The sequence below is a fragment of the Crocodylus siamensis genome, chromosome 7 (assembly GCF_052110815.1).
Source record: "Crocodylus siamensis isolate JL-2025a chromosome 7, ASM5211081v1, whole genome shotgun sequence".
NCBI lineage: Eukaryota > Metazoa > Chordata > Crocodylia > Crocodylidae > Crocodylus > Crocodylus siamensis.
In genome coordinates this window covers 39,721,535-39,793,623 of record NC_143401.1, presented here as the reverse complement: position 1 = coordinate 39,793,623, position 72,089 = coordinate 39,721,535, and the positions used below count along the sequence as shown (strand labels likewise).

At 41.1% G+C, this 72,089-nt stretch overlaps 2 protein-coding genes across 2 annotated transcripts; both read left to right on the top strand.

Annotated features, from left to right (window-relative positions):
* Positions 1 to 22,602: 22,602 nt before the first annotated feature.
* LRIT1 (leucine rich repeat, Ig-like and transmembrane domains 1) lies at positions 22,603 to 45,898 on the top strand. Its single transcript, XM_090058175.1, has 4 exons — positions 22,603 to 22,727; positions 25,312 to 25,778; positions 36,277 to 36,582; positions 44,612 to 45,898. Exons 1-4 carry the CDS (start codon positions 22,603 to 22,605, stop codon positions 45,601 to 45,603), a joined length of 1,890 nt encoding a protein of 629 aa, XP_089914301.1. The 3' UTR covers positions 45,604 to 45,898.
* Positions 45,899 to 53,118: 7,220 nt separating this feature from the next.
* Positions 53,119 to 64,048, top strand: LRIT2 (leucine rich repeat, Ig-like and transmembrane domains 2). Its single transcript, XM_090058703.1, has 4 exons — positions 53,119 to 53,245; positions 57,884 to 57,956; positions 58,320 to 59,101; positions 63,243 to 64,048. Exons 1-4 carry the CDS (start codon positions 53,119 to 53,121, stop codon positions 64,046 to 64,048), a joined length of 1,788 nt encoding a protein of 595 aa, XP_089914829.1.
* Positions 64,049 to 72,089: the final 8,041 nt, after the last annotated feature.

The following is a 72,089-nucleotide window of genomic DNA, read 5'->3' as shown; positions in this document are numbered from 1 at the left end:
ACATGATGCAGGTGTGGCCGCTCTGGAAGGAAGGAGGCAAACTGCAGCAGGACATAGTTCCTGCTCCCAGCACTACTGCACCAGCATCCCATGCTCCCCTGCCCTGGCTGGGCAAGCAGCAGCAGGACATAGGCGCCGCTCCCTGTGCTGCCGCACCTGTATTTCATGCCCCCCCTCCCCCTCCCCGAGTCCAGTGCTCCCCTACCCTAGCTGGACAGCTTGTCCCAGTCCCAGCCCTAATCCCTTCCTTGCTGTGGGGGTGTTGATCTCCCCCCCACCCCACATTCCCTTTCCCTGCTTCACATACCACCACTGCCATGTAAACCCCTGTGCTGATATCACTGTGCAGGTGACCCCTGCACTCCTGCTGCTTGTGGGCCAGCAGTTGAACAGCCTTAGGCTAGGTCATATGTAAGATTCACTTGATCAGAAAAGCTTGCAAGGTGAGTTTAGTGGGGAGCTGTTGAGCCAACTGATATTGGCAGGGCCTCAAAAATGTGAACTGTGAAATTGCCAGGATAACTTTGTATTTTGGTGAATCAGTGATTGCATAAGGGGCAAAAATGTATAGGGCTAATGGCATCCATGTGTGGGATGTAGGGTCTGACACATAGTTCTATATCCTTAAAGCTTGGATTGGACAGAAAGAGATAGTGGCCCAGTGGCAGAGGGGATAGGAGCATTACATACCAGTCCTTGCTCCATCAGTAGCTAATATATAGCACGTATCAGGTTACTGAGGCAGTTCCTAGAAGCAAATGAGACCTGGGATTTCATGGGTGGCACTTATACCCATGGGAGAAGGGAAAGCATGACATCTTCACAGACTTAAGTCCCTGCTTGGTACCCTTTGCCTGGGGGATGATGGGATAATTCATAAGTAAGCTGAGCTCCAGGTGAAAGGTCTTCTCAAGTTATGGGTTTTATAAAGGAATCCATCCCTAGACTTTATCCTGATTTTAGATACCAGCTATATGAGAGTGGGGGATGAAAATATAATACTCCTTTTCAGGATTTAAAAAAAATGTAGTCTGTACTTTAATCCATCCCTGTATCTGTTTTTAACACATCTGCTCAAAAAAGCAGGGGCCATCCTGACTTCTGCCAGTCCAGGTAGCTGTTTGAAGCCTGTGTCTTAAACTGCAGCCAGCCTACTCTATGCTTGGGTAAACAATCCTAGTTCTAGGTGGTGAAAATATCCAGTCATAGGATTTGTCCTGTGCATTTTTAGTTTCATCTATTCAAAGCCCTGATGTTTCTTGGTGTTTCCTGAGCAGACACTACCAGATGGATTACACCAGCTGGGATTTTTTTTTCTGGTGTGTATCAGAGTCCACTAGAAGCTGAGTAGAAACCAGACTCACAGGAATTACATTTCTAGACTGTTTTTCCCCCACAGAGAGTTGGCTACTTTGTTAACTCATTCAAATTTAATTACTGTTAGTAAGTGGTGGGTATTGGGAACCGGAAAGTTTCTTTTTCTTTTAAGTATCTTAAATATTGACATGTATAAACCTTATTTACTTTGTCGCTGCCAAATCAAATAACTTAAAATCAGTTTTCAAAAGCAAGCGCTCTGCCATTTATAAATTATTCAGGGGCTGATTCAAGACCCGTTGAAAGCTGTGAGAGTCTTTCTGTTGACTTCAGTGGGTTTTGAATCAAGCTCTCATTTTTCACTTTTGACCTTGTATCAAGAAGATTTTTATAATAGTTTGTTGATTTAATAGTTTGTTGATCTATATGCGAGCTGTTATTTATACTTTATCATGCAACTGCTTACATCATTTAATTCCATTAAGTATTTTCCAGGCAAACTAATATAATTATGCATACAGTAGAATCTAATCATGATTTGCAATTAGTTGTACACCTGATAATTTATCTCTGAATTGTATTATTTTCTTCATCCGCCCGAGTTTAAAGAGAGATTATCAGTAATATTTTATAAATAAACAATTATCCATAATATTTTATTATTAATAAATGCCTCTGGTACAGCTGCTATGCTTGGCAAGAGTGCATGGCTTCATGCTGTGTCTGACACATCAGTTCTTTACATGGTTGTTTCTAATTTATGTATACAGTAATAACTACTTGTTGCAAATCATGGAAAAAAGTATTTTATTTATTTACTGGGGCTTTACCGTAACAATGATACTTTTTGAATTCTTGACAGTTTGTGAACTGCATCAGTAAAGTAAACTCACTTCACTTTAGTCACATTACTTAAAAATGCTTGACTGTTTCCAAGGGTTGTTGCGTTGTAGCCAGATTGGTCTAAGATCATAGGCAGACAAGGTTCTTTGGGTAAATGCAATATCTTTTATTAGACCAATTAAATAGTTGGAAAAATTGTTCTTTGCAAGCTTTCAGACACAAACGCCCTTCCTCAGGCATATAGAAAGTCTGCAGGTGAATTATCCTGCAAAGAACATGTTTTCCAAGTATTTAGTTGGTCTAATAAAAGATATCACATTTACCAGAAGAACCTTGTCTGCCTGTTTGCAAGTTTTGGCTGTTGCAAGTTATACACAGATCAGATATGATCTTGCTAGTTTCCCAGTAGATTTTACAGGATATTTTTGCTGGCCAGCCCATCAGTCTTTATAAAATATGCATAGCTATATGCACAGCAAAAAAGTGCAGTACAAAGATAATGGAACACTCAAACACATTCATGAATGTTCTGTAAGCAATTGATGCTGATATATTGTTCTATTCACAGCAGACCTTAGCTGAATTGATCTATTACTATTTGGGTGCCTTCATAATAATTTCTTCTGACTTAGGTTCAGCCAAGTTGTCTCTGACTCTTTATATTAAAAACACCTGTTCAATGACAAACTACAACATTTTACCAGAGGCAGTCTCAATGTATAGGCACACTAAAGGGTAGTTCAGTTAAGTAGTAGCAAGGGCTCTCAGTGGAAATGCTACTGATTGAAGGTTAGGGGATAAAACAAGAGGCACATTGTCTGGAGACTTCTGATTTAACTTGGCCAGCTAAGCTGGTTTTAGTCTGCAAGCAGTCATTGGGAAAATGTCTAACATAGTCACTGATATGATCTCTGCAGTGTGAGTAAAGATGGAAGATAAAATGGAGTGCAGAGTATAGTAAGCTTACTGGTACCAACCCTTTGACCATGTTTACAGCCATTTAGTAACCATCTCACTCAAAATAACAAATTTCTTCAATGTGAATGTCTAATCTAATTTTCTACCAGGTCGCCTTCCAGAATTATATATATATAGAGAAATAATGGTGAACACAGAAAGTGTTTCTTGGTTTAATGCTGTAAGATGAGGCACTACTTTTGGCAATGTAGTTCCAGAGGGTTGCTAGCTCTGAAATCCATTGCTGGGTACCATCCCTATCCCTACAACAACTGTTACTGTTGCAGGCAACTCTATAGGGGATTCTCACAGCAACCACCTTTTGATAGTGGTGTTGGGATGTTACTGAAAGCAATCCTCACTCCTTCCAGAGCAGACATATTGCTTCAGTCAGCTCAGCCTCTGTACACATGGGTCTGGACAGAAAGATACTGAAGAAGATTGCTAGGGAATTTAGAAAGGATATAATTAATATTTAATAGGTTTTTGAGTAGTTTTTGTAGAAACTTGTAGTTTAATTCCTGTTACTTCCAATACAATAATTCCATAAGGGATGTGAACAGTACATGTATAGTGCATACAATCTACAAAATTATGTAATGCACAGTTGCAGTAATTCAGTCATATTTACTAATTATCAATTATTAGAGAGATTAAAGCAGGGAGCCAACTGTTTGCTGCTTCTTTCAGCTCCCCTAGAGAAACAGCAACACAGAACCTAATGGTACAACATTTCTTTTGTGACTACATTTCTTGCATGGTAAGAGAGAGAACCTTTAAAACCACAATATTTTACCAAATACCTAATATACATCTAGTAGTGATTGTTTTTGTAGGGATCCTCCCACACTTTGTCTCCTGTAGATACTTTTCATGACCCCATCACCTGCATCCTGTTTCTTCCAACTACATGACCTGTATAGCTTCCAGTTTTAGTGAAAGGTATATATCTTCATCTTGAGACTGACATACATTTGGTTTTCCACCTGTCTGAAGGGATAAGTTCAGTCATTCTCAACAATAAGTTCAGTCATTCTCAACAACTTCCTGCTTTTTTTTTTCTCCTGCAGGTAACTCATAACAGTCACTAAAGTTGATAGAAGTTATCTGTTACCTACAAGAGAAATATTCCATATTGTGTGGCCTAAGGTACATTATTTTAGTTAAATGGGAGGATTTGATAAAATTATTTTATACAATGTTATAAACGTTACATGTGAGTGAATAACTTTGATTTCCCATTCCATTTACTGTGTGTTTTCAGATGTTTAACTTCTGCTTTTTGATTCTGATTTCAGAGAAATGAATAATAAGTAAAGTTCTTAAGATGAGTCCCTTTTATGATAGGGAGTAATAAGATTCTAAAGACCAGGCTACACTGTCCCACAAAATTGAATTAATGAAGATTAAGGCAAAACATTTTCAAGCTCCTTAGTGCTATGATGTAACTTCTGCATTATCTTTTTATAGCTAGCCAGATAATAATGGAGGAATGAAATTATTCAGTTCTTATTGTTGCAAAATGAGAGTTTCAGTCCCTGTCTTATTATTGCTTTTAATAATAAGGAAATATTTTTTCCTCTTCAACTAAATTTAATTATTTTCTGAACAGAGTCCCTGAGAAGTGGAATCTCACCATAAAATAGAACTCTTAACTAGGAAATTGCCTTTTCAGATGCAGAAAAAAATTTGAACTGGATATTACGTAAGTACCTTAAAAGCGATCTGCTAAATTAGAGTAAAAGAAAATGCCAAGAAATCAAAATGTTCTTTGTTTAAATTCTGGCTAAATGTGGTGAACTGTAGAAGAATTTATGTAAGAGAGAAAAGCAAACACTATTATAGTTTTTTAGATACTCCAACATATATTTATGCAGTGAGAATGCAATGCAATCATTAGGGTTAAAGGTGGGGAGGTTAAATGCAGGCACTGTGGGAAGAAAAGACTTTGAATCTATAAGCCAAAAAAGGAAATCATTAATTATCTGGGACTAGAATGGCAGGGATATTAGAACTAAGGTGCAGTTTCTAATCAGCACATACTTTCCTGGTCTTCCTTTCCTTTACTTCCTTTCATTTCTTGTGAGGGAGGTTTCCTGTACACAGGCCATCACTAATGGGTGAGCAAATGAGGGCCAGAATATTCATTAAAGATCAGAATCAGATCACCTAATGTATCCTGTGAGTAGCCCCATTTGTTTCAATAATGCTATTCTTTGAATCTGGCCCTTATCTGTTTGAGTAAATCCTTCAGAATTAAAAGGTAATATTTTGGATGACCCCTCCTCCAATATCTCTCAGAAGTGGAATAACCAGTCACAAAGTAGAAACCATATATGTAATGAGTGCTAATAATCCATAAAAAGGTGCAACACTTACTCCAGTACTGATAGCAATCATAGAATTGCACAGGCAAAATAATACTTACATTATGCTTATCATTTATATGGGCATACAGTGCATCACTGAACATACTAAAAACAGAGGAATTCATTATTCTGAAAAGGCTAACATTTAAAAAAATAAAATATATCCTCAACAAAAACTTTCCTTTTCATTCTTCTCCTACCTTTCATTCTCTTTTTCTGTTTTCATCTCTTTTTCAGGTTTCCTGTGTCCCTGTGTATAAGGCTTTCCTTGTAATATCCAAAAGGTTAATTAAAACTGCCGCAGGGCCCCTTATCCAGCCTATGAAATCCTGAAAAGGAGGCAGGGAGGTTAAGCAGAATATAAAAGTTTCTGATAAGCGGGCTGGAATGTGGGGGTGTTATGTTTGATAGAAAGCACCATGTTCTACCGGTGCCTGAATATGAGACAGACAACACAGGAGGTTTAATTCTTCCAGCATAAATAGTGAGGATGATGATGCAGAACAAAACAAGCAGTTTCCTAAGCAAAGGTGACCCTGCAAAGCTTAAAGTAATACTATTATCAGGGTTCAAATCAGGAAAGACTTGCAGTCTTTAATATTGTTTCATGACTGTCTCTGTCTTGTAGGTTAGGTTATTACTCTCAGTGTTAACTTTTTTACATTCTTAAAAAATAATTGATTTTACAGAATGCAGACACAAAATACATATATCATCCTCAGCAAAAGAGGCACATGGTATCTTTAAAAAGGCTATTTGCCCTAAACATGTTCACAGCACGCACAGGATTATTGTGTCTCTTGTTCTTTACATGAACTCATGTAGGTAGAATTGGTCATCAAACAATCATGCTGTAACTGCTCAGGTGCGTTTCCTATTTATTATAGTTAAAAGAAGAACAAATTAATTCCATGCTTTAGGACTTCTGCTGGTTGCTTACTGACAGTCAGATCTGGAGGCAGGGAGGAATTTTCCCCCAGGTCTAAGTGGCAAGGAGCACTGTTTTTTGTTTTTGCCCTCCCATATGTCATGGAGAATGGTCCACTATCTATGATCATTTAACTGACTAATTTTCTTCCATTGCATGGGGCAAGGCACTGAGAACAATCTTGTCTCTCCTACTGTCTTTGTATGACATGTTGGCTTTTTTTTTTTCTTTTTTTTCCTCTAAAACTCCTGTGTTTGGCATGGGCTGCCAGGGCAGGCATTGTGCCTGTGGTGTGCAGGAGGAGTGGAGTGGTTGTTTTGAAATGATTTAGGGTAAATGACAATTTTAAAGTTAGTAATTTGTCTTAATTCATTTATGAAGCTAAACACTTTATCATTATTGAATGATATGATTTTTCAAATGCATACATTATACAATGCATCAATAATTACTATTTGGCTGAGATTTTTTTCTTTCCCCTCTTTCTTTCAAGGCATTGTGGTGGCCCTGTAGAAAGTGTGCCCATTTGGATTCTATACAGTAGGACTATAACCTTTTTGAGTAAGACCTATGTAGGTTTAAATGTAATCAGGAACTCCAAGACCGTGGAATGATTCCAGATTGTATAAATTAATTCTGCTTTCTCATTTGTATTTGTAGTTTCTATTTGATAAGATCCTTTCATTTTCTAGCTCAAATCTCAGTGCAGAGTTGCTAAGTGTAAAGAAATTAAGTAACATAGATACAAAACCAAGCTGCTAGCTAGACCTGATAGCTTTTCCACTACTCGAATACCACAGAATATATCTCTATCACCATAGAATCACAGGGCATGAGAAAGTAGGGCTAGTAGAAATCTCACAAGATCATCTACTTGAACCTGCTTCTTGAGGCAAGATCACCCCTGACTAAACAATTTCCGTCAGCTGTGTCTAATCTGCTCTTGAAAACTTCCAAGGACATAGATTTGGCTATTTCTCTAAGTAGCCAAAGTTCTTCCTAATTGCTAACCCAAATTTCCCTTGCTGCAGCTTGAGCCTTTTAGTCCTATCCCTACAGCCACAGAGAAAAGTTATTTTCATGTAGAAGGTTATATCATCTAAGGTGTGAGGAGGAGAGGGTCCAGAGGCAGGTAGCAAAGATGAGAGAGGGCTTGGAAAGCAAGTCATATGTGGAGAGGCTGAAGGAGATAGGCATATTCAGTTTGTGAAATAGGTGCTTAAGAGGGTACGCGATAGCAATCTTCAAAAACTTGAAAGACTGCCATATAGAAGAGGGAAAATTCCTGTTTTCTCTTGCTGCAAAGAGAAGGATGCAGACTGGCTTGAAAGTACAACAAAGTAAATTTATACTGGAAATCCAGAAAAACTTCTTCACTGTTAGAACAGTGAGGCAGTGGAACAGACGGCCTAGGGAAGCGCGGAGTCTCCATCACTGGAGGTGTTCAAGAAGAGACTGGACAGCCTCTGATCAGGGATGATCTAGGTGTAGTTATACCTATGTTCTACTTTGGATATTAACCATGCTTCTGTGCTTTGTTGGTTGCTCCTTCCCCCCTCTTTCTGCTACATGTGTCAGGGTGTTATTAAACCTCCCTCAGAGGCCTTGGGTTTCAGCTGCAGCCAAGGCTGGGGACTTTGACTGGGGTGTGCCAAAGCTTCTACTGGCAGTAAAGCTGGAGGCTTCTGGCTAGAGGGTCTTGCCCCTTTGCTCAGGGTCAGACCAATCACCATACTTGGAGTCAGGAAGGAATGTTACCCCATGGTCATATTGGTAGGGACTGTGGGGACTTTTGCCTTCTTCTGTAGTGAGGGGCATGGCCCTCTGCCCAGGATCTCTTGAGCATATATTGACAGCATTTCACAGAAGCAGGGCATTGGCTGCAATGGGTTCCCTGCTTTACCTGTGGCAGGTTAGGGTGTTAGGTCTGTGTTGTGTCAGGGTTGATGGTAGTCTTGTGTAGAGTTTACATTATGGATTGTATGGAAAGGTTTGGATAGGGATGATCCTTCCTTAGGCAGGGGTTGGAACAGATGACCTCTGGAGTTCCCTTCCAGCCCTACTTCTGTATGATTCTATGATTAGGAACCTACTGAATTTGGGGTGGCTGCCTCTCAATTTCATGGTCCCAGCACAGTATTGAGTGCCATTTTTGTGGCAGAGCATGTCAGGACCATCCATGCCTCTGATTGGCTGAGGGGCTCTGGAAGTCCTGCCCCTCCCTGGAGATTGACAGAGAACCTGAAACTGGGGCTTGTTAATGCAGCAATTAATGGCTTCCCCAGTCTTGATTAGGGGATTAAGCCCATTCATTGCCACATCAAGCAGTCTAGGATACAGTTAACGGCATCCGTGGGCTTGATCAAGCCTGTAGAAGCCATTGACTGCATCCTAGACTGCTTGCTCAGGCAGCAATCCCCTGATCAAGCCCAGAGAAACCATTAGTTGCCATGTTAGCAAGCAGTCTAGGATGTGGTTAATGGCTTCCATGGGCTTGATCAACCCTGTGGAAGCCATTAACTGCATCCTAGATGGCTTAAAAATAATGCAGAAATTAATGGTTTTCATTGGCTTTACCCCCTGATTAAGCCCATGAAAGCCATTAATTGAAAAATTAACAAGTAGTCTAAGAAGGGGTTAAAGGCTTCTGTGGGCTTGACCACACACCCAGAAGGGAGGCAGCTCCTCACCCCAGTAAGCAGGGAGGCAGGCAGCTCCAGGCTGGGCATTTGAAATACAATGCAATGGGGAAAACAAAATCAAAGCTAAAAAAAAGGGCGGAGGTTGGTCTTGCTTGCAAGCTTCCATGCTTGTTCCTGATTTGCTTCTGGACTCAGCCTATGTCAGGGGTAGCCTTCAATTTACTCCTTCTCCCCTTCTCTTTCTCCTCCCCCATTTTTCTCCCTCCATGCCTCAGGATGCCAGGGTTTCCTGCTGTTTTCTGTTTTGCAGATCCCTTTTTTCTTTCCCCCCACTTCCTTACTGATTTCTTTTTTTTTCTTTTTCTTTTTGTGGTTCCCATGCTTTTTTGCAGAAACTGGGCTTTTTCATGGATACTGGCTGAATTCGTGGTTTCTGTGAAAATCGTGAAATCATAAATTTGGTAAGTCCCTATCTATGATCTCTGGCAACCATTTACCAGACAACACTTTGATACTTGTGTCTAGAATTAATATTCTGTAAATAGTTAAAATGAACAGTAAAGGTCCAAAACATCTGAAATGTCATGTGGAAGAATCCAATCTCCAAAAATCTTTCATAGAGGAAATGGCTGACAATGGGCATGGAGGAAGGGCATGACCAATAGATCCCAAAGAATATTCATATTGATGGGTGATGGCTTTGTAGTACAGGAGTAGTGGACATTATTTCAGCTCTGACACTGTAGTAGTAGCCAAAGAATGACTCTGTGGATAACAGGAGCCTTAAGGGGATAATCTGTTCCTTGTGGAGCCCTCTTGTATTGAACCTGGTGTCTTTGTGGATTAGAAGTCAGGCCTAGGCCCAGTGGAGTCAAAGTTTAGATGAATTTGGATCAAATTATGGTTCTGTAAATGAACTGGATATGTCACTCCCTTTTAGTCTGGTGATTTATATAGTCAGTTACTAACTATACTCTTAAACATAACAAAAAGAGATACAACAGACCTCTATTCCACTCCCCAAAAGCATTAGGGTTCTTCTATTTCCTCAGTTTACCTAGAGGTCTACTTTAATGATTTAAATCCTATAGGTCTGGAGGAGCTTTCTTCATCAGCATTAAGTGAAAAATCTAATTTAAAATGACATAATGCATTAATGTGCTCTCAACTTGCATCAATGGAGATTTGCCACTTTATAACACGTGCTGTGCTCAAAGCTTCTTGAAGATGCATTTACCTAATGAAATTGATTTAGTGTCTAGCCTGAGATGTCTGTAATAAAACCTTGCAGATAAGATTGTGATAAATAAGGCATTTTATGGCTTTCATTTATTATAAAAATATGCTATTATATTTATTTAAACATTCTTTCTGTAAGTGCCAGAGAAAAAACCCAGTAATAAGTCTGTTCCAAGTGATCCAATTAAAGGAAATTGACTCAAGAGGGCAGGTTATAATTTTGAGACCTCAAATTTCTTAGCTTAAGTCTCATTTTTTTGATTCAGGTGAATAGAGTTAGTAGACTCCTGGATTCAGAAAATCTGTAAAGAAAAAGAATGGGCATAGTGATGACAGATAATTAGATTGAACTTTATTCTGCCTAAAGATAGAAGAGCAAGGTTTACTGTAAATTGCACATTAACTTAAGTTCTTTGACGTGACTACCAGAGTTGCCACCTATAAGGTGTTGCTAAGTGACAACAGTTTGGCATAATATAGATGTATTTTCACCCGGTTCCCTGCCCCCCTCCAAACCATAGTTCCTGTCACACTCAGGATAAAAAGAAAAATTCTTACCATACAATAGTACCATTTTATTCTGAAAATAGCACTTTGTGCTTATTATTAAAAAGAGCAGAGTTTGTCAGAAATATACAACCACCAGGGAATCAGTTAATTAACATAAAATCACTAATATGGTGTTTTTATATTTGTGGCATTTTGAAGACATAGAGCACTAGAGAAATGATGATTATCATTAAGGTCTAGGTCTTTCCTGTGCTGCAATCAAGTGCCTTGTGAAAACATTCCAGATCTATATCATATGAGCAAATGAAAAGATCTTATTTGGGTAGACTGAAGACTTATATCCAAATATTGCTTTCCCTTTCAACTAATAAATCTCATCGAATTAGAAAGATAGACAGGGCTATAACTCAGGGTTGAAGTTACTCAAAAGATATTTATTTAAAGTCCTCTTGTGCATCACTTAGATACAGAAATTAATTTCGACTCCTAATTATTCATGGGAGCCTTGAAATAACATCTACTCTTGTATGTTTGTATTTCCTCTTGCTCTTTTTCTTTTCTCTGAATTTCTCTCTGCTGATCTTTCTATTTCTACCTCCCTCATTCTGCTCTTTGTCCTTTGCCTACTGGTCACCTTCTTAGAAAAACCATTCTCCAGACCTAAGGATCATCCTTCTTATTCAAATTCCACTTCTTTCTTAAAGCCTTCCAGTGTTGACCTCCTGAATCTTGGTATTCCATTCTTCCCGTGTGAAACTTTTCAGCTTCCTTGACCACATATACGTCACCGTGCTTTTATTCCATATTTCACTGGGTTGTTCCACATCATGGTATAGAATAATGCATCACAGTTACATAGATACATAGTAGGTAAGAGTAAGAATAGTTAATGAAGGTTTACGTGATCAGCATTCTGGAACTCATGGGGAGCATCTACACAAGATGTTTACTATGGAGCTGCCTAATTAGCTCCACAGTAAACATCTTGGTGTCTACATGTGAGGTCTTATTAGGCTTCAGGAAACTAATAAACTGTACAGCAAGTTAGTAGTTGTAAATACAAGTACTATCCTGCTGTGGAGCTTTTTTTGTGCACAGCAATGTATGTGCAGGTGCTGACCTGGCTGGCTGGGGCATGAAGGTGCTTTAGTGTAGGGGCTGCCTTCCAGCTAGTCCTGCACTGAAGCAACCTCATGCCCCAGCCAACCCCTCTGCTGCATGTTGACCTGGGTCAGAACAGCCCCAGGCTAGCAGGCTGATTCCCTCTACCCCCTGCCACCTGGGGCTGCTCCAGCCTGGCTCAATGTGCTGTAGTCCTAGGCACATGTGTAAAAACAAAACAAAACAAAACAAAGCAAAACAAAAAACCACCTGGAAGCAATTAAATCTGGTGCAATATGCACCAGAATTTATTGCTTTGTATTAATATGCATGTGTAGATGCACCCATGGAAATGAATTGTCTTGGAATTTCTCTACTTCTTTCTAACATTTCTCCTTCTGTTTGCTTTTAAAATAAATAAATAAACATGTAGCTCAAGTTCAACTGCAGTGGCTGAGTAACATGACTTCTGTTTTATCCATATTGTATTACCTTATGGCTAGGAACAGACACTCACCAAGTCTGAGTCTGAATTGATTCAGTCTTTGCAGGTTAGTCTAAACTGTAGCGATTGAACTGATTTGCAAGTGGATAGATATTCAATTTTCATTCCAGAAATGGAGGCACATGCCTGCAATGGTTCAGGCCAGAAGCCCAGGGGTGCTAGAGCAGCCCTCCCTTTCCTTCCACTGGGAAGCTGAGCTGCGGGGGTAAGGGTGGGCATGGTCTGGCCCCTGTAGGCCTAATTATGAGGAGGAGTTTAACCCCCCCACCTTGGCCTGCAGGGTTCGGAGGGTGGGGGAAAAGGGAGCATGGCCAGATGGAGGCATGGCCAGACCCCTGTGGTAGGGAAGGAGGAGGGGGAGAACTCAGTGGCTCCTTGACAGCCAGGAGCAATGCAGGTGCACAGCTCTGCTGCTCAGCCTTAGACAGGGACTCTTCCCCCTTCTCTTCCCCCAGCCTGCCCCTAAGAAAATATGGAAGTTATTTGAGTTTAAGGGAATAACACAGCTGACAGTTTGCTCTGCAAGATGAAACATCCACATCTTTTTGACAAGATTCACTATTTATTTAGGTTTAGATTTTTGTCTAGCTTTCATTTGGTTGCATAGAGGCATAGAAAGGAGTAAGATTTACCACTTCCCTGTGTTATAGTCTGAGTGCCAGCTGTAATTACCATTCCAGATGCATCTTCCAAGGAGCAACTGGGTACTATGGAGATGAGCAGAGTCATTGCTATGTCCCACTATAAAAACACTGACAAAGGGAAAGTTTAATGCTGTAAGCACCAGTCAGCAAAAATCAAATGTAATCTTGTTACACAAATTGCCAATTGCTCGAATGCAAATTGCTCAAATCACGAGTGAGACCTTATGAAGGAGGATAAGGCAAGATGCTGTGTTTATTGATTAAGCACTTAATACATACATGCACACACACCACATTCATACTCCAATTTCTGTTCTGTGCTGGTATACATTACCAGTCTTATCAATATTCGGATCAACTTAGTGGCCAGCCAAGTTGATCACGAGTAGGAGCTGGGCTCCTGCTGATTCATCTCATCAGATGAACTGGATGAATGCAGAACAAGACCCAAATTTGATATGTCTTGCCCCATCTTCTATAGCCTTGTCAATTCACCCAGTCCTCTGGGCTTTTGCTGTGTTATCACTGTGTTCTTCCTTGAATATCAACTGCCGCTGTTCTCTCGCTGTTCTGGGATGGAATCTTCTTGTTTGGTCTTTTATCTGTCTGCATTCTTCAGCCAGTCGGCAACTGATGCTTTTCTTTTCCACAGACACACTCTCACCCATTCTCTCACACATCCAGCATGCAAAGGTCAAGCACTTATGTCAAGCTACAGAGCAATACAAAATGGAGTTTCTTAAGGCAATGCAAAAACTCAAGAAAATACACAAGATTAAAAGCAATAGGCAAAAAGTCTATTTGTATAACAGCATGATAGTCTCCTCCACCCCAATTTCAGTTCCCAGCCTGATGCTTCCAGTGCCAGGCTGATGTTTTCCAGACACACTTTCACCCATTCCCTTACACATACAGCATATAAAGGTTGAACACTTATGTCAAGCTACAGAGCAATACAAAATGGAGTTTCTTAAGGCAATGCAGAACCCAAGAAAATACATAAGATTACAAGCAATAGGCAAAAAGTCTATTTGTATAACATTCCTTTCCTTGATGCTTCAAAACATTTTGTTTTGAATGGATCACTCTATAATTTTTGCAAGGCTATATATTGTAAAGCAATTAAAGCATGTGATTTGAATTTAAAATATATATTTGTTTCATCCAACAACACATACAAAACATCACAATCAGCATTATTCCAGTTCATATAGAAAAGATGATAATAGGACGTAACATAAATTTTAGGACCACCCTGCATGATGGTGACCATCCCTTGAAAATATCATACCAATGGTGTATCATTATTTATCTAGCTTGTTCAAATACTCTCAGAATTTCTGAGCCTTGGTGTAAAATAGTTATAGGACACAGTTAATTTTATTCTTGTGTTGTAGTAGTAAGATAGCTAATTTGTGAATTCTTTTGTAACCAATAATTTAAGGTAGCCCAGTTGATTCCTAAAGAGAAATGGAAATCAATTAAATTATTCCATCTCCAGGGATGATTTCCTTTAAGATGCTCATGCAATTCAAAATGCTCATAAGAAAAGTATCGAAAACATAACAATATGCTTGTAAATCTTAACAAAGCAAAAAGCAATAAGCAAAGCTAAGTCAAAATATCCAGGGTTCATGCCATGCAGTTTCCAGCATCATGTGTAGCTTCTATATATGTATGTTAAACCATTGGTCATGTTCAATTCATGACACACAAATATATAAAAAATAGAAGAGTACAACAACAAATACAAAGTGTTAGGGTAACAATATGGATTTTGGTTGTTAGGGTAACAGTATGAAATCTGGGGGTGCTGAGTGTGCAGCTGAATGAAGGCTTTTTCCTGTGTCTCAGCAAAAAGCTGCTGGTCACAAGGCTGGATGATATATTAAAAGTAACTAACTTTGCAAATGCTTAGGCAAGCGGTTTTCTAAACAAAAGTAGTGTTAGAGCCCATTGTGTAAGAAGAACAAGATGCAGCCCACCAGCTATTGTCAGGAGATAAGACAGAAGCCAAACCTTGGAGATGGTGCTGAAATCAACAAAGAACAAGAAAGAACCAGCAAGTGACAGAGTACCTGAGTTCGGGGTCTTATGCATGCACTCTTAGCAGAGAGGCATGTAAATGAAGGAAATGCATAGGCGATTCTATGTTAATGAAGTAAACGGTAAACAGAGGAGGAGCTTGAAATGGGAGGAGAAATGGGTGGAACTGGGGGTGGAACAAGGCAGGGTAAGTGTTAATATGTATGAACCAAGGTGTATAAATATTGGAAAAAACTGTTATTCAGTGTAGCTCCCCGTATTCTATCAGTGAGGGAGCTAGTCCGAAGCTGTCTCCATTCTGAATAAAAGCTGTTGTGAGCAATGTGTGCTGGTGTTTGCTCCCTGCTCTGCTCTGGCTAATGAGCAACAAGATCCAGAGGCAATTGGACCACTGTCTCCCTAGTTGTTGGGCACTGCATGGAGTTGGGTCTAACACAAATTAACACTTGTTCTTCTTCATTTGTGTTTAACAGCTACTGGTCTTCTAGTCCATCAGTGTCATTGGGCATCCTGTGGTTTTCAAATAAATTGAATACATTTGATTTCATACACCATTAAATAACTTTAACTGAAATACATGTACCCATTTTGATTCTTCTCTACAATTGTATTTCACATACCACTGGACTAAGACTGTTAATGATAGACACTGGTTCAATTAACTTGGAATCCAAAGTATGTTTTTTTTCCTTTCCCAGTTATAAATAAATAACTTGATCATCAGTTTAGTGCTCTCTCACACATACTGCATACAAAGGTTGAACACTTATGTCAAGCTACAGAACAATACAAAATGGAGTTTATTTATTAGAAGTCAGTGACAGACAGGGGAGACAAGGCTGAGCTCTTCAATGAATTTTTTGCCTCAGTGTTCCTGAACAAGGGTCAAGACAAGTCTTCTAATGGGTTCTTTGATGGGCATCAGAGGGGCACCAGCCCACCAACTGTTGATGCTGTCTTGGTGCAGAGTCACTTGGATGGACTGGATGTGTTTAAGTCAGCAGGCCCAGATGAGCTTCATCCAAGGGTACTGAAGGAATTGGCCGGTGTCATAGCAGAACCACTGGCATGGTGTGTGGCACTTGGATCAGGTCCTGGAGGACTAGAAAAGGGCCAATTTGGTCCCTATCTTCAAGAAGGGGAGGAAGGAGGATCAGAGTAATTATAGTCCAGTTAGTCTCACCTCTATTCGTGGAAAAGTCTTTGAAAAAATTATTAAGGATCATATTTGTTGGAGTCCATTTGGAAAAATAATGAAGCAGGGCAACCAGCATGGATTCATAGCAAGTAGACTAACTTGGTTTCTTTTTATGACCAGGTCACAAAACACTTAGATGCAGGAGTAGAGGTGGATGTCATATACTTGGATTTTAGGAAGGCCTTCAATACGATATCTCATCCCATTCTCATAAAGAAATGAAGACGCTGTGACTTAGATGATCACACAGTCTGGTGGGTGGCAGATTGGCTTGGGGGTTGCACCTAGAAATGGACCCGATATTGACCTGGAAAGATGTGGGCAGTGGGGTCCTGCAGGGCTCGGTCCTTGGACCTGTACTCTTCAATGTTTTTGTTAGTGACTTCGATGTGGGCATGAAGTATACTCTGATGTTGAACAGTGCGGGCCTGAGGACTGAACCCTACGGAATCCCACTGCCCACATCCCTCAAGGCTGAAAATGACCCATTCACTACCAGTCTCTGGGTGCGGACCTCCAGCCAGTTGGTGACCCATTTGACTGTGTAGGCATCAACACCACAGTCCCCCAGTTTTTTAATGAGAATGGGGTGAGAGACAGTGTTGAAGGCCATCTGAAAGTCCAGGAAGACTATGTCCACTGCTACCCCTGCATCTAAGGATTTGGTGACCTGGTCGTAGAAGGCCACCAGGTTGGTCTGACAGGACCGGCCTCTAATGAATCTGTGTTGGTTGCCCATAAGCATTATCTCCCCTGCTGGCCCCTCATGGACATGTGCCAGGATAATTCTCTCAAAAAGCTTACCCAGGATCGAGGTAAGACTAACTGACTTATAGTTTCCTGCTTCCTCCTTTCTCCCTTTTCTGAAGATGGGAACCATGTTGGCCCTCTTCCAGTCCTCTGGCACCACACCAGAGCACCACGAGTACTTGTACAGCCATGCCAGGGTTCCTGCAATGACCAGCTAATTCCTTCAGCACTCTGGGGTGCAGATCATCTGGACAAGATGATTTAAATACATCCAGTCCCTCCAGAAGTTCCCTAACTAGTTCCTCACTGACTCTTGGCCTAGGTGCACCTCCCCTGGGGTCTGAGGGGGGCCCAGTGCGGAAGCTGATCCGGTCCCTGCTCAGGAAAATGGAGGCAAAGAAGTCATTAAATAGGTTAGCTTTGTCGTCTGGTGTGATGACCAAATCTCCTAGCGTGTCTTGCAGGGGCCCCACATTAGCTGGTACCTTCTTTTTGCCCCCTAAATATTTAAAAAAGGACTTCTTGTTGTCCTTGATCCGGGTAGCTAGTCCCAGTTCCATCTCTGCCTTGGCCTTCCTTACTGCCCTGCTGCATCCCCGAGCAACTGTAGTATAGTCCTCCCAGGTGATGTCCCCTCCCTTCCGTTGGGTGTATGCCTCCCTTTTAGCTAGGAGACATTCTCAGATGCTTTTGGTGAGCCATGAGGGCTTTTGTGCCCTCCTGCTCCCTTTGATCCATGTTGAGATTACCTCCCTTTGGGCTTGGAGGATCATCTCAAGGAGTGACCACTCTTCTTGGACTCCTCCCCCTCCGGGACCTTAGTGCCTCCCTGACTATTCTCCTTAGCTCATTGTGTGCGGATGATACTATATTGTAGGAAGACGTGAACACACCAGAGGGTAGGGAATGATTGCAGGTGGACCTGCACAGGTTGGAAAAGTGGGCAGAACACAATAGGATGCAGTTCAACAAGGACAAATGCAGAGTGCTGCACCTAGGGCACAAAAATATCCAGCACACTTACTGGCTGGGGAATGACCCTCTCAGCAGCACAGAAGCAGAAAGGGGTCTTGGAATCATAGTGGACTCCAAGATGAACATGAGTTGTCAGTGTGACGAAATCATCAGCAAAGTTAACCGCATTTTATCATGCATTAGCGGATGCATGATGAACAGATCCAAGGAATTTATACTCCCCCCTCTATGCCACATTGGTCAGACCGCAGTTGGAGTACTGTGTCCAGTTTTGGGTGCTGTACTTTAAGAAGTATGTGGATAACCTCAAGAGTGTCCAGAGGAGGGCCACTCATATGGTTAAGGGTTTGCAGACCAAGCCCTATGAAGAGAGACTAAGGGAACTGGATATCTTCAGCCTCTGCAAGAGAAGGCTGAGAGGTGATCTTGTGGCCACCTACAAAGTAGTTAGGGGTGGGTAGCAAGGAACTGGAGATGCTCTGTACACCAGAGCACCTCTTGGGGTAGCAAGGAGCAATGGTCACAAACTGACAGAGAGTAGATTTAGGCTGGACATCAGGAAGAACTTCATCATGGTAAGGGTGGACAGAATTTGGAACAGGCTTCCGAAGGAGGTGGTGCTCTCCCTTACCTTGGGAGTCTGTAAGAGAAGGCTGGATAGGCATCTGGCTGGGGTCATCTGATCCCAGCACTCTTTCCTGTCCAAGACAGGGGGTTGGACTCGATGATCTGTTGAGGTCACTTCCTACCCTAGCATCTATGTATCTATGAATTTATGAATTTCCCATAAAAATGGGTTGCCAATCTTTTCTTTCTGTATTTTCCCCTGCATTTGTTGAATGGCTTCCTTCATTCGTATTTGAAGGGTTACCTTGTTCTCTTTTTAATTGTGCCAACCATTTATACATGTCATAGTTAGTGGTATCTCCCACACCATTAAACTGATCCACATCCATCACCAACTTCATGGGCTGTTCAAATAACATTTAATAGGTTATATATATTGTTCACAAACAGTCTAGAATTAAAGGCAATTTATTAATGGAATCTATTTGTAACATACTTTATGGGCCTCCCCTCCTTGCTGAAATAATAGTGATTGGGACTCAAAAGGATGGGCCTCTTCTTTTGCACATTGGACATAATTAACTATCCAGGGTTTCACATCATTTTACATACCTGTCCATTCTGTATTTTATTTTAATCAATAAAGAGTTTCCTTTACTTCTTCATATAAATACTGATGTGTTAGGTTTATCAACTCTTGCTTTTCCTGTAAATCTATGGGTTAATGCAGTTTTCACACTCATCCTGGTATGCTGGTGTTATTAATAATATCTAAATACAAATGACATTTCCTTTATAGCCTTAAAAACATTCCATCAGGTTATTTATTAAACACACACATATTACCTTTTAATAAATGCCATTTTCTAAACAAGTAAACTTTACAACTTGAAACTTTCATATGAATTTCTGTTCTTTGTTTCAAAGATTAGAATAACTTTCCTGTCCAAACTGGATGGAAAGTGTCCTGGTCTGGGATCCACAGACAAATTCAGTTTTTAGAGAGAGTATTACCAATGATTTTTATCACATCTTTATGATATTCATATACCTTTAAACTTTTAAAAACTTAAAACAAACTAACCAAACAAAAACACACAACAGGACAAACAACACAAAACAGGCAGACAAAACAATTTTTGCTGTGGTGATAAAACCATGGCTTAGGTGGAAAAACACTCTTGATGGTAATGAGGCCTCATAGTCTTTCAGTCACTTTTGCTACTAGATTAAATTTTATGCTATGGTTTCTGAAAAAGAAAATACACAAACCTGCCAAGGAAAACTCCTTGTAGTAAAATATTATTCATATTTACACATTTACAATGCTGATGTGCAGTAACAATGCACATATTATTATAATTCTTGGGGTGTTTTTCTTGTATACATACATACATATATCATACATATATACACACACACACACGCATAAATATAATATATATATATATTTACATATATATACATACTTACACACAGACATGCATGCATATATATATATATATGTGTATGTGTGTGTGTATGTAGTGATAAGGATTATTTACATTTATTTTACTGTTTTCAATGGTTCATTACACCATTTTGGCAATTGGAATTGAGACCTTTACAATTTTTGTTTCCAAATATGCGATCAAGGGATGCCAATACCCTTGTTACACTTTAACCAAATTGCCACTTTCAAAATATATATATTTTTTAGAGGGACAATTTTCCCCTCATAATTTTTATTTAATAAGCTTTTTCCATATCTTTATTGCTGGGACATTATAAAATTTTTAAGGTATTTGGATAAAACAATACTTTTGTTCCCATGAATATCAATTCCAAATTATTCCAGCATATTTGTGCCAAGGAAATAACCAAAATATTATATTAGCCAAATTCAATATTAAAAAATCATTTTACCCCTCCTGCTATAGCTGTTGGAACTTCAGAGTATTTTGCTATACTAGGAGCTACAACAGTTGTTACTGCATTTAAAGCTCTGAAGTTTATTGTCAGTTTTCAGGTTTTCTTGTTTGCCTTCAAAACAGACCAAAATCGGGAAACTATACATATTAAACATACATACTATCATTTCTTAATTTAAACTATTTTTATAACTTATAGGAGATAGTTTATTTCAGCGTCTAGTGTATATCTACACTGCCGTTGTGGTGGGGGAAGTTTGGTTTCTCATTTAAAACACATTCCTGTATCCTGTATTCAGCCAGTCACCAGCTAATGTTTTCCTTGTCCACAGAACACTTATGTCAAGCTACAGAGCAGTACAAAATGGAGTTTTTTTAAGGCAATGCAAAACTAAAGAAAATACATAAGATTAAAAGCAATAGGCAAAAAGTCTATTTGTATAACAATCTAATTTTTAAGGGTGGTACTTTTCTTCTCTCTTGACATTAGTTCCCAGCTGAGACAGCAGAAAGGAACAGGGAATGGACCAGTACTACAAAGGAATTAGGTATTCCAGCAACAATGATGGAAACCTTTTGCTGTACTGGTGAAATGCAGAACTGTGCATAAAAAAACCAACATTTTCATGCTGATCTCACTTATACCAAAATGCTCTTAAACCAAAACAGCTTGTCCTGTTCAAAATACTGTAACCCTTGAACCCAGTGTGAAAACTCCTAATGACCTTGCTCAGATAAAAATAGTAATGGAATTGCTTCTGTTTCACATTTCTATTGTCTTTCTCTTCTGGGAAACCAAGATTTTTTTCTGTCTTCTCTAAAAAATAAGAATGCTGTCCTCCTTGAATCTCTCCGAAGGAACAGTTTTGGTTAGCTTTTAGAGATGGGCTTTTCAGGATCCGTTCAATCTTTTTCAATTTTATTACATTTTTCATTTGTCATTTCTGTTTTGTGTATCACATATAGGTCGCTGTTCTGCCGAGACTATAACAGCATGCATCAGTAGCGAGGCTACCTAAGGAAGAACTGTCTTACAGGCTGAAACACTTTAACTTTTTATATATTATTCCTATAGTTGCAAAAGAATTCTAAACAACTGTACTTACATTGTTGAATTGCTGTATTTTATATCTTAATAAAAGAGACAGAAAATACAGAAATTAAAGAAAAATACAAACATTGTACATATCAGAGCGGGGAATACAGTATAATTGGTATCTTTGTTAATATGAGTGTAACCCTGTTGCTTAAAAAAAGTTGGCAGCAAGCCTCCTACTTATTCATATTTAAATTTTTGCAAGGTTGATTTTTACTTTTTAATATTCATCTTGTTCTTCTAAGTAAAGGGAACCCTTAAATCACAGGTTTTGTTATTGAGTTCTGCTATTATTGCTGCATTTGCTCATATTCAGAAAAATTGTTTCCAAAGGAGGGGAGTAAAAATGGTTTGATTCCCAAAGGCAGGTGTCTAGCAAGAAGGCAGCAGATTTGTATTTGGTGTTTCTGAGGATTTCTTGAGCTCTTAAGTCAGGGGATGAGCTAATAAGACAGTGTCCATATCTCCTTGTTTTACAATGTTCATCACATCTTCAAAATAAACAAATACATTTTTATTTAAAAATAAAAGCTTAATAACATGATTTCTCATATTGGTATATTACACAATGGCAGAAATTTCTGCCGTGTTAACTTGTTATTGAATATCCAAAAGGCCTTGTAGGAAACTGAGCTTCTGACTGAACCTATTAAGGTACTAGTGATGTTGTCTCTGATACAGCTCACAAAAACACTATTTTTTTTCATGTGATAGCTACTGTATTTTTGTAGGAATCTGGGTTTGTTATGGCTCACTGAGGGGAGAACTGCACCATCAGTATGATTCCAGGAAGCAATAAGCACCTACATGAAAATAACTCAAGTCCCCATCCTTAATCCCCTGCCTATCCTTTTTTATCTGATGGATTCAATGAGGGCTGGAAGATCGCTGTGCGACTGGAAACGAAAGAGAGTTAACAAGATGCAACCAGTCCATGGATAAAACAACTGAGAAAAGCCTCCACATTGTCTAGTGTTCTAGTGTCCTTCACATGCACAGGTAACAATGTGGATCACTGTGGGCTGCTTGGTCTGCTGCTTAGCCTTTGGAGGGCTGCCTTTGGCTCACAGCTCTTGCCCTTCCCAATGTAGCTGCACTTTTCATAGTCTCAATGAAGCAACAAAGGAAAGGTATGTTGATACTCTGTTTTTTTAGCGTGGAAAATTTTCATGTTCACCTTAGGATGTGTGAAGAGGAAAACAGTGTTATTCTGTGACTGTTTGTTTGTTTGTTTGTTATTTTTCCAACCACTTTGCACTACTGCTTTATGTGCAGAAGGATTAGCTCCTGAGCACACTGTAATCTGGTTTCAGAGAAAGCATTCAATGATCTTCTGTACTAGCAGAGAAGCAATATAATTAACATCGGTAGAATAGCAAAAGATGAATAAAATGGAAAATGTGTATTTTAAGTTTATGGGCTGAAACTATGTCTTCAGATAGTTGTTCTGCTTCCAAGGACAAACCAGGTTTCTCTGTACTGTGGTTTCAAAACTGCATGTGCATTTGCCTTGTATTCCATTTGCTTTAGAATCCTTCAAATAGAGGTTTTATGAGAAGGAAACAGTCCCCAAATCAGAAGGAAATAAAAATGCATGTTCCATAAATTAAATATAAAGGCTGAGAATGATTTCAGTTAAAAAAAAATATACCGAAGACAAGGTTGGAAGTTCTTTAGTGCTGGAACGAATCACACTTACAAAGAGATTTTCCCTGAAGATGCACTACTTTTTCTGAAATATTGTCATGAAGCTGTGCTCTGATTCAACAGGAAATACGGCAAACTTCTATGAGGTACATTAACAAGAGAAAAGCTTATGAGACAAGGAGCAATTGGTGCCTTTCAAAATAAATAGTTCTTCTAGACAGAAGAAATTAAAACCTGCCATCTATATTTTGGACCCCAGAAAAAATGGGTCTGTTTTTGCCAGAACTTTTCAGGTCCAATAGAAATAAATGTTAGTGGCTCCTCAGTGATAAGTATACTGCTGAGAAGAATTATATGCAATTTATTGAGGATGCAGTAGAAATAGTGAGTTGTCCCCTAGATGCCATAGGTCCCAGTGGAATTCCCTTCTAAGGACTGGGAAAAATTATGTTACTTTGTGTGACAAGTAGGTTACACTGTCTAATGCTCACTTTAAGTGAGCAATGGTTTCTGTTTTTCTGTATAATAATTCTCCAGACAAAATGTGAGATTTCCCACTAATATTAGGGGATCAGATAGCAGAGTTGTAGGTTACTACTTGACAATATTGTCTAAAATTGCCATCAACAGCATAAATGCACATTAATATGCTCCTATTAATGAACACTCAGTGCCATTTACATTAAAAAAATCTGGGTTTTTTTGGAGGTTTTTGGGGGGTGGGAATTCTTTTTTCTTTAGTTGTTTTTTTTTTCCAAAACATCAACCTTCAATTAAGGAGACTTTCCAGAGCTATGTGCTATCTCATGAGTTATCCAGAAGCCATTTCAAGAAAACCACATGAAGCTTTCCATTTCTCAGGTTGCAGGGTTTGAGCACGCTTCTTTCATCAGAGATTTAATCTCTGGTAGGAAATACTGGAAGAAAGCAACTATACTGTGTGCTGAGTTAAAATTAGAAATTTACATGGACAATTGAAAACCTTTAAATTTGGGGAAACTTGACCAAGCAAAAGCAGTTTAGCTATTTTGTTTATTTGCACTGATAATATTCTTCTTCTAACCAAAAGTAATCTGGTTTTGTTAGTTTTATAATCTCTTTAAAGTATAACAAGGCTAGTATAACAAGGAGATGGTACTTGGATGATAATATTGTATTTCTCTTATAGTATCTTTTCTAGCATGTGAAATGGCACTGCTTATTAGACCCTGGCACTTTGTATAAATTAATGTTGTTGCTCATGTGAAGAAATTGCCCTTTTCCACTGCTGTTAGACAGAATAATGAGCATTTTAGAATGCATTTTCCCCATGGTATCGACAATCTCATGCACGCTTGTATGAGGTCTGAGTAAATACAAAATAAAGTCTTTGGAATTTGCCCTGTGCAGTTGAGAGATGGGAAAGAACAATTAAGTCCAGTTCCAGAGTTGCAATTTTACTCCTAAAAGTACATTTTCTGATGCTTTGATGCACCTAGTTGAGTGAATGTCTGGAGTACAGTGGCTTCAAGACCATTGCACATCCTAACAGATTTCACTCTAGTTCTAATTTCAAAGTGGGCTTTAATTTTTTTTCCTGTCTTCATTTTATGAATAGGAGATTCCATGCTGCATTTCCTGTTTGTTCCTCCCTCCCCTACTTCATTGAGACTTGCTTAATATTTGGCTCTCAGGTCAAATCCCTTGTGGCTCAAATGGTCATCGGTGTTATAATATGCACTGGCATGATCATTAGTGTAAAAACCTTGCAGTTACAACTTTCAGTAAGTGAATTAAAAATGAAAAGAAGAATGACTGTATGGAGCAGATTCATGCCAAATATTGACAAGTGCAACAAACTGAAGTCACTTATATCAAGTCTATATTTGACCTCATGCTCTTAAACTGCTTCACTTTTACAGGAGTGAGTGATTTATATATAGATCACTGGTTGATAGGAAAATAAAAAGGAAGAGTATGAAGGAAGAGGATGCAGGTACTAAGGATGCAGAAAATGAAGGCTGAAATAATGTAAAAAGTTTTCAAAATATAGGAAAAATAATTTTAGTATTTGTGTTTTCCAACTAGAACTGTGCTGTGCAATGACCCAGAAATGACAATCACACCTGTGAACATCCCAGGAGATACAATCAAACTTCGAATAGAGAAGACTGCCCTCAGGAGAGTGCCAGGGGAGGCTTTCCATTCTCTCCATAATCTGGAATTCCTCTGGATGCCCTATAATTCTTTGGCCAGCCTCAGTGTGATTACTTTTAAGGGTCTTCGTCAGTTACAAGAGCTAAGACTGGATGGGAATGATTTAAGTTCTTTCCCATGGGACTCTCTTGCAGACATGCCCCAGCTAAGGCTTCTGGACTTACATAATAATGAACTCACCTCAGTATCAGCGGAAGCAACTCATTACATAAAGAATATTACCTATCTGGATCTGTCTAGCAATAAACTGATGACTCTTCCTCAAGCTCTCATTTCAGCCTGGGCAAACCTCCAAGCAGTTCCTTACTTCCCCAATGACAACTCCAAGATCATTTTAGGTAAGAGAAATAAATAAGAATGGGGCAATATTAGAACTCCACTGACATATCACTATCAAATGTGAAGCATATAGTAATAGTAGCTTAAGATTTCTCCTTCACTCCAGGAAAAAAAAAATAATAATGGCAATTCATTGCTGATGTCTGTATGCCCCAGGCAGGGCAAAAGATGTCCTGCTGAAAGTAAGGATTGTTAAAGTTCTGAACATACTTTTTTTTAAGATTTCACCAATTCTGCTCCTTATTCAGCCAAACAAGTTACTGCTGGCAAAATAAAGCAGTCTTTCTTTCAGGAGGTAACACTGCTGATTCAGCAATAATTTAGTCTACTGTTGTGGCAGAGTTTACCGGCATGGAAATATAGAGCTATATAGAAAGATATGGTAGACTGTTTACCCTAGAGTAAAAGCTGGGTCTGCCATTATTGAGTGGGCCATAAAATGACTAGACTCCACCACCCTAACAGGGACTAGATATAATAATAATGACTGTTTCCTAGATACTTTGGACAGAAAGACATATTCTTCATGGTATTTTGAGCATACTCAGAATGAGGATGTAATGAGGTAATGAGGATGTAAACCTCTTGTTCAATGCAACCCAGGTTAGTTCAGTTAGTGACTCAGTAGTTGATATCTGATGTTTGTTTGATAGCCTATATCAAGAGTGCTCAGTAGGGCTGTATGAAGCTTCAGTTGCTGATTAGATTCGGAGGAGATTCAGCGGTTGAATCCTCAAATCCGAATTGAATTGGGAGACCCATTAAAAGGCCTGAATCAAATTTGAAGCCTCTGCATTGATTCAGAAAAGATTTGGAGAGATTTGGAGATTCAGATCAGCCGGGAGGCTGCAGGTTCTCCCATAGCTCCTCCATCTGTGCCTGCTTCTGCCCTGGCAGGGGAGCCATGGGAGAAGCCCCCATGGCTGCCCTGCCTTGTCCTATCCTCTGATCGGCCCCAGCTTCCCAGCATTTAAAAAAAAAAAAAAGAAAAAAAAAGCTCCATACTCACTGGCTGCAGTAGAATTGATTTGGGGCCTCTGAGGGCTAATGGCAGAACCCCTCCATGCAGCAGGGGTCAGCGAGGGACAGTGGGGATCACCCCCCCACCTGGCTCTTGTGTGGCAGCTGTGACATGGTGCGGATACAGTATGGCTCAGGAATATACTGTACGCTGGTGAGGCCCCAGGGAGCTGGGCCGGGGTTGCCCTACTGGAATTTCAGTGCCAGTCTGCTGGAGGATGTGGGCTTCAGGGAGGTCTTCTGAGAGTTCTGGCTGGCCTGGCGGGAGAGACAGGCAGCTTTCCCCTTGGCTCGGAGATGGTGGGATGTGGGGAAGGTGCGCACATCTGGCTTTTTTGCTGCAGCTACACTTGGGGGCATACCTGGCAGAGGGAGGCGGTCCGGGAGCACCTTCAGTGGGAAGTGCTGAAGCTGGAGAGGTGCCTGGCCACTGACCCAACCAACCCATCCCTCTGCAAAGAGTGTTGGCAGAGGTGGGATGAGCTTTGTGCTCTGGATGACCACTGTGCCTGCAGTGCATTTGTCCTTTTACGCATCCAGATCCTTCAGGAGATGGACCGTGGCTCCTGCTTCTTCTATGCCCTGGAGAGAAGCTGGGGTGGGGGGGCAAGAAGTACATCACCTACCTTCTAGTGGGTGATGGCACTCCCCTTACAGATCCAGGTGAGATATGCTGGTGTGCATGGGCCTTCTATGAAGAGCTCTTCTCCCTGGATCCAACTGATGCCAAAGCCTGTCAGACCCTGTGGGAGGGACTCCCACAGGTCAGTGTGGGTGACCAGAACTGGCTAGAGGCTCCTCTCGCTCTGGCTGAGTTTTTGGCTGCCCTCCACCTGATGCCTGGCAACAAGTTGTCAGGCATTGATGGGCTGACCATGGAGTTCTACTGGGCCTTCTGCGATGTCCTTGGCCCAGACTTTGCCACAGTCTGGGCTGAATCTGAGGGAAGTGGGGAACTCCCCCTATTGTGCCAGAGGGCTGTGCTGAACCTTCTGCTGAAGAAGGGGGATCCCCAAGACCTGAGGAACTGAAGTCTCATGTCCCTCCTCTGCATGAACTACAAGGTGGCAGCTAAGGCCATCCCTTGGCAACCTCCAGGCATCCAGGCATTGGACTCTGCAGCCTCCTTTGCCCAGGCCAACTGGGTCAAGAGCTTTGGCCTGATGGTGGGTGATGGGTGACAGGTGCACTCACTCCCACCCGTGCTCCATGGGATCTGCTGGAGCATGGGCTCACGGCTGTACTTGGGGGTCTACCTGTCCCCCATTACCCTCTCCCCACTGGAGAACTGGCACTGGCACTGGCTAGAGGCAAAGGTGGTGGAGTGGCTGCAGGCATGAGCAGGACTCCTGAGGTGTCTCTCCCTGCATGGGAGAGTGCTGGTGCTGAACCAGCTGGTTCTGTCCATGCACCGGCAGGCAGGGACCGCATCCAGGCAGACCTGAATAGCTTGGAGAAGTGGGCGGATCTGAACAGGATGCGGTTCAATAAGGACAAGTGCAGAGTGCTGCACCTGGGGAGAGGGAACCAGCATTATAGTTATAGGTTAGGGGCTGACCCTCTCAGCAGCACAGAGGCAGAGAGGGATCTTAGAGTCATGATTGACTCAAGGATGAATATGAGTTGCCAATACGATGAAGCAATAGGTAGAGCCAACCGCACCCTGTCATGCATCAACAGGGGCATTATTAACAGGTCCAGACAGGTCTTGCTTCCCCTCTATGCAGTGCTGGTCAGGCCACAGCTGGAGTACTGTGTCCAGTTCAGGGTGCTGCACTTCAAGAAGGATGTGGGGAACCTGGAGAGGGTCCAGAGGAGGGCCACTCATATGGTTGAGGGCCTCCCTGGACAGCCCTATGAGGAGAGGCTGAGGGACCTGAATCTCTTCAGTCTCCGCAAGAGGAGACTGAGGGGGGATCTTGTGGCTGCCTACAACCTTATCAGGGGCCAGCAGCAGGGACTCGGGGAAAGTCTGTTCAGCAGGGCCCCCCTTCGAGTCACCAGGAACAATGGCCACAAGCTGAGGGAGGATAGGTTTAAGTTAGCTACTAGGAAGAACTACTTCACTGTAAGGGTGGCCAGAGCCTGGAACAAGCTTCCCAGAGAGGTGGTGCTCTCACCTTCTCTGGAAATCTTCAATAGGAGACTGGATAGGCACCTGACTGGGGTCTTATGACCCCACACACCCCCAGTGCTCCTTCCTGCCCATGGCAGGGGGTCAGACTAGATAATCTGCCACCTCTACATGCTCGTGCACTGCACAATCCATCATGCCCTTCTGACTCATTGATTCTATGATTCTATGATACTATGAATAGGCAGGAGTGGGTGGACCCTGCTGCGCAGGTCCAGTGCATGGGTCTACCCACGACACGTGCTACCTGCTGGCTGGTCAAGGAAGTGAAATCTGCCCTATCTCCTGATGGCATTGCTTTTGTTGATGAGGTCCTGTGTGGTGGCAGCCCACCCCGCCCTGTATCCTCTAGCCCACCAGAGTTTGTTGTGGGGCTGTTGCCTCACCTGGCCTTGTGGTGCTCCCTACTTTGGCACCTGAGCCAGCTGGAGGACACCAATTTGGCCCGCTTTTCCACCGTCCATCACTGCCACCTCTACATGCTTGTGCACTGCACAATCCATCATGCCACACTCTCATCCCACCCAGACACCAAGTGACAGGACCTGCTCGGCGAGGGTGTAGCTAGGGCACCTCAGTGGCTGAGCCTGTACTCCACCCTCATGCCATGAGCCACTGGGGACCTCAGATGGTGGCTCCTGCATGGAGCCATTGCCACGGGCATATATGTGGCAAGCTTCACAGATGCCCATGTCTCCTGTCGCTTCTGTGGGCAGAGGAAGAGCCTAGCGCACATGACATTTGAGTGCACCAGGCTGCAGCCCCTCCACCTCCACTTCACCCTGCACCTTTTTATTTTTGGGCACCCCCTCCATGGCCCCACCAAGTCCTGGGACCTCCTGGTCAATCTCCTCCTGGCCCTGGCCAAGTGGGCCCTGTATGTGACCAGGAAAGAGGCTCTGACTGTGAAGGTGCCCAGGGACTGAAGGACCAGTTTCCTTTCACTTGTCCAAGCATGTTTCCTGGCAGAGCACCACTGGGTGGATTTCTTCATCTCCTTGGATGCCTTTGAGGACTGGTGGATGTGTCCCTGGGGGCTCTACTTGGTGTCCCCCTCAGGTGCACTTATTTTCATGTTTTGAGCCTTTGATACACACCATAGTCTTATCCTGTATTTTTCATTAGTTGTCCCAAGAATTTAGTTGTACCACTCATTCATTAGCCCCACATGGGGTTACTAGTTAGCCAGGTGGGCCTTAGAGCCTATGGTCTGAGTGTTATGAATAGACAGGAGCTTTTGAGGCCTGGCCAGTTGGTGCCTGGGCCTTGTGCCAGCTGGATGGCTGAAGCAACCATAATCTGGTGTGACCCCTGGACCCTCTACCCACTGCAGCAGACTGACAGTGGGGGCTGCTGCCTGGCTGTGGCTTTCTGCCACCTGTGACAGCATCTGCCCCCTTGGACCTGTAGCCCTATGGCTGCACCGCAGCCAGACCCAGACGGAGACGACACAACTGCCTGGGCTGTGGTATGGGCATTGCAGCAGAGCCTCCTGCAACTCTGGGCCAGCTGCCAGTGGGTTATGGCTGCACAGTTGCCCTTTGTTAGGCACTGTTGTTATGTCTTCTGGTGCCCCATATCTGCTATCTGGTCAGCTATTGCCTGGAAGTTGTGCCTGTTGCAATGGCCCATTTTGGACTGTCAAAGCATTTCTCCTGATCCCAAATGGCCAGGAATCCAGCCACCTCATTTGCCCTCCAGCTGGGTCCCCAGTGCTCATTCTGGACAGGCTTCTCTTATGGGTCCTGCCACTTGCCTCACCAGCAGAGATCCTGGTGTTCCCTGTTTAAAAATTGCAAATTCTCTGATAAAACCCCCACATTCTCTCATTAAAAGACTCCAAATCTGTGTTCTTCTGATTCAAATGGAAAGCCACTATATATAGAGAGAGCAGTTTGGCAACATTTCGTTGATATATATTATAATTTTAAAGCAATTTGGAAGCCTACCAGTGCCTCTATCACCATAGTAAAATGAATTCTAAATATCTATACACTTTGGCATTGGCTTTTGGGTTTTTTTTGTCATAGAAGAATCACAGGTGCCCCTGCCCCTTTCCTCACCAGGATATGGGGCACTAAGCAGAACTGGGATGTCAGTGCCCTGCCCATTCTCTTGCCCCTCACTCCCAACCCACAGCCCCTGCTGCCCCCCACTAGCTCCCTCCTGGCAGCAGCTTTGTTCTGGCACCAGTATAGGTGCAGCTCTCTCACTGGCTGCTTTGTGGCTGTGAACAGTGTCTGCCCTTGCTGTTCTTTTCCCTGTGCCTGTACCCAGGCCATAGAGATCCCCATGCTGTTCTTGGGAAGCCCTTGACTGGGGCTCAGGGGCTGGACAAGTCCGTTTCCTTCCAGGCCAGTCTTCCCCTGCACAGCCTGTTCTAGTGGAGCAGAGTGGGGATCTAAGCCTGGCTATGGTGGCCTCTCCTCCTGGCTACAGAGTGCTCCCTCATCCCCCATCCCGGAGCCCCATCCATCTCTCTCTCTCACACTCGCACATCTCTGCTGCTACCTCCATCTCTCCCCAGAGCCCATCACACCACCCAAGTGGTTTCTGGGACCAGGAGCACCACCCCGCTCGGCTGGGACCACTGGTCCCAGCACCAGTGTGGGCATGGACTGCAGTGTGGCAGTTGCCCCTGCAGTTGCAGCTCCCACCAGCAGGTCCCATCCTGTCTGGCAGCTGGGCATACAGGGTGTGAGATTTGTGAGGGTGAGGGAGTGGGAAGATGTGGGTGGGTGTGGGTGTATGTGTGTGTTGGAAGGTTTGTGGGGGGCGTTGGGAGGGTTTGTGGGTAGATGTAGGCATGAGTGTAAAGTTTATGGGGGAGAGGTGTGGGGCCTTTGCAAGGGTTTGTGGGTATGGGGTTTGTGGATGGATTGTGGGGGGGTTTGTGGTTGTGGGGTTTGTGGTTGTGGGGTTTGTGAGTTTGTGGGTTGTGTGTATGGGAGGACTGTGTGGGGGTGAGGGGAACTGTGTTGGCTTGCAGGGACTATGTGGAAGGGGTGGGTCCCCTGCTCACCCTCTCTGCATGGTGCACAGCCCCACCCTCCAGCAGTAGCCAGCAGCAGGCCATCAGGGCACTTGTGGTTTGCTGCTGGCAGATCCCCATGATGGCATATGGGCTCTCAGGGACTGAGACTCAGGGACTCCATGTAGCATGTGGAGCTAGCCTGGCCCACTGGTGTGTGGCTTCAGGCAGGACCAGGCTGGCTCCTGCTGCTACCTGGTGTTCCTGGCACTGTACGCAGGAGCCACATGCCATTGGGCTGGACCAGGTCCTAGCTCCTGGTGTGCTGAGACAACTGCATAGAGGCAGGAACTGGCTTGGCTGTGCGTGGCTCCTGCATGCAGTGCCGGGAGTCCCCTCCCCATTGCAGCAGCATGTGTAGACTGTAACTGGGGCTGGCTGGGGCATGAGGGTGCTATATTGTGGAGGCTGCCTGCTGCCTAGCCCCACACTGTAGCACTCTTGTGCTCCAGCCAGCTCCTTCACTGCCTGATGCCACCACTCAGAGCCCAGTGCTGATGTCCCCACCCGACTCCCTCCCAGCCTGGTGCTGCTCTGCCCTTGCTAAAATTGATGCAGTCCTGGGCTCATGTGAAAATGCTGCACCTAGGAAGCAGCTGATTTTGGTGCAGACTGTACTGTAGTTTATTTAGGCACATTAATAATACATGTAGATGTGCCCAGTCTAGCTAAAAATCCCATCAAAGAGGATGAGTTACTCTTATTATCTGAGACGGTTGTCTGAGGAAACAGACATTGCTAATATAACTAAAGTTACACTTAAAAGAAACCAGAATATTTTTTTAAAGAAACAAATTGCATATTTTTAGTTTTATTAGCTAATAGCAGTTAATATTTGGTTAGCAGAAAGAAAGGAAGAATGAAATGAGCATCTCCTCTGTGCATGTTGCAAGGTGCTAATTCTCAACAGAGGACACACCTTAGGTATTGCATGATTTACACCAGGGCAGTCCAACTTCAGTGTGGCTGGGGCTGTACCTGGTCATGAGTACATTGTGCGGGCCACATGCTGTGGGGGGCCACAGATTGCAGGGGATCCCAGGACCGCTATTACAAGCAGCCCTCCTCCCCCACTGTGCAAGCAGAGCAAACCTCCCCTCCTTGCCCTGAGAGCAGCACAAGCCTACCATCCTCAGTACCATGGGAGCTGCTGCTCCTCACCCCTCCTGCTACCACTGCATGAGCAGCGTGAGCTACCACCTGACCCTCTCTGCTGGTGCTACCATGCAGGCAGCAAACCCTCCCCTCACCATGTAGGGAACAATCCTACTGGGTTCTCTTTCACTGTAATGCCCTGTCCCAGGGACTCTGGCTTCCATCACAGCAGCAAGAGCAATGAGGGGAGTGGCAGCTCGGTGGGAGCTGGCTTTAATCCTTCCTGAATCAGATGTGGCCATTGGTCTGCCAGTTGGACAGCCCTGAATTATATGATCTTATTCATGTTGCAATGATGGGATGTTGAATGTAACAATTTGTGATGTGAATTTCTTTTTGTAGAGAGCCAAGTTACATGTAGAAATTTACTTCATTGTTATACTATTTGATCAGAACAAGACTCCAGTGTTCTTGCTTTGGCTGACTTATAAGTGCCAGCATAGCCACTCACACAGTTTGCCTGACCTGGGGACCTTAAGGAATGAATGCATGGAAATGTATGTGAGGGTAATGTAGTACATAAAACAATATGCAGGCTGCTTCCTTGACCCTAAAGGCTTGACCCAGGATGGCATTCAGTAGATATACATTTACCATTCTAGTGTAGTAAATCCATGGCTTATAGAGCAGTTGGGGAGAGAGAGACACACACACAGTTATACACTTAGTTTTCTCCTGCACTGTGCTTTTTCACACTAAAACATAATATATGAATAGGAGAGATTTAATTATACCCTTTAAATCATAAGGCAGATAATTCTGAATGATCTCAAAAGCCTGCTTTTATTATAATAAGAGTAGCATTGGAATTAACTTAGCACTTGCTCATTGCCATTTGTTTTTAGTTTTGTGATGCCTTTTGGGCAATACCTGAATGTGGCTCATCAGGTAGGTCTTGAGGAATATTTGTAATAGGGAAGTGGATCATCAGTGGCTACCATGGGTTGTATATCACACAAAGACAGCATAAGCTGTCTTTATCACCTTCAGGGATAAGTTTCAGAGAGAACTGGGTAGCAATAAAGTCATTAGTAGCAGTATCATAACTAGGGATGGGTAAGGGGGGGCAACTGATAATCAGAAAACATTTTTTGTGGGCTTGTCAAGGTTGTCCATGGGTGAGCAAGGACAAGTCCAAGATTTAATGTAAAAGTATAATACAACAATGGTACCATCAGTTATTTAATCCATAGTGATTTGAACACAGTACCTGAAATTAAAATCACTTCGTTCACCAGCGCATCCAGAATAGTTAACTACATTACCTAGTATAAGAGTCCAGAAAAATATATTTAACACAAGTATTTGGAGTAGCTTGCTTACTTGAAAAAATATCAGGAAAGCAATGCTTTATGTATTGTGACTGCTGCTTGACTTGAAGATTAGATGACAGGCTCACCTGCTTTTCAGCTGTACCTGTATGATTATACACCCACTATTTTATATGCCAAGCTCAAGCATTTGAAAGCAAAGTAATGAACAGTGAAGTGCTTTAGAAATCTAATATTGCCTAAATTATGAAGAAATACTTTACTTTATTCTGGTATAAAGGAATACATAATTTGTCACAACTGAACAATATTAACTCTCGTTCATTGTTATACATTATTCTGATTTTGATTTTTATGTCAATATTTTATTTTAAGGGATTTAAAAAATCCATTCATTCTTCACATTTTTGGGTGAAAAATGATGTTTTTGGGTGGAAAGACACATAAAAAATGTAGACATTTGTAAAACTGAGCAAAGGAATTAAATTCACATTTCTTTAATCTTATTTAATGGGATAATTAAAAAAAATATTTGCCTATAAGGTTAAGAATCAGACAATATGAAAGCATAAATATCTTTGTGTTTTAGTTATAGGAGAGTTTACAACCTTACAACTGAAATCTGATTCCATTAACTACTGAATGGCTGTTAACTTTCCCCAATAAACTATATGTACCTAGCACCCTTGTCCTACAGTTCCTAAAACAAAAGACTTCAGCTGGTTGATTAAAAGGCAGGTATCTGTGATTTTAAAAGGGATCCTATGTTCTTTCTAACACAGAGTTAGCCAGGTAAAGGGAAAATGTTCAGACATTTATATAATGCTTCACTCTGCTTCTGTTGAAGTAAATGATAAAAATACTTCATTGATAGTAGTAGAGCAGGACTACTGCATAACTCCATTTGAAATAAATGGGGAAGTAGATGGTCTCAAGCATTTGAAAGATATTTTTGATTCGACTATATTTCTCTAATATAACTAGGCCACAGATTTCCAAAGAAATTAATTAAGTGGAAATTTTTAGTAAAAACTCAACTAAAAAACTATATTTTCTAGAAGGAGACAAAGGCTCTCTCTCAATGGCTTCTGCAGCAAGGCTGGGTGTGCTGCTCAAAAATCATAGACATCTTTGCTTGTGTCTGAGCCTGCAAATTATGCAGCATATATGGCACAGGAGCAGGTCTGAGGGCTCAGAACAGCCCTTAGCATGTTCTGTAGCACAGCACTCAAGCATTCCAGACAAGCAGAGCTGGGGAACATTTGCTTAGGGTTGCCATGAGCTATGTACAATGAAGCCCATTAGTGGGATTGGTTGCACATAGTTGTTGAATTTGGGTGGGCTTGTTTCTTACCGACAGTGTCCTCTGGAGGCCTTATAGACACAGCCAAAGGCACTTTTGGCAGAAGTCAAATTTCAAATAAAACAGGTGGATGAATTCTTTTCAAGCTTTGCAGGAGCACTTTTCTCTGTTTTCAAAGGGAAGTAGCAATTTGCAGGCCAATTTTGTTTTCTTTCCAAGTCAAAAATATAGAACTGCAATCTTAACTATGGAGAGTCTAATGTTTTCTTGTTATAATCTTATAATCATACTTTATACTTATTTAGTGCTTTTTCTTCACAGATCTCAAAATGCTTTATTAGAGAATTGTTGTTTCCATTTTAAAGGGAAAATAGCCATAGTTCATAGCTACACTACAAAAATTTGATGGTGAGGATTAGAAGTCAGGTTATAGTCCATCCACAAGACTACAAATTAAGCTAGTATGTGGTAGAATATGAGCCCATCACCATTTATTCAACTTTTCTAAAGAACAAAAGCAAAAGGTAGCAATGGAATGGTTAGTAGCAGAGTGGCAAATAACTGTAATGGTTTGTCTTCACAGGCTTACAAGACAATCCTTGGGTGTGCGATTGCAGTTTGTATGAAATGGTCCATTTCATAAATTTCCAATCTCCTAACATAGCATTTATAGAAGCAAAACTGAAGTGCTTCACCCCCCGGAGTCTTGCTGGAGTTTTCTTCAGTGAAGTTGAACTAAGAAAATGTCAAAGTCCTGTTGTACATACATCTGTTGCCAAAGTAAAGACCATATTGGGCAGCACTGTGCTTCTGCGATGTGGTACTACTGGAGTACCCATTCCTGAACTCAGCTGGAGAAGAGCTGATGGTAATCGGCTTAATGGCACAGGTAAGTTTGGCTTTATACTGCATCATGTGACTAGAGTCTAGGCTTGTATTTTTCTGTGGTTTATGAAGCAAATGTCAGTTTTTCACCCTTCCAAATAAGTAAAAATACTGTTTACATCTTTGCTGAATAAGGAAACAGGACAAAAGAAAACAAGAGTTAACATTATACCTCTCCACAGTATTGATCTAATTTTGAATGAATACCCACACATCAATGTGATATAAGGATGTTAATAAAGGTATCACGAAATAGGTTACTTTTTCTCTGTTCCCTAATAATTATATTGTAGCAATAATTTTCTTTCCCATCTCTGAAAGTATTTCTTTGTGGTTGCACATCTGTCTATCATACAAGAATGAAGAATATGCAGCTGAAACAACAGGCATTTTAAAATTAGTTTTAAAGATATATTTAAGAGTCTTCCCATCTTACGGGATGCCAGAGGTCCCTAATGATGCTTTTGCAGGATTGACCTAGCATTTAAATGGCTAGTTAATCTTTCTATCAAGGTTTTGATTGATATAAATTCAACCAGGATCAAATTTGCAGATAGAAGATAAAAAGTGCTAGAAATAACCTTAGTATACTAATGGAACTAATATTAAGCTCACACAAAAGTCAGTAAAAGATAATGAAAACATCTTCTATATTTCAGGTTACAAACTTAGTCCTAAGATAATTTCATAGAGTTTTGCCCTCAAATTTAAGTTGTCTTTGAATTCAGGATGGGCAAAAACTAGGTTTTTAATATTATAAGGGAATCTGCATTTTTGCATTTTTTTCAATTCCAAAATTGAATGAAAAGAGCAACATTTTGAAAATTTCTGAAAAATAAGAACTGCCATTTACTGGGTTAGACCATATTTCCATCTTGTCTAATATCCTGTGTCACACAGTGTGAGAGAGTGGACAGGGCATTTTGATAATACAAATTAAAAACAAAGTTCCTGGACAACTGAAAAGTTTCTAGGTAAAGTTGAATATTTTTTTTCCGATTTAAAATGATCTCTTCATATTATGTAATATAAAATTGAGAAAATTTGGGGAAAAAGTCATTTCAAAATAGAAATGTTCCATTCTGAACCACTAGAAATCTTTGCTGTATCCCTGGCTAAAGAGCTTTATTTCTCCAATTTAACTGAATCATATACCAGCAATTCCAGCCACCTTTTTGCTACCCTTGGCTGCTGGAAAATGCTAATATAGTTACGCCATTATGTCCTAACAAATTTTATCCCAGATCCCAAATTGCATGTCTAGCCCTGCATTGCATGGGGCTGCAAAGCAAGGCTTTTAAAAGTGCCAGGGCATAGCAACACTGTAAAAGTGCTGACCTGCGGAGAGCTCGTTGGATCTCTATGCCTGGGCACCTTTAATAATCCTGATGTAAAGCCCATGATGCTGGACTTTTTAGTGCAGGTTTGAAGGTCCTGACATGTGATGGGATCTGACAAATTTTATCCTACGTCCCATGTCTGGCATGTCAGTATGCACAGTTCTTAGGATCCAGGATAACATTCATCAGGTACCAATCATGAGACTAAATTGATGTCTGCCAACAGCCTAATCTGACTTCCTTCTCCCTCATCTACCCATCTTCACATTTTTTTCTATGCAAGATCTCACCAATTCCTTTTGAGAAAAAAATGACAGCATTCAATATAACCCTTTCCTTTTGTTTGCCTTCCTTTACTTTCCTTTTGTCTTGCCACAGATATAGATGTTTCTTGTGGGCTTTCCTGTTGTAACTTCTTCACTTGTTTCAGAGTTTCCATCCTATCCTATCTCCACATCTTCCTCATGTCCACTCTCATTCTTACTCTCAGTTGCTTTCCTGAACTTCTCACTTCCCTTTGGGTTTCTCCACTAACTCATTGAATGCTTTATCTGTAAGCATTGTCTGGTGTCCCTTTTGTCCTATTCTATCTTAGACTGTCTCCAATCCAGGTATGCCCCTTGCTCTCAGTTGCAACAATTCTTGCCAAAATTTCTAATGAACATTTCCTAGTCAAATCTTGGAACCAGTAATCTAGCCTCATCCTGTTTGACTTGACATCATCTTCAGTTCAGTAAACCTTGCCTTCCTTAAAGCAGTGATTCTCAGTCTGGGTGAGAGGGCCCCCAGGGGTACTATGTGATACTTCTAAGGGTGTTGCACAATATTAGCATTGTTGCACTTAATTCATGAGGTAAACCCAGAGCTTTCAAATAGTGTCAAGAACATTTTGGTCTTTCTGAGTTCTTTGCAGCAGAAAAATTAGCTCTATTATTTTTTCATTGTCAAAAACCAAGCAAAAATTAAGAGCTGGCATTTTCTGAGAGGTGCCTTGAGTCTAGTAAGGGGTGCCCTGAGTCTAAACAGGATGAGAACCATGGTCTTAGAATCTTTTTTTCCATGGGCTTCTATAACACTCTTCTCTCTATCTCAATTCCTCTCTCTCTCTACTTGTTCCTTCTACTTTTCCTTCATTCAGAAGCTCCTCCTCATCCATCTGACAAAATCCATTCTTCTACACTTGTATCCTTTCATCAAGCTGCTGCAAAGATCATTTTTGTAGTCCATCTCTTTTTAGTCAAACCTTTTTCTTTCTTGCATGAAATGCTGTATTAGGCCTTAATAGTCTACTATAGGGACAGGCAATTATTGTGGGTGTAGGGCCGCTTACCGAGTTTTGGCAAGCTGTCAAGGGCTGCATTGGTAGCCCTGCCCTTTGATAGATGCCCTGCACCTGGTTGTCATCTTGTGACCAGAAGTCCTTCCCCCTAACCCCTGACCTTAGCCACCAGAAGTCCCTCCCCTTGCCCCCTGAAGTACTCCTTTCAGCAAGGGTTTTGGTCTTTCAGAACTGGAAAAATACCAAATTATATTCTAAAGAAGTGAACATCTACAGCATTCATTAATTTGGTTTAAAAAAAAAATGTCATGGTTTACATGTGTTTGTGTAGTGTACATAGAGGTGATTGCACAATAGCTTAAAATGAAGTCTTACTTTTGTATATTGTGGGGGATGCGTATAGGTTTGTGGAGGGGGCTGTAGGTATGTGGGTATGTGGGTGTGGATATGCGGGGTATAGGTGGGTATGGGGTTTGTGGGGGAAATGTGTGCCTGGGGTGTGTGAGGGGATGTGATGGGTCTGTGTGTGTGGCAGTGTGAGGGGGGCGTGGGTGCATGTTTATGCTTGGGTGCATGTGTGGGACTCAGCCTATGAACACACACACACACTCTACCCCTGCCTACACACACACACCCCCGTCCCTGCCTGCCCCCCCACACTGTCCCTGCCTGTACATACATGCACACAAACTCACACGAGTCCCTGCCTAAACACACACACACACACACTGTCCCTGCCTGCGTGCGCGTGCACCCACACACACCCACACACACACACACACACGAGTCCCTGCCTACACACACACACTGTCCCTGCCTGCAGACACACACACACACACACACACACTGTCCCTGCCTGTACATGTACACACACACACACACACGAGTCCCTGCCTACACACACACACTGTCCCTGCCTGCAGACACACACACACACACACACACACACACACACACAGAGTGTCTCTGCCTGCTCTCCCTGTCACTGTCCCTGCCTACCCCCCTACACCATCCCTTCCTGTACGTGTACACACACACGCACACACACACGCACACAGTCCCTGCTTGCCCCCCACTTCCCCTGCTTGTACACACACACATACTGTCCCTGCCTGCCCCCACACACTGTCCCTGCCTGTATGTACATACACACACACACACTGTCCCTGCCTGCCCATATACTCAAACACACCCACACACAGAGTCCCTGCCTGCCCCCCACACTGTCCCTGCCTGCACACACACACACGCACGTGCGCAAACACACACACACACACACACACACGTACCGGTGTGGCCCCATGCTCCTTGGTCTGGTGATACACCCATGTGGTGCTGGAGCAAGGCAGGGGCAGGAAGACAGTGAAATGGCTGGGGGTGGGCAGGGCTAGTCTGTTCAGTCCTGCTGAGGCTCCCCCTAGGTCCTTTTGCCCCTGGTTCTTGTCAGCTTTGACAGGCAGTCGGGGCAGATAAATATTAGTTTTCTAAATTTTGTAGGATTGCCGTGGACCGGGTAGAATGGCTTGGCAGGCTGGATGCAGTTCCGGGCTGTATTTTGCCTGCCTCTGGTCTACTTCCTCCCCATCTATCATTTCTCATTCAGTACCAGGATGTTGATTTCCACTTCCAACTGGCTCTTGATAACAGCCATAATAAATCACATGTTAAATATTCAAACAAGTAGCTTTCTGCTTTCTTCCATGCTTTACACTTAGGTGCATACAACCATTTCATTGTTCTTTTTCAAAATCTTCCTCAAAACACTGCTTTACTGTGGTGCTTACAAAACCTTCATAAAGGGTAGAGTGCTGGTATACTAAGACCAGTGCTCATTCTGCTCACATATTTTTTCATGGCCTCCTTGTACTGCCCCTGTTGTTTTATTCATATAAATAGATGGTAAACTATGAAGGACAGGGAAAATTTTTTATTCTGTGATTGTACAGTATGTAGCACAGTGGGATCCTAACCTGAGAGAGAGACAACATGGCTTTGTAGTGGGTAGATCTTGTCCAACCAACCCGATCTTCTTTATGACCAGGTGATGTATCACCTGGACAAAGGAGAAGAGGTGGATATCATATTCTTGTATTTCAAGAAAGCCTTTGACCTGGTGTCCTATGATAGCCTCATGGAAAAATTGGGGAGTTGCAGCTTAGACAATTTCACTGTCCGATGGCTGTGGAACTGGCTCCGTGGATGGACCCAGAGAATGATAGCTGATAGAACCAAATCAACTTGGCATACTGTAACCAGTGGCTTCCCTGAGGGCTCCGTTCTTGGACCTGTACTCTTCAGTGTGTTTATAAATATTCTGGACTGAGGTGTTACAAAAAGACTGGCTAAGTATGCTGATGACACCAAATTATGGGGAAGTGCAGCCACCTCAGAGGATAGGCTGGCAATCCAGGCTGACCTCAACACGTTTATAAGGTGGGTGGATCAATACCTGATGGCATTCAATGCCAAGACATGAAAGGTGCTCCACCTTGGAAGAAAGAACCCACACCATACTTATAGGCTCAGCAGTGCTACGCTCACTAGCACTGCATCTGAAAAAGACTTTGGGGTTAAGATAGACCTCAAGATGAACATGAGCCACCAATGCAATGCCACAGCCAGCAAAGCAAACAAAACTCTGACCTGCATCTTCCAATGAATCTCAAACAAGACCCTGGAAGTCATCCTCTGACTTTACTTGGCCTTGGTGGGACCACAGCTGGAATACTGTGCCCAGTTCTGGGCTCCACAATTCAGAAAGGATGTGGAGAAGCTCAAGAGAATCCAGAGGAGAACCACACAAATTATTAGAGGACAAGAGGGCTGGCCTTATGAGGAGAGGCATGGCACTCTTCAGCCTGGAGAAGTGTAGGCTCAGAGGTGACTTGGTGGCAGCCTGTAAGTATATAAGGGGTGTGAACAGGGAACTGGGAGAACATCTGTTCATCAGAGCACCCCATGGGAAAACTAGGTCCAACAGTCACAAACTCTTGGAAGACCATTTTAGGTTGGACATAGGGAAAAGCTGCTTTACTGTCCAAGTCCCTGGAATAAATTCCCCCCAGAGGTGGTGCAGGCACATACTCTGGATTTCTTTAAGAAACACTTGGATGCCTATCTTGCTGGGATCATTTGACCCCTGCTGACTGCCCTGCCCTTTTGGCATGGAGCTGGACTTGATGATCTTGCAAGGTCCCATCCAGCCCTAATGTCTATGAAATCTATGAAACAGTAAAAGCTCCTAAGTGCTTCAGTACAAATATTAAGACTTATGCATTTCTGTGGAAAGTTTCAATGAACTAGTGTGTTCTGATGGCAAAATGGTAATTCAGAAAAATTCTGAGTAGCCCTGTTATTCGTTAGATTGGAATAGGGGTGGGGGCGCTGTATCCTTCACGATATTCATTAAGGAGGAAGACAGAACAGATGCATATGTTTTTGTGAATAGTTCATATCATCAGATGATTGCTAATATCTGATGAAGTGTTGTCTTGCTCATCTCTGATTCAGTTAGTCTATAAGGCAATCCATACCACACTTTCTGCCTGACTTCAGACTAACACAACTAACTTCCTCTCCTCATTATATAGTGACAGAATTGCTGGATCTATTTAATACATAGGTTGTTATAAAGAGCAACAAAACATACTCACTTGACATATGGGTCAGCACACAACTTGCAGAACTTAAGATTCAAGGCATAATCTTTGCCCCACTCAAGTCACTGGTGCAATTTACTATCGACTTCAAGAATGCCCAAAGGGTTCAATTTTAGGACAACTCTAAGTTACTTTCCCATTGGGCCATCCTGTTTCCTTATAAGATTGAACAAAATAAGTGTATAAGTGCTTTAGGACCCTTAAAGTGTTACCCGATTTCTTAATACAATGTAAGAAATACAAGGGAACAGATATATTCCATTTCTTAATACAACAAGGGAACAGATATATGTTTTTTTTTCACAGGTGTAGAACCACATATAATAAGACTTCTTTTTGGTGATCTTCACAGGTCATTGCTCTGTTGTGCATGATATACAGGGTTTAGTGGAGCAACTACTACTAATGATAATGTTAACACATCATGCTGAAAACATACCTCCTACATTAAAGAAATAACAAAACACAAAGAAGAGCATGCAGTCCAGAAAGTTCAGCTACAGTCAAGATTGATATATCTTCTGCCCCATTAAGCATAGGTTTGCTACTTGTCAGTGGGCACTTGGCTGAAAAAATAGACTGCATCTCAGTGGTGGCATCTTCTTTGCCACCACAACATTTTGATAGCTTGAATATTTTTTTCCTGAATGGGAAAAAAAAAAGAACTAATTCTAGATGTTATAATGAGATTGAATTGCTACAGAAAGACTGGAAATGTCTTTTACTCAACATCCCTACTCAGTACATACCTAAACAAAACCATTTTCTGCTTTATGGTTGATTTGATTTTCATCATGAAGTTTCCTGGTCTAAAAAGCTAGGCTTAATTCCATTGGACTTTGAGAAAGTTTGGAACCCAATTTTAACTTTGTAGCTTAGATTCATTTCTATTTTAAATTAAAGTCTCTTTCAGAAGAGACAAATGTGGATAAGAGAGATTGCTAGTGCTTTGATTTCCATATTTGTGCCAAAAAAATAATATTTTTTTCCTGGTTAGTCCCAAACCTAACTGTACTTGAGGCTTTCATTTCTTGTTGTACAACTGTAAGTTGATAGGGAGAAAAGGGGATGAAAAGGGGATGGTATGTAGTAGAGCAAGAAAATCAAAGATCAGTTGGGTGTACATGACTGGATGATTTCATCTAATTTTTGTAAGGTGTTCAGATTTCTCAGTTTTTAATATGGTATAATTACTTACCTTAATTCTATAGCAATGGAATATTATTTCCCAGCTACTTGCCTCTGTGTATTTAATTTAGATGGGATCCATAAATGTGTTATGAGTATATTTTCCAGTATTTTCTTTCATGTAAATCAGAAGTAAAAAGTATATTTACTCTTCCAGACACACCTCAGTCCACTCCTCTGACATCATATCCTTATTGTATTTTGCATATGCAAGTTATTTTTTCCTTGAAGATTGAACTATGTCCTTTATCATGGTTTTGAACTGTAACCCTAATCAGATTTTGATAATATGAAATACTAATATTAAACACTACCCAGAAGCCTTTTTTCTTTGATAAAGAAGGAAAAAAAACTGTTCATATTTTTTGCAGGAGTATGTAAGGATGAGCTAGCTTAAAGTGACCAACTTCAAGGTCACTTTAATAGTTAATGTCCTTTCAATAAATGTATTTTGATTTCATAGTCTTTGTGGTGACATTAAAATGATCACTATGGTGTATATATAAAAATTCTGAAAGTATTATCTTTGTATTTTACATTATATCCTTGTTTTTTTGCTTCTTTTAGTGCATCAGGAAATGTCTAGCGATGGAATGAGTTGGTCTATCCTGGGCTTACCTGTAGTCTCTTATCTTGATTCTGGAGAGTACATTTGTAAAGCAAAGAACTTCCTAGGGGCAACAGAAGCCTTTATATCCCTCATTATCACTGATTCTGAAGACACAGATGATCCTAATGCTAACTCTAAAGGAGTCTGGAATGGAAAGGTGAGCAGTATGGAAGCAGCTGCTTACAATGACAAACTGATGGCTAGGTATGTTATCACAACCTCAACTTCGCCTACACAGAGTGCCAGATCAGGTACAGAAGAGAATCTTGGGCTCCAGAATATAGTTAGTGAGCAGAATAACAACCGAAGAAACCTTTTATCAAGTCCACCCACTGGTCAAAAGGAGCCAGAACGTATGGTAAGGTCTGTTAGAGTGATAGGGGACACAGATCAAAGTATCTCATTGGCTTGGAAAGCCCCTCTGGCAAAGAACACAACTGAATTCAGTGTTCTTTATGCCATTTTTGGAGAAAGAGACATGCGTAGAATCAATGTGGAGCCAGGTAAGATGAAGATCACCATTAATGGGCTGTTGCCAAAGACCAAATACATAGTGTGTGTCTGCATGAAAGGACTGATCCCTAGGAAAGAGCAATGCACCATATTTTCCACAGATGAAGTTGCCAGTGCTGGTGGAACCCAAAAACTCATTAATGTGGTGGTGATTAGTGTGGCCTGCGTCATAGCTGTTCCTCTGACTTTAGTGGTTTGCTGTGGGGCACTGAAAAGGCGCTGCAAAAAATGCTTAGTGCGGAAACCCAAGGAAATCCAGGACTCCTATGTCACATTTGAAAGCCTCTCTTCAGGAGCGAAAACAAAAGGAACAGAAGGAGAATACTTGACTAGACATACCGCAGATGAATCTAACAGGCTGCTATCTGCACGATCCAGTGTGGATTCAGAGGCAATACCAAAGATGGAGGGGCAACCCAATGAGTACTTCTGTTAATATTAGCTAGGTTAGTCACTGCCACATTAGGCAGAGACAGAGACACACAGAAGGGTATATATGATTTTACTCTGCAGATCACACCAGTACATAATGTTGGCAGGTATTGTGTTAATTCTAATGTTACCCAACATGTTCAGAAAAATAAAATGTGAAGAGATTGACTATATATCCAGCTTTGCTGGGACATTTTGTTAGAACTTTTTGGTTATGATAACATTGAATCTGATAAGAAAAGCCCCAAAGATGTCTGTGATAATTCCTAAATTTGTTGCTGTTCCTTGTACAAAATGAACTCTACTCATTGAATATGAAACCATCCCAATATGTTGCTGTTTAACACCTGGTTTGTCATATGCTACACATTTTAATATGAGATACTTTGAATTCCTTTAAGATGACAAGTGATGAAGTTTTTTCTAATAATACTAGATATGTAACTGCAAAGGTTTGGGAGATTCCTGGATTCATGTGTTATTCCCAACACGATTAAAGGCTTATGTGAAAATATGCAACTTGTTGCTCAGTAACTCATTATATGCAGACATGCAGCTATGTATCTAATACAACAAACATGATTTATTCTGATGTTCATGGCCTGATCTGAGGAAAATTTGAAAAGAGCAGAATCAAGAGAAAAGACATATATACCTAAGGACTTTTTGAAATGGTCTTGTGATTCCGTTTTGGCCCTCACCCTGCTATGGCTTGAATGATGCCAATTGTGATTTACAATAATAGTTGTGTGGCACTGATCTTTAAGCACTATGCATGGCTCTCATTTTCAAACACTTCTGTAGTTAGTATTGTTTGTGTATTAAAGCAGCTGTGCTAATTGACATCATGCCAGATTTTCTACATTTTTAGAATTTAGAAATATGTTAAGTGTGGGTGCAAAATATGGTTGTATTTATTTCAGATCTATTTGGAAATCTCTCAGAGTACCAGCTTCAACACACAACTAATTCTCCACTGATGATGCTAAGAGAGGAAGCAATGTAGACAGCTTAGTCAGATAATTGTATTTTGTCTCTGTGTTATTTAGTTATGCTCTGAGTAGGGCTAGATGGACATACCATTAAGATTTCTCATTGGCTAATCAACATTGATGATCCCACTATCCATTCCACACTAGTGGAGCTACCCCAGTGGTAATGTAATGATAAGAAATTTCTTAACACATGGAGTGGCCATGGACCTTATTTCCTCTCAGGGAATTTCAAGTATTTTACTAGTCTTAATGTAAGTGGAGAGGTTCCAGGAGCTTGGGAAAGACATTCCAAATCTCTCTAAACTTAATTTTATATCCAGGATAAACTAATCATCAACTAGACCCTTATAAACCTAAACACATTTGGATTCCAATGCTCATCTTGAAACAGAATCCCTCTTACCTTTTAGGGACAGCTATGAAATGCATTCTGCCAAATGGTGTAGAAGGTGGCTTCAGGCAGGTTGTAATGTAATTTTAGAAGCCTCAACTTCGAGTCATGGTTAAATGTATATTCAGAAATGTATTTGAAATGATCTGAAGTTGTACTACATAGTTCCAACAGGTGTAGATTAATACAGTCCTTCTGTTGGAAAACAGTGTCAGATCTGGGCAGTACTGTACCCACTTGCTCACAAGTATTTCGGTTATGTATGAATACATGTCCTGATAAGTAATTGCTGCTAAACTAAGCAATAGCTAGTTACAAGGAGTGACTGAAAAAGTTTCTTCCAGTTTGAGAGAGATTGTCAGTTTTACCTCTACTCTCTACATGGAACTTCTCTCAGATGGTCGCAATTTGCCAAAAACTAAGAAAATGTAAGTGTGATCCCTGTACCTAATATATAATACTATATCCCTTATGGGCTACATGGATTACTGTTTTAAAAATTATTTTGAAAGGTGCTGCGTTTTAGCACGGTCAAGTAGATGATGAAATACACAATGGGCATGTCTACACATGCATTTACTCCAGCTTAAATTTACTGTGTGGTAGGTGGGAATAGGCCATCGTCTACATGTGAAGGCACTAAAGCATGTTAATGCTATGTGTGGACTGACTTGGGACTAAAGTTAGTCTACACACAGCGTTACTGTGCAGTAAGGTGTTTACATGTGCATTACTGTGCAGTAACTAATCGGGCGTAAATGTGATACCTGCATGAAGCAGATATCAAATTTATGTTCAAGTTGGTGTAAGTCACCATATTTACTGCACAGTATGGGTGTGCATGTGTACATGCATGCCCATACTGTGCAGTAATTTTGGTTACTGTGCAGTAAATGTGCATGGGTAGACATGCCCAGTGTACAATTAACTCAGTATGAAACTCACTATGTACTCTGCAATGCTGTTTGCACATACTGGCTATATCTACATGAGATGCTGACTGTGCAGTCATTTAGTACTTGGATAAACAAGTACTAAATGACTGTGCAGTAACCTGAGTACTGTGCAATAGCGTCTTTTTCATGACGCTATTGCTCAGTAATCTAATGCTACTGCAAAGTAACATCACATCACAGTTGTTGCCATGTGACATTACTGTTTAGTAGTATTGAGCTACTGTGTGTCATGTAGATGCAGTCACTATATTTCTGATGGTGGTTTTAGATTTTTCCTAATACAGTGATAAATCATTCTTGCAGTGAATTAGTTTTGGCAATGTGAAAATTTCTAATACATTCATATTTTTTCATCATAATTAAATTTTATTGATCAGATTCTTCCTTCATTTACAGCAGTGTCAATTGTGAGTAACTCCAAAGTCAGGAGAATTACTCCAGATTGGCATAACCTAAATGGATATAATCCAGCCTTGATGAATTAAGAGCCAAATATTCCAAACTTTCCTGACGTGAGTAGAATTACTCATTTGAACAACTTTGAGAGGCTACCCACATACATGAAGTGTTTACAGATAACAATATATATGATGTAGCTGACTGTCATCACAAATCATGTGGATTTAACTTGTCCATCTACTGTGAGAAGCTAGTGTTTCTTTATAATCTATGAGTATTGGCAAGAGTAATTGTTCATCATACTGCAGACATGTAGCTTATTTGGGAAGTATAAACACTCATACTTTGAATATTGTTCCTCTATGATTCACGGGAGAAGAGGAGTATGTCAATTCAATCCATAACATTCATTATGGGTGTGATAAGTTTTACAAAACTTACTTTTTACACTTTGCTTTTGAATAAATAGATGTCTAAAAGAGTTAGTGCATTTCTTTCTTTCTGTGAAGTTTTTTTTGCTTTTTGTTGTCTTAAAAGTCATAGCTATACAATAACAAAACTCCCTTTACTCTAAACAAACAAGTATCTCTTTATATTATAGATGTGAACCAGAAAAGTAGGAGACAGAAAATAGCCATTAGCTTACCTAATTGATTATATGTAGTGTTAGTTGGAGAAACACCTTTGTTTACTAAACTGTGGTTTAAATTTCAAACCATTAAGCCGCTTGATATTTAACTGAACTGAAGGAATTTGAGTATAAAGCCTACAGGCCATATTTTCAAAAGTATTTAGGCAACTAAAGACGTAAGTAGGTACCAAATTGGATTTTCAAAGCAGTGGGAGATGGACAGCTAACTTGTATAGGCATTTAACCTGTCTGCACCTTTAGCTACATAAGTAACTGAAAATCTGTTCATATAGTATGTTGGCAAAATCCATTTTATAGCAAGCTCCAGATATAGAACAATTTATGAAGGAAATGAATACCAAATATGCATTTTTATCATCATTCAATTATATTTTCTGTTTACTTAACTACTTTTTTGTCTCCAAAGAATCATCAGTATTTAAAAGACAACAGTTTCATAGACTAAATGGCATGTTAGAACCTGAGCTATGGAGATAATTGGTCTACAAAATAAGTCTTGCTTTTTTAAAAAGTGGAACCAAAACAAGCACATGTCAAAAAAACATTATTTGTGTAGAAAAAGAATAGTAGTTCTAATATATTGATATGATATAAATGATCACGTTTTTTGTATAGCTTCATCTTCAGTGGAACTAACTGTGAGTTTCTCAGCACAAGATAAAGAAAAAGGGTCATTCAATATTGTTGCCAATTATATGTTTACATCTCTCCATGTAAATTTAACCAGTTATTTTCATGGTAGAGCAAAGTAATGATATAAAGACAATTCTGTTCTCATTTATAGCAGTGTAAACCTGGAGTAAGACAATTCAGTGGTCTGACTGATTTTTCAACAGGGGCCATATTCTGGCCTGCTATGCTATGTTTAAACTAGATTTTTAAGGAAATTACCTAATTTTCCCCACTAATGCTGGCACAGCTCCTGTGAAAGAAGTAATAGTGAGAGCAGCAATATAGACAAGGGATTGCATTTGCCTGACTCAATCACTGAATCCTGCTTAGGGAACATCTTCATGATAGTAAACATGGAACTGAACATCTGGGCCTCTGTTTACACTAGCATTCCTACTACTGCCATCTCCCCTGAAGCCCACCATTGGTGGTATGCAGTTGGGAGGTTTCCCAAAAGAAGCTGTTATAGGAAAAGTCACTTACTGGTCAGATTAAAGAGTAGGTAAAGTAGGTAGCTACTTACCCTAGCAAAAAAGTTAATGGTAACAAGAAATGATAGTTTGCAAATGTGAAAAATTTATAATGCACCAACAAATAGTTCTTCTTTGTTGAAATCAGTGATGATGCAAAATTTTTTGTTGGGGAACAGTAGATGACAGAAGTCTATTTGGCAGTGTCCATTTTATTCGGTTGTCTGTTTAGAAGTTCTTAGTTCATCTTGTATCATGCACATCTGTAGTTGGCTAGTGGTCTCTAGTTACAGTGTAAATAATCATGCCTAAAACTGGTGATCTTTTCTGAAAATGAGACAATTATTTTGGCGGTAAATATTGCAGAAGAAAAGCTGAAAGGAAAGACAGCATAGAAACATGAAGTCAAATACTTTTAATGTTTCTGAAATAAATGGCTTGGCTTGCAGCTGATACATTGAAATGCTTTTAATTGTGAATGTTCACGCAACCAAAATGTCACTTTTCTTACCCCTGAAAAATAAACTTCCTGCTGAATAAGGTTTTGTTTTTTTCTGATAGTTCCACTAGGTCTGAAAAAAGAGATAATATTGTCTCTAGTAAGGCAGTTACATTTATGGATGTGGATGTCTTAAGCAAAAAAGCCAAAAAGCAACCCTCCCCTACATCCACTTCCCACCTTGATTTAATTGCCAAGTAATTTAAGTAATATAGGACAGTTGATGGAACAAGAAACTCTGAGTACTGCTATTCTGAAAGATCCTGTCAAATGGCTATCATCAAATGCTTGTGAAAGCTGCCTCCATGCAAACACATTTTTTCTCTGGATAACAATGGACAGAAATTTACAGTTTTCTCCATTTCCTGCCAGCTGCCCAATGGAGAATAGGTAAATCAGAACTAGATTCTCTTTTCCACTTGAACTTATTCTACTTATTAGTTCTGCAGCAAGATATTTAACTTGGAAATTTTGCTTTAGTTTGGAACTGTGATTGAGACTGGAAAAGCAAAACTTTGGCACATCAGCTATTGTATGTGGAAAGGCTAACATTAGAATTAACAAGAGCATATAAATGATAAAAAAATAAGTTCTTTGATGAAATACTGTCAAGCTATTTTGGAAAAGCTTTTTGATTTGATCAACATGCATAAAATAGAAGAGATTCCCCTGCATAAAATAGAAAACATTCCCCTACAAGGTGTAAGCCATAAGGCAGGCCAAAACCAGTAAGATTTAAAACCTGCAAATCTGAAGTTCTATGGGAAGCACCAGAATTCATCAAAACATTTGGACTTTATTCAAGATCATTCAGAGACAGACAGGATCAGTATGAACCAGTATAAGGAAAGCATGTAAGATGGTCCTGCTTTGAGCAGGGGGTTGGACTAGATGACCTCCTGAGGTCCATCCCAAACCCAACTTTCCATGATTCTGTGGTACAAACGAACTTGGTATAGTAGATACAAATGACATGTAGAAATGGTATAAATAAGTAAATTATTAAACAGGAGATTGTAAGGTGTGTGGCAGCAAATGTGATTGATCATGTGTGGACAGTGATGCAGACTTTATGTTTAACCCTGCTCTATCCCATGTTGTCAGCCAGCCTGATCACTTGGCTGATAGCATGACTAAAGGCTACAGTGAGTTCATACTGCTGTGTGATAATTTGAGCCATGTTGCCATACGACTTACCAGGTCATTGGAAGCAGCAATATAAGACTCAATAGACCAGGGGTGGGAAAAATGCAGCCCACGGGATGGATGTGGCCAGCCAGGCCATTCTATCTGGCCCACGGGGCCCCTAAAAAATTTAGAAAATTAATATTGACACTTTTCTTATTACCCTGAGCACCTCTTTCTGCAACTGCTGGAGCTATGGGGTTGGCAGCAATAGAAATGTCCCCTCACTGATCCCTGTAGGATTGTGGGCAAGATCTGCGGTCTGCCATGGTCTGTCTTTGATTAGCCCCAGCACCTTTTGTGGTGGGATCTGACTAGAACAGGGGTTAGCAACCCCTAGCATGCATGCCAGAGCATGGCATGCAATGGTATTTTTCTTAGCACGTGTGCCTTGTGGTAGATGGTTGGGAAGGGGCTGGGGCTGGGGCTGTGCTGCCACAGCAAGGATCAGGCCTTGTGTACCTCCCCCACTATCTGCCCAGAGGCACGTGTGCACCTGCTGCCAGCACTGAACTGGGCCGGGGCTCTGCAGACCTTGGTGCAGAGGCTTGCAGCTTCCTGGCTGCCTGCCACAGCCAGCCTGGGCTCTGGGCAGGCCCTTGCTGTCTGCCATGGAGCCCGGGCTGCTCTCGGTGGGTGGCAGGGAGGTTGCGGGCTGCTTCGCTGAGGTCTGCGGAGTCCTGGCCTGGCTCATTGCTGGCAATGGGTTCACACTCTGGCTCCTACCCTGGGGGTGTTTAAGAGGAGGTTAAATGAACATCTTGCTGGGGTCGTTTGACCCCAGTATTCTTTCCTGCCATGGCAGGGGGTTGGACTAGATGATCTGCTCAGGTCCCTTCCGACCCTAGAAACTATGAAACTATGAAACTATGAAATTTATCTGCCTTAGGCTGCCAGTCATGGGGCCCTTGATGGCTCGCCAAAACTCAGTAAGCGGCCCTCCGCCCAAAATAATTGCCCACCCCTACAATACACAAATCCTAGTCCTTTAACCATAAGAACTTTTTTAAATTTGTGGAGCTTCTTGAAAAATACCATTCTCTTTGGAAAGAACATCTCCAAAGAATCACTTCAAAGGAAATTTATTATCATTATCTGGACAAAAATGTCCAAAGCAAAATTATTCATATTTTTAGGATCATGATCAAAATGAAATTATTTGTGCCTTGAAAGCTGCCCAGCATTATTCTTGTGTACTTGATTATCACAAAGACATTAGTGAACAAGAGTGGAGGACAATGCTTTATTTTTTTTCCCAAAGAAGCAGCAACTGAGGTGAGGGGAAGCAATGTAACAAACAATGAATGTTTTGTTGAATAAGACAGATTCTACTGATGCTTTCGTAGGACCATTAAAAGAAAACGGAATTTTATTCAGTACTTTCAGAAACCAGGGCTGCAATGGAGAAATTCTGAAAAATGAGGATGGTAGAGTACAGAGGAGAATTCAGGGCATATTCTTTGAGTCTCATGCTCTGTGATGCTCTGAGTTGTTGCACTGAAGCTTGGTATTTTTCAACATGGTTTACATATTTTATTGTCTTGCAATGTGCCAACATTTGACCAATCTATTTCCAAAGTTCTTCAGATAAACAAGATAGGAAAGCTAAGTAGAAGTTAACATATATGTTGGTACCAAATTTCAGAAGCCCTTGATGCTTTAGTCAGTTGCCAATAATTCAAATCTAAAGGCACCTGCAGGAAACAATATTTCAAATTATGCCAAATGCCTCACTCACAAATTCTACAATTGTAAATTCTTGTGCTTGGCATGGTATACTTCATAAATTCATTATTACAAAAAACCGCTTCAAAGACAACTGAAGTGGTTATTGAATATACTACAGATCAGTTAAAATTCTTGAAGGATTCCCTTGTCATCTACTCTTCTGATAAGGGATTTGTAAGAGCCTCAGCTGAGGCTATAGATGATAAGATGGAAATCTATGCTATTTTCCCAGAGGAAAAGCAACCTAGAGAACAATTGAAAAGGGCATGTTTGATTACTAGGTCTGAGAATAACTGTTCACAAATCCAGAAAAAGCAGTATAAAGTATTTTTTCTGTTATTTTTAGATATGGCCATGTAGTTACCTGAAGAAGGGGGTTGTATAATGTTAGGAATAGCATAAGTTATTTTGTTTTTTGTATATAAGAATTACACAGAATTACAGTAGTAATACCTTATTTTAGGCACAGCATTAGAAGAATGGTAAAGAGATTGTCTGACAAATGTTCTTCAACTTTGCATTGTATGTAAAGCTTTTGAATCATAGGACACTCCAAAAAAGCATTGGAGGAGTTCCTGTGCAAAAATAAACAAATATCTTTTATTTCCAAATGTTTCAGGTGCACACAGGTTCTACTAATTCTGTCTGCAACTTCTGCAAACAAACAGTTCAGTTTATTGAAACTTACGGCTGTACATATTTGCATTCTTCAATGGCTCACTTTCAGGTGGTGGGCTTTACTGTAAATTTTAATTGAAAGCCAAGTTGTTGAGACTTGCTGTGAATGATGATAGCCTTAAGTCCATGTGTATTAAATCAAGAAAAGTTAAATTTACTCTAGGTGCTAGTTAGTCCCAAATCACTGGGAAAAAAAAGCATTAAAGAACTGGTGATATGTTTCAGTTTCAACTTCTTCACTTTTTTCCAGACTTGCATTATCATCAATAAACAAGAATAATGAATTCAATTGTCTTAGCACTTTTTGTGGGGAGTTGTAAAGCTAAAGGGGGAGAGCGGGGAGGGGGCGGAGAGGGGTAGTAAAAAGTACTCTTACCTGGCCTAAAAACAAGATAAATCTAGCCCAGAGGATGTACGAGGATTTTTATGGGCTGTACTCCAAAGGATATGCTTATCCCTAAAACCATTTGCTGGATGTACATACTTCCCACAGCCTTTTCTCAGAAAAAAAGCCTAATGAAACTTCCAGTAGGCCTGGAATTAAAAAAAAAAAATCCCGCTTTTTTTTCCAATAAGCTAGGGCATATTCAGTTCAGCAGAGTGGGGAAGACACAAGTTCAGTTTTCTGGTCTGGAGGAGATTACAACTCCCATGTTTAAAAAGGGTACCTTAAACTACCAGTCTATAACCTGGACTGATTGTGGATTTCTACGGAACAGTAATTGGGCAAAAATGTGAAAAAAATCCTGGTTTCTGGGAGCACTTACCACTCCCCGCTGCTGGGCAACAGGCCCAGAATTATAAATATAGAGGTAAGCTCATGCTGACATTCTCTTACCATCAATTTTGCCTCCCTTATTCACCATGCTCTAAAAACAGGGATGGGAAACACAGTAACCAGATGTTGGCTCTTTCTTGCAGGTTGAAAGATGTGGGGTTGAATCTCCTTATTCTTTTCTAAATCTGCTTTTGCAAACCTGTACTTTTTCATGCTGCAGACACCAGATTTGAAATATTAATTACTGCTTTAACTATTATTGCACATATTCTCCATGGCTAAGGGTTAGTACAGGGAATTCAATGCCAGTTCACCAGCTTGGACATGACCTCTGATTTTCTTTGATACTGAGATGCTAACTGCTGAAAAGATAGAATCTGACTGTCTCTCCTTTTGTTAAAAGATGCTGTTTTAAAAACTCCTTTGTGGCCTTTCGGGAGCTTATGTTGGGAATTTGCAGTCTTTTAGGTCTTTTTTTCAATACACCTAGTGGATATTTCTTTAGAAACATCCAACATTACCTGCTTTTTAGACAGCCTACACTGTGCACTTAACTTTAGCTACGATGCCACGTGTCCATGTAGAATACCTGAAGTGAGCAGCCTTTGTTTAAAAAAAGTACAATCGCTGTATTGACAAACGTAAATAATCAGACTGTCTGGCTGGAACTATGATGAACAGACAACATTTCTAATCCTTTCAGGTTTGTCACTGAGATTTAGTTTTAAAATGTCTAATCAAATCACTTGTAATATTTTATTGGTCATGATTTCTAAGTTTAACACTTGAACACTGCCTTAATAGTGTTATTACTGCCACACTATACTGTTGCAACAGCTGGAAATACAAGTTTGAAAGGGCATCTTGTGGTTGCTTTGCAGAACAGAATTTTTGGTAGAGCTAATAATCAAGAAATGAGACCAGAGAGATGGCATTTTTGTTTCCTTATTCTATATAACTAATTTATTTAAATTAATGTATTTCCTAATGGTAAACAGCCTAAAACTGCATAAACTGTTCTAGGTAAAGTCATTAAAAGATAAAAGCCACGCATTTCTGAGAATTACATATTATGATTTGTCTGTATCTGGGTGAAAAATATATGGGAAAAACCATGATTTCTATATAATTGTTCATAACAAATATTTATACTCTGCCCCCCAATGTGTGGGTCTCAAAATGTTTTGGCAATATTAATCCTCAGGCCTAATTTATATCCCTTCTCTCATGTGGATGAAACAGAAGATGGGAATGATACTTATGTTACAAGTGAGGCCCTCTCATGCATATATAAACATATAATATTCTGCCTCACAGTGGTATAATAGCTGTCCTTTAATATGTTAGAAGTATGAACAAGATTTGAATCTTTTAGTTCCTGATTCTGCAAACACTTAATACTGAGCACAGTGCCTTATCTGGAAGGTCCCAAATCCTGGTGAATGGGATTATTGCTGGTAGTTTCAATGCATTTGGTAGTAAATGTTTGCAGGATCAAGGTATGTTATTTGATGAGATAATTCAATAAACTACTGAACATTTCTAGTGAAAAACACACATCTGAAGAATAACATTATATTTTATTGATCTACTTCTTTACCAGTTAAATCAAACGCCAAACTCCTAGTGAATTCAAAAGCTGAAAGATCACTTATGCTTATAGTAATTAAAATTGTTGTGGTATTTGACAATACCTGAAAGTCAATCTAATCTGACACTGGCACTCTATAAATACTTCTCTATGCTGGCCCAGTAAAGTAATAGGTTAAGTAGATTCAGCTAATTACAATTTGTGACCCAGCTTCATGCTTAAAGGTAGTATGTCTAATCTCTTTTTCATTGACACTGGTGTCTTCTGTAAACTGCAGTAAAAACAGTGCACACTAGATGTCCCTAGGAGAACATAGATATTCACTCTGAAACCTGTAGATGAAGACTGATTTTTTAAAAAACAAATCCTTGTCACTTACTTTCTCATCATTAGATGATTTTAAAGATGAGCATTTAAACCAAAGTTCGGTTTTCAAAGGCTTGTAAATGTGTTAGAAGCTGAATTCCATTTGACATCTAACAGTATAAAAGGGATAGAATAGAAAACCTAGGCTTAAACAATGAAAATGAATTTAAATATTACTTCTTGTCTAGGAATTAGTCAATAATTTTCTCAGCACACACAAAATTTGTCACAACTCCTTTCAAACAAGTATTTGAGGGTGAACATAGAGAAGAAGATTGGCTTTTTCCACATAATGCCTATTGAAACTCTTCAGAGGAAAAGTGGCATGACATAGTCAAACTGTTATAAAATAATTACTATATTTAAGGACAGAGATGTCATTCACTAGTGAGTAGTATCTTATTCTGCAAATAGTTCTATTCATTTCTCTGGAAAGTTATAAAGTAACCACTATACAATATGAGTAAGTTGGTAAACTCTGGCCTTCAGTGATGTGCTTCTGCTCAAATGAACTTCACTATAATTCATGTGACCACAGCAGGTAGGAAGGTGATTGCACATAGTGTGCAGCGAAAAAAAAAAGTTTATATTGGATCTTGGTTACTTTTGAATATTTCGGGGAAAGATGTTACAATTTAACATTATCTTCCAATTTAAATGTAATTTTCTTTGAACCAATAGTTCATTGGCTAAAGTATAACAATAAAGGTGACTTTTCCTTTGGTTCTATGGATGCTTTAGAGTTTTGAGGCAGCATATTAACAATGCATCTCCCTTGTGGTTCAGAAGCATTTACTCCTGCGTCAAGGAAGATTACAGCTAATAGGATTTGGAAGCTGGTGGCATGACTGGTGCAAGCCCTGCACTGCACTTTCTTAAAGAAGAATATGGATCCTATTTATCACACATTTTTCTTCCTTCTAGGCTTTTACAAGATAGACCCAGCACTTTCTACTTGTGTCACAGGATGCTCTTGTTCCACTGACAACTTTGGACGGTAAAAAATATTGGCAACCTGTTTGTAGTCTTTGTTGTCTTGGTAATTCTTAGAACTGACAGGGTGGCCTGGCGAGTACTAGACAATAACAGATGGATGGACCAATAGAATTTATATGTTAATAGTTATAGTACAAATTAGGATTTTTGTTGTGTGTCTTTTAATACGTAGCATTTTTGAGGATTCAATTTTCTTCTTGGTGGGGAGATGCAAATAATCTAAATCTAATCATGTGTCTTTTATGAGACTGCCCTATTTATAACTGCTTTAAATTCTTCTAGTATTGATAATACATATGAACTAGAGAAGACTGTTACCCATGAATGTACTGTATTATCAAAAGCTTTATTGATTTCCTTCTAGGAGTTTGTTATGCATATCGTCATTTCTGAGAAAGGTACCTGGGAACATCCCTCAAGATATTAGAAAAATCAGAATAGAAAATTCTCACCTTACAGAATTGCCTCGAGGATCATTCTCCAATGTTAGTGCCTTGGAATATCTCTGGCTTAATTTTAATAATATCACAGTTATGCATCTAAAAAGCCTGGAACGCCTGAAGAATCTGAAAGAGCTAAGATTGCAGGGAAACAAGTTGAGTTCAGTTCCATGGACAGCATTTCAAGACACAACGGCTTTAAAAATATTGGATCTAAAGCACAACCGGCTGGATGTTCTCCCAGAACATGCTCTCAGGTATCTACCCAACCTGACCTACTTAGACCTATCCTCAAATCAGCTTACTGTTATATCCAGGGATGTCTTCTTTAACTGGCCCATGTACCAAAAAGCCCAGCAGGCTGAAAGGAGGATGGACACTATCTCCAATGCAGTCCTGGCTTTACATGATAACCCCTGGATCTGTGACTGTCGCTTAAAGGGATTTGTCCAGTTTATCAAATCCATTGGCCCACCTGTTATTCTGATGAATTCTTATTTGACTTGTTCAAGCCCTAAATTTAGGGCAGGGAAATTCTTTTATGATGTGGAGCTCAACAGTTGCATGAAGCCATTAACCTCATCCGTTGAAGCCAATGTGACTGTACAGGTGGGGTTAAACGTTACTTTGACCTGCTTGGTGCAAGCCAGACCTTCTCCTGTTGCCTGGTGGACCTACGCACTAAAACATTTAAGGGGATTTAATGGTAAGGAATAGCATTATTTTTTTAAAATTTACAATACAATAGGTTAGATCCAGCCTCAAAGGCTGATTTCAACCTTGTTTGACTAGGGCCTGCTGTAACTGTTATTCTGAATAGATTGAATGATTGGCTGTTCAGTAGACAAGGAGCTCAGCACAGGATCCAGACTTGTTTTTCAGATGCCCCCAGATTAGGCTCTGGAATACTTAAAACTTAGACACCTGGCCATAGGAGACTGGTAGAAAGATATAAGGGTAGGCACAGAGGCTACATATACAGTCAACAAACAAAGTTAGGCACCTCTTTAACATGATTCATGGAGGCCAGATATTGGGCAGGGAACTGTAGAGCTAACCAGTATGGAATACTGAGCAGAAAGTTCAGTCTAAATTCTCACCCCCTCTGGAGAACAGACATCTCTGTTAATTGGGATCCAGAGCATGGAGGCCTTTTCTGAGGGTAATTGCCTAACATGCCTGTTATGTGGCATCGATAAGTGGGAGACTTGGTTCTTAGCCTCCCTCGCTTGTTCTGAGGGGATTTTAGGAGAGTGCCCTAACCAACAGGCTATTCAATAGATATGTTTCACCCTTCTGTTGAACCTGGGCCAGTATGCCAACCAGAATGAAGGGCTCATGGGGCCAGAAGGATAGTAAGCAAGAAGGAGCTTGAGTGTGCAGCCTAATGCTTTGGGTATTCAGATGGGAGGTGGAGAGAGGGGAGTTCTGGGTTCTGGTCTTTGCTTTCTGGACTGTTTATGTATTTTGTGTTAGATAGTCACTGGATAAAACTAGAAATAATCCTGGAGGATTATTTGGGATTTTTGTAGTATAAAATGTAGCCACTGAATAAATTTAGGGACATAAAATGCTGAGACTCATGGAGTGGGGTATTCAGCAATGATTTTTGCAACTTGTTCTTGTTCTGATGCCGAGTTTACTGATCTGGAATTATTATTTCAGTCAAATACATTTAAGCAGAGAGAAAATGAGACTTCTATTATCAAGGCCCTCTCTTTTCTATGATTACAATTATGGTGAGAAAGAGAGGGTAGGAATAAGATAAGCATCCATTAGGCATGTGCCTTGGCCCACTTCCTTTTTTCTAACATTTCTTTTGTACTTTGTCCTCTCATAGAGAATATACTGCAGTCCTGTTTTCTAACTGCTAACACTGTGTTTTCCTACAAAGCAAAATATATACCCTTAGTTCTTGCTCTTCCTAGTCCATTTTGAATTTTATCTATCATAATAAGCTCTCTTCTAAAGACTACAAAATTTATTAATATTCCTATTTTTTCATAATTTAGACTCTTAAGCAGCCTTATCATCTTAACCCTTATCATGTTAACTGCTTTCAGCAGGGCAATTTACTATTTTTCATAAGATCCATTTTAATAAAGAATTTGGAACTCTATACAGAGTTGTGTGCCCGCATTATTCTTGCTACACACATTAAATAACTTTTTCATGAAACTTAGAATCTTGTCTGTTTTTATTTAAATGTTTTCTCAGCATCTGTTCTTATTTCCTTAATAAAATATTATATTGATTCTTTATATTCTCCATGCCTATTTATCTAGATCTCCACCCTATTTCTTCTCAGCCATCTTCTTTCCAGAAGTCCTAGCCTCTTTTAGGCTTACCTTGTACCTGCTTCATGCCCCTAATCATCTTTGTTGCTGTTCTCTATACCTTTTCTAATTCTCCTACATCCTTTTTGAGTTGCATAGAGCAGAACTGCACACAGTATTCAAGTATGGGAACATCATGGATTTATATAGTTGCGTGACGGTGTTTTCTATTTTGGTTTCAATTTCCTTTTTAGTAATGTCCCACATTTTATTGGCTTTTTTGGTAACTGGCACACATTGAGCTGACACTGGACAGAATATTTTTACCAAGTAGCAAATACAATTATTAAGTATTATTGTAAGTTCCATTCCAATCTAACATTGTAAATTAATTCCATTCAAAGTTGTATTGCTCACAACTTTCTTAAATTTTCCTGAGGCTAAAATTTTCCTTTTCCAGTTGAATAGAGGACAGGGATTTTCATAGACTGCATGACTATGTCCATTAAAACCCCTTTTTGATTTCTTATGAAAGTACTTTAGAAGGTTGAACATGTGAAGGAAATGAAGCCTTTCCTGGGTGAGTAAAATAATAGAAGTTTCTAGATTTATTCCTTGTTTCAATTTCTAACAATTTATGCCTATATTTATTGATATATATATATGAATACAGAAACAATACAACTCACTCATGTCAAATTTACAAGAAAAAACACTGAAGCTTGAGTAAGAAACTTGATTTTAATTAAATATCATCACTAGCTTTGAAAGATCTAAGAAAACCACTCTGCCTTTAACCAAGGAATTTGAAGATGATGGAAAATGCCATGACTTTTTTTTTCAGTATTTCAGTCTTACCTATGTATATAATATATATGTGTATATCCTACCTAGGAATCCTAGGTCAGAATCATAATATCCAGACTTGAGGTATTATGTAATTTTATGCTAAATTAGTTGTTCATCATTATTTAATGAAGACATAACACTTCTGTCTGCCTTTTAAATGGAGTAGGTGGGTTATGGTGTTCCCAACTTGTTCCCCCTTGATCTTAAACATCTGACTCATAAGATGATGTGCATTTATCACAATATGTAACATAAACCAGTGAGTTAAATTGTCCAAAAATATAGAAAACCCCCCAAAATCCAGAGCATTTTATATTTGGACTTGGTCTTTTGCTTGAAATTTGAGTAGAAATTTTGTGACTTCTTTACCCGCAATTCCATGTTTCTGTGGGAGGTAACTCATGACCAAGGATCCTGGTTTTCCCTGATAAAAAAATTGCAGATTCTCTGATAACCCCCCACAAAATCCGTGGTTAAAATAAAAAGGCCATGCACAACCACCCCAGCTCTGCTGGTGCCCCTCAACCCCTGCAGGAGGGGCCCCCCAGCTGCCAGAGCTTTGGGGCCAGGGTTGTGGGTCCACAGCCCCTGCTCCTGGCAGAAGGCTGTGGCTGCTGCAGCAGTGCAAAGCCTAACTCCCTCCTGCCACCTGCCTGCTGTGGGCTTGGGCAGGGGCGGCCAGCTCCCTGCTGCTGTGAGCACTCCCCAGGGGGCAGGGAGGACCCATGCCCCCCATATCTGTGTGCAGGGTGGGGATAGGCATAGGTTGTGGGTTTGGGGTTCCTGCCCTGCTGCCCTACCCTGGGGCCTCTGCAGCCCAATGGGCATGACCCAGAGGGGCAGGGAACAGCGGGGCCATGCAGAGAATCTGCTTGTTGCTGCAAGCTCCACGCTGCCCTGGCAACGCGTCCCCTGCTTGCACAGCTGCATAACCAGGGCACTGCTGAGCTTGCAGTGACAAGCAGCTTCTCTGTGGGGCCACACTGTTCCCTGCCAGGCTGGGTCATGCTCAATAGGCTGCAGAGGCCCTGGGGTAGGGCAGTAGGGAGGGGAGCCCGAGCTTGCAGCCCGTGCCCGCCCCCACCTCTGCCACAGATCTGGGGGGTGTGGGTCACCCTGCCTCCTGGGAGTGCACGCAGCTGTGGGGAGCCAGCCTTCCCCCCACCCCCTCAGACGAGCCACTTGCAGCCCCATCCCGCTCCCTACTGGGGTCCACTCATTGCAGCCCCGGGCCCCAAGCCCTGCTCACTGCCCAGCTGGGTAGCAACCCCAGTCCCAGCCCAAGCCCTGACCAACTACCCCCTCCCTCCCTACTGGGGCACTATTTCCCCTTGCCCCCCACCTACTTACCTGCAGGAGCTGCTCTTCAGGCTGCCTGGAGTCATGTGCATGCACATGGCACCCCCTGCCTGACTGCCCTCCTCCCACTCCCTCCCAGCCCCCTGCAGGCTGGAACTCTGCCAGCCTGCAGAGGGCTCATCACAAAACTGCAAAATCCATGGGCTTCTCCAGTAAAATGAGAAATCTCCATTTGACTCCAGTAAAAGGTAAAACCTGAGGTTTACACCATTTTTCCATGGGAAATGGAAAATCTGGATGCCTGCTCAAGACAATTCTCAGTTCTGGAATGACAGGAACTCATACGGGCACTGCAGCTATGATGCTGCTGGTGCAGAGCAGTGCAAGTTAATATATCTACTGTTGTCTTCCTTCTCTCCCTAGTGTCCACTGCATATATCGGTGAAGATACAATCAAATCTGAGTTAATCATTCCTTCAGCTCGCCTTATGGATGAGGGCAATTACACCTGCACAGCTGTCAATTTCATTGGTAACAGCTCCACAAAGATTTCCTTGAAAGTTCAAGCTCCCAGAATGGTATCCTCTTCCTCTTTCTCTTCATCTGGTTCAGAAGAGTATCCCTACATTGATGTGAGGATTGCCAAGCAGACAGTATATGGTATCACTTTGGAGTGGTATGCAGTGACTGACAATCCAAGTGAAACCTGGTACACCCTTCATTTTGGGAGGTATGATGATTCCACAAAGGAGATGATTTACATTGGTCCTGGTGTCAACACATACTCAGTCAATGATTTGCTGCCAGCTACCAAGTATGAGCTGTGTGTCACTTTAAGGAACCAATCACCCCAAAATGGACAGTGTATTGTGTTTGTTACAGGCCGTGACATCAGCGACCTGGAGCAGAGAGAGAAGCTCATCCACATCATTATTATTGTGTGTGCCATGGTGCTGGCAGTGCCCGCTGGGATGTATGCATGCACCATGGAGAGCAGTTTTAACTGCCTAGAGAAGTGTTTTGAACTGTGCCGCAAGAACCGGAAAGGGCAGAAGAACCTGAGAGAAGGCAAGAAAGAAAACACCTTTGACAGCTTACCAAGTGGCAGTGAGGAAGGTCTGTGTCACCAAAACTCCAGTGAAGGCAAGAAAAAGCTGAAAACACAGGAGACTGTGCATAAACCCAACAAACAGAAGTCTGATCACAGAAACAGTGCTGACCTCTATTAGCTGATGCAACTGGAATCCTGTATGAAACTAGATAAAGTTAGATATGGGAGTACCACCCCATGGTGTCTGTTCTAAGTAAACTCTTTCTCATGTTCTTTGCGTGCATGTGCCAGGCAGACATACAAACTTGTTTTCAAAAGGGTTTGGGAAAAGCCTAAAATTTTGAGGAAAATGGGATTACTGGTAAACAGGGATTCATTGCTGAGTTATTATGGGAGCTGACATAACTACTTTCAACTATTTGTGATGGTTCTTTTACCACAGTATTCAGAAATGCAAAACAATCCTTTGGGAAATAACTGCCAGAAGTGTATTTCAATTTTTTTTTCTAATAAAATATGGATATATTTAATTCATATGGTTAAATATAAAAAATATTTAATTAGCTATTTGAGCCAGGAAAATGTCTTCTTGACTTCTTAAAGCTTACTAGCAGCTAAATTCTGACTTGCAAAATGATACCTAATTATAGAATGAAAAATTAAGTCTGAGACAGCAGTTGTGTTCCTTATTTGATCAGGGAATTTTAGGTCTGGGAAAGCATTATTTGATCTCACATTATTAAATTTGTGCTTTGACTTCCATCTATTTAGAATGAGACCTGAGTTGCCAGTCCAACTGAAAACCTAGAAAAAAAATTGTTGTTTTGGGTAAAATGGGACCAAAAAATGTTTAGGTCCCTCTTCAAACTAAAAATGAAAAAAAAAAATGGTTTTCCTGAAACTTTTTTGTTTGTGGTCTGAATTGAAGTTATCAATCAGGTTTTTAAAATTCCTTTAAAATTTGTCCTAATAGCAAAATATAGGAAACAAAATTATAATTTTAAAATTTAAATCAAAACATTTGCTTTTGAAAATGTCAGAATTAAAATTATTACTTTTATGGTTTTTATTTTTTGCCAGAATAATTTTTCTAAATTACACTTACATTTATGAAAAATAGTGTTTCACTCAAAACCAATTTTTGCAATAAATGATTCATATGAAGACATTCTCCCAGCTCTGTTTTGAATAACTTTATATACTATAGCATTGTGGGTAGTATATCCTAGAATTTTTTCAGGTGACTTTCCCTACAGCCTCTTCTACCTACTTGTAACTTTCAGAAAATAGCCTTTAGGATTACAACTTTTATGTATTAACCCAAATAATTATTATTATTTCTTGGGACGGTTTGAAGGACTGTTTCCAAAATACATATTTTATCCATTTTAAGGAAAATTGGAGAAGATATTTGCCCCAGATTATTACAAAACAGCTGTACTCAAGTACTTCGAAGTTCATACAAATTTTTTTTTGATTAAGAACAAGGTATTTTGAAACTGAAAATTTGTATTGTCTATGTACAGCACATACTTCTGTGGGGCAATGCTAACAACTGTCCAAGTATTGTGCTAGCTAAGTGACCTTTCAGTTAAGAGCTTCAGCTGCTTCAGAGTTGCCATTTTTAATCTTAGCATTTTCTATAATAGATACATTCACATTTACATGCCCACACACAAATACTACCATAAACAAACAGGAGAAAATCTAGATCCCATGGAGGCAATGGCAAAATTCCCATTGGCTTCTGAGAGGAACGATTTCAAGGGCATATTTTTTATTTACACTGACTCTCTTACACTGATCTGGCCCAAAGCTCTAATTCTGAATGGATAAAGACAAGACTAAATAAAAGAAAAAGAACTCTACCTGTATAGGTACAGCCTTATTCAACTTACATTGAGAATTTGTACCCACATTACAGTCCTTTTCACCTTTGCAGTCTTAACAATCAGACACACTGTCAGTTTCAGGGATTTGCTTGATTCTGGAACTCCTCTGGAAACAACTCTGCAGCATCTTTGAAACCAAATATATTTTTAAAAAAGAAGAGAATTATCTAATTTATAAATTATAATTATTCTGCAGATTCAGTATGCTCACTTTTTTACTCAGCATAAAGGTAGGAAAAAGATTTTCTCCCCAAGGGAATTTATTGGTTACTATATATTATACACTACTACTATCTGTATACATGTATTTTTATTGTTATTTATTTATTATTGTAACACCTAGGAACCTTCAGCATGAACCAGGATTTTATTGTCCTAGATGTTGAACAAATCCAGAACAAAAGAATGGTTTTTGCCTAAAGACCTTACTATACAAGTAGTGCTTAACTTCACATTTAAAAAACAAAACTATTTTCCTTTAGAGGCATAAGAAAAATCAATTACACACTTTCTGGCAGTGGAGCAGTGTTTGTCTGGCATTGGAAAACACTTGACTTTTTGGCCTCTTGCTTTCAACACAAGAAAAGCATGGAGCCAGGTGGTGTGAATGGTGCATTGTGCTGCTGTAATACTCTTCAGAGGACAAAATAAGGTGGTAAACACTGCTTCAGGGAAACTTTAATACAGTTGATTGGGACTCACTTTATAGGCTCCTAGGTTTTATGATTATATCTTGGTACTAAGAAGTGAGCAAAGCTTTCTTAGCTATCATACATGCTGTTGTATACCCTATGGGCTAGATTTTGGTCTCTAATACCTCCTCAAATTCTTTTACAGCTCTCTAAGTATGTCATCAACTTACATTTTAAATATATTTCATTTGAGTGTGTAGTCTTAAGAAGAATACTTAGTTGTTAAGATATTGTTTTGAAATAAAGCAGAGATTTTGAGAATACACAGAGATTTGCCCATGTAAATCTCTATTGATGTTTGTTCATTTCTTGTATTTTTAATAGTTGACATATTTGAAAGACACCTATATGCCAGTTGTTAAATAATCACTGCAGAGCACATGGCAAAGGCAGGAGTGCCACTGGGCTCAGCCACATCTGCTTCTATTTAACTGCTTTACCAGGTGATGATGATTGAGGTTTACTGTAAGAGGATAGGGGCCTTCTTACCTTAGCAGGGCAGAAGTCTAACAAGCATGGTTATTCTCAGTGGAAACAGCACTGTTGCAGAAAGTTTAGTAGGAAGAAGTATGTAGATAGCGTTGCCCTGTGGGGTCATGTCAACTCTCAGGATCTCAAAATTGCGCTGTTAGATGGGAGGGTGTGACACAATTGCACATATCCTGCAGCAACACACAAATCAAGTAGGTACATACACACACACACTACCAACTCAGGCATATACACATCCAAGATTACCAGCCTAGGCACATGCATACCTACCACCAATTAAAACACATACACACACCAAAAATTAGACAAAATCAGTTATCAACACCTACTACAAATACATGGATCACTCATTCATATATCATGCACACAATGATATATATATATTCACCAGTTCACACACGTACATCCACTAACTTGTATGGTACGGTGTCTGTGTGTGTGCTTGGGATACCTGGCGGAAGATGAGAAAGTGAAAGTGTAGGGAATGAAAGTTGCTGGGACTGGGATTAGAACCGGGAGACTAGAGAGAAGCTGGCTGAGGACCTGAGGCTTTGGGTTACTTAAGGTCAAGTGGCCCCAGAATTACTTGAAATCACTGGTGCTGGTGTGGAAGTAAGGAAAAAAGCCCAGTGGCAAGGGGGATATAGCCAGGAAAGAGATGCAGAAAGCTGGGAGACTGGGGCTGGAAATGGAGGCAGAAAGCTGGGAGATTGAGGAGGAGAGTTGGGAGGTCAATAAGACAAAAACCCAACTCGGCATTTCAAAATAACAGGTTTATTAAACAGACAACACACTACACTGCTCCACAAAGTTATTGGTTCATACACACAAGCACTCACATACACACCCACACAACGGGAGCAGGAGAGAAAAAGGCTTGGTGGAGGGATTGAAGTCAATGTGTGTAGCGTCAGAGTCCAGGTTGTTTGCTTGGGGAAGGAAGGTGGGTGATAGGTACCTATCCTGGGCTGTGAGTTGATCCTCGATGGCCAGTTGGGGTCTTCTCCAGCAAGGTGTTGTCCACAAGGGTTGCTGGGAGGGTCTCTGGGTGGATAGGGGGTGTGGCATAGTGCTGGTCCAGATGGAGAGGGCATCCCAAGGAGTCAGTCTTCACTACCCCTTTTTATGGGGCAGACTACCTGTGATCTCCTATGTGGAGGGCATGTCCAGGCAAAGTCAGCCCTGTTCTGGAGGCTTCCAGGTGTTCATACTGAGCATGTGCAGCCTTGGCACAATGGTGGGTTTTCTGGTTTCTGCAGCAGTCTTTTTCTTCCAAATCTTGAGCCAGGGAGGGTCAATGCAGGGTGATGGTTGGATCATTGAGTTGATGGTTCAGTCATTCAGAGGGAGCTATTTTTAGACCTACTGCCATTGTCTCTCAAGCATCCTCATTCATCCCTATTCAGGAGTTACAATAGGGTATGCCCGGGCAGGGGACACAAAATGGAGACTTGACATTACTTGACATTACTTTACAGACACAGGCCTAAACCATACAGTATTAATATGAAACAATAAAAACCAATGAAAAAATTACCAGCGTATGACAACACAGAGCCAGAGGTGCATGCACAGAGTGTGACTTTGCCCATGCAGTGTGGAAATGGGCAAGGTGGCTCATAGTAGAACTGACAGGAGAGACTGTGCTGTGTGGATTACAATATAATACAATATAAAACAGTAAAAATCAATACAAACATAACAGAACACTATTTGCAATATAAAAAGGGGCTTATTACAATAATAGCATACAAGAACTTAGCTTACCTAGTATTACTTGTAATCACTTACAAGGGATAGAGAGGGCAGAGAGAAAGTCAGAAATGGTTAGGGGAAGGGGAGAGAATGTATTTCAAAATAAAAAACAAACTAACTAGGGGTTTTGCAACAATAGGGAGTCCCTGGAAGGGGCTGTAAGGATTGAAAGGCTTAGAAATCAGCTGATGTAGGAAATGGTATAGGAAGGTTGGAAAAGGCTGTGAGTAGGTGAAATTTCATAGATTACTATGGGGTCCCAGACAAGCAACTGGAGTAAGGGTCTTCCACAAAAGATAGATTGTAAATTGGCTAGAGAAGGAAGTACTGTTGTCCCTGATGTGTGCTGAAGACCTGGCATGAAGCGGTTCATAACTTCATCATTTGGTTGTGGATCTTGAAGTGACTGTATTCAGTAGCACTGGAATCTGCTTATCCAAGAATAGGAAACTGAAGTGCCTGGTGCTGAAAGAGAGGAAACTAGATGGCAAAGGATTAGTTACCAAGGTACTCATGTTATGATGTACTTAAAAGAAAAAGTGGGTGAGGAGGGAAGAGAGGAAACTGTCTGTCACATCAGCAAAATTCTTCTCAAAGAGATACTAGGAATTAATGCAGAATGAGCAATTCTTCTCCCAGAAGAGTGAGACCTGGCTGGGCTCCTATGAGGAAACACTATCTTATAAACACTGAAATTATAGCTAAATACCTGTGCTAATTTTGTTCCACTTGATTGAATTATGTCAGATGTCACAATTCCACCTTTCCTAATGATAAACTGATTCATAAAGGTCAAATTGTAAGTTGGACTATGCACTGTACGGAGGAATAAGCCCCAACCCTCCCCACCCCCCATTCCACACTTATTTTCTTGCATGTGCAATTTGTACACTGGGCCCGGCAAGTTTAGAAGAATGGTCAGTGGGTACAGAACAGTAGACTTGGTTCTGCTCACCATATGAAATTGTGGCATGAGCCACAATTTCAGCTACAGGATACATCACAAGTAAATTGCTTTACCCCAAAGCATGGCCAAAGGTGTCTCTGTGATAGAGTGCCTCCTATGTTGGTCATATCTTTGTGGTGTCTATATATTAGGATCTACCTTGTCTGCCAGAAAGCCATCTTAAAGCCATCTGATTAACCATCACAGTCCCTGGCTTTCTTGTAAGACATCCACACAGCACAGTCTCTCCTGTCAGTTCTACTATGAGCCACCTTGCCCACTCCCACAGTGCATGCACCACTGGCTCTGTGTTGTCATATGCTGGTCTTGGGCACACTGGTCTCTGACTCAGTCTCCAGCTTTACATCACCCCACCTGACTGGCAGCATTTGGTGTGCTGTCAACTAGTTCAGGTCTCTCTGCCCTTTCAAGAGCAACATCTGGAAGGGCCTCCTTCCTCTCTCCCACACTCCACACAACTTTTTAATACTCACTTCTGGGAGTTTTTCAGCCAGGTGAGACTGTCTCTGTCCCACACTGTTGCCTGCACCTTATGGTGCTGCAGCCAGAGTGCTGGCTCCAGGTGTTACTTTTTCCTCAGCAATTCCATTCCCCAATAAAACTATGGTGGTCCCAAGCCCACAGCTGGGTCTGAGAGCCCTTGTACCCTCATCACTGCAAAATGCTCAGATGGATATCGTGTGTAGCTTGCCACTCGTATGTCCTCCTTTAATGTGCTGTTAAAATAAATCTTATGTATGTCATCCACACACACAAAAGAACACCTTGGGGAGCCCCAACCTACCTTTGTGTTTTTCCTTGTACTGGGTGTTCCACACCACTTTTTCCCCATACTTCTACCATATTTTTTGGAATCCCCAAAAAATAATGCACATTGCTCCTTGCTGCCTGCAAGCTACTTTCCAGGACAGTGGGAACACCATGCCCATGTACAATAACATGGGTATTAGGATACTAGTGTACAGACACAGGGAGAGTATGACAAAAGATTGCTTTGGGCTGGGGTTGGAAACCCTGAGGTTTGAATGAACCTCAGAGAAAGACTAGATGGAACATAGTGTTTGAAGAGCCAGATGTGGGGACAGGGGGGTAGGGGGTGGGAAATGGGGGGTGGGGGGAAGAAGGGATGATGCACAAGGACTGATGTGGAGTGATTTGATGCAGTAAAAATGGGTTAAGGGGTTTGCATGGTAAGTTGTAGTTGCTGAACAACCTACGTCATAGTTATTTCCCATGCTTCTGGGTTTTTCTGGTTGCCTCCTTCCCCACTTTCTGCTATATGTGTCAGGGTGTTTTTTAAGCCTTCTTCAGAGTCATTGGGTGTTGGCTGCAGCCAAAGCTAGGGATTTTGACTGGGCTGTGCCAATGTTTCTGTTGGGACTTAAAGCCATAGGTTCTTGACTAGATGGCTTGTCCTTCCACTCAGGGTCAGCCTGATCACTATATTTGGGGCTGGGAAGGAATTTTAGCACATGGTCAGCTTGGTATGGATTGCAGGGTTTTATTTGCCTTCCTCTGTAGCAAGGTGGCAGAAGCAGGGGTGCAGGGAAGAGGGCATGGCCCTCTACCTGGCATCACATGAGTATATAGTAGCAGCTTTTTATAGAAGCAGGCTGTTGACTGTTGGGGTTCCCCTGCTTTTCTTATGGTAGGTTAGTTAGTATGTTCTGGTTTGCAGTGTGTCAGGGTTGATGGTACTTTTACAAAGAGTTTAGAACAGGGATAGCAATAGTTTTGGCCAGAATGCCAAAAACACACCAACCTCCACCCACTCCTTGACTTGGCATGCCAGAAGTGGAGGAGCTACAAGGGGCCTGATTACTGGCAGCAGCTGCGTGTATGCCTTGGGGTGGATGGTGGGGGAGGGATGGGAGTTGTGCTGCTCCAGACCCCTTTCCAGCTGTGCACCCATAGGCATGCATGCAGCCACCATCATGGAGTCAGTGCCAGGGCTGCAGAGCTCTGTGCAGCTGTTTGTATCCTCCTGGCTGCTTACCACAGAAGGCCTGGGACCTGGGCAGCTGCAGCAGGGTGCAGGCACATTGCAAACAACTCTGCTGGGCTCTGGAGGCCCAGCACCAGCTCCACGCCAGTGGTGAGTGCATTTACGCCTTGCAGTACGCAGTGGGAAAGGGGCCAAGGCAGCACAACCCCGGCCCCCCCGCCATCTGCCCCAAGGCATGCATGTGACCACCACCAGCAATGAGGATCAGGCCCCTCATTGCTTCCCCGCCTCTGGCATGCCAAATCAAGGTGTGGGTGGAGGTTGGGGTATTTTTGGTAATCTGGCCAAAAACACAGCTAAGTAGGGCAGTGCGAATCTTCGGATCCCACTTTGGACCCAGCACTGCTTTGGATGCTTCGGCATCTGAAACAGTGTGCCCGGATCAAAGTGCTGGCTCAGCAAAGTTGTCTGAAGCA

Coding starts and splice junctions, on each gene's coding strand:
- LRIT1 (XM_090058175.1), top strand. CDS start 22,603: ATGTGGATCACTGTGGGCTGCTTGGTCTGCTGCTTAGCCTTTGGAGGG. Junction 22,728..25,311: donor AATGAAGCAACAAAGGAAAG/GTATGTTGATAC, acceptor TTTTCCAACTAG/AACTGTGCTGTGCAATGACC. Junction 36,583..44,611: donor TAATCGGCTTAATGGCACAG/GTAAGTTTGGCT, acceptor TGCTTCTTTTAG/TGCATCAGGAAATGTCTAGC.
- LRIT2 (XM_090058703.1), top strand. CDS start 53,119: ATGAATGTTTTGTTGAATAAGACAGATTCTACTGATGCTTTCGTAGGA. Junction 53,246..57,883: donor AATTCTGAAAAATGAGGATG/GTAGAGTACAGA, acceptor TCTTCCTTCTAG/GCTTTTACAAGATAGACCCA. Junction 57,957..58,319: donor TCCACTGACAACTTTGGACG/GTAAAAAATATT, acceptor ATTTCCTTCTAG/GAGTTTGTTATGCATATCGT.